The 56,370-nt window shown below is 37.4% G+C and overlaps 1 protein-coding gene across 1 annotated transcript; it reads left to right on the top strand.

Moving 5' to 3' along the window:
* The first annotated feature begins 19,839 nt into the window (after nt 1-19,839).
* Nucleotides 19,840-52,928, top strand: LOC111543009 (kinesin-like protein KIF6). The gene is made up of 6 exons (XM_026451354.1): nt 19,840-19,895; nt 20,533-20,662; nt 37,481-37,687; nt 49,414-49,557; nt 50,827-50,913; nt 52,632-52,928. The coding sequence occupies exons 1-6, from the start codon at nt 19,840-19,842 to the stop codon at nt 52,788-52,790; spliced, it is 783 nt and encodes a 260-aa protein (XP_026307139.1). The 3' UTR covers nt 52,791-52,928.
* Nucleotides 52,929-56,370: the final 3,442 nt, after the last annotated feature.

Here is a 56,370-nt window from a genome sequence, read left to right as displayed (position 1 = left end):
TCAGGTTTGTCAAAGATCAGATGGTTGTAGATGTGTGGCATTATTTCTGAAGGCTCCGTTCTGTTCCATTGGTCTATATCTCTGTTTTGGTACCAGTACCATGCTGTTTTGGTTACTGTAGCCTTGTAGTATAGTTTGAAGTCAGGTAGCGTGACGCCTCCAGCTTTGTCCTTTTGACTTAGGATTGTCTTGGCAATGCGGGCTCTTTTTTGGTTCCATATGAACTTTAAAGCAGTTTTTTCCAATTCGGTGAAGAAACTCATTGGTAGCTTGATGGGGATGGCATTGAATCTATAAATAACCTTGGGCAGTATTTTTGAAATGAGAGTGTAGAGGGAGAAGAACAGGGCATGAGCTCTTTTCATCTGAGTCTAATCGGCATGGTTTGGTGCAGCCTAACAATGGGAAGAGCTAGGAATGAGAAAAGTCCATTGAACTCTTATGAGAGGTAACATAATATATAGAAAAAAAAGTACTTGATGAAAAGTCAGGAAATTTGGGTTCCAGTCCCAGTCCTATAGTCTTAGGAAAATTATTTCATTTTTCTGGATTTCTCTATTTATAGAATGTGGGCATCGGATTAAGTAATATTTAACAATCTTTCAGCCTCCAATGTCAAGAGTTAAAAAGACTGGTGCCCTTCACAGGAGACGACTTAGTTGTTCAGTTTTCTATCCTTCACAAAAGAAGAAAAAGTGATTTCAGTATTTTCAAATGGGCTTCTTTTCGAAAAGAGCAAGCCTCTTGAGAGCAAGCACAATGCCTTAGTTCACCCTGTGTCCTCCACGTTTCTCAGCGTGACTGGCATTCAGCAGTCATTCTCAATGCTGGTCAGATTGTCTCCAGGGATGTTGCTAGCTTTCATCTTCAGTGACTTCCCCTCCTTTAGTAGCTTTGTCCTCTTGTTGGAGAGTTCACTGACTCAAGTTAGAAGTGACTTCAGTTATAAAACAGTTGTTTTCAAGAAACTTCCACACACATACACAAAAGTGGTCTAAAACAGTTCTACTTCTTCTCACATTTTGGACTGTAATTACATGACGACAAATACCATTAAAATAAAAATGTCATTAAGAAAGAAAAGTCCCATATCCAAGTCAATAGTCTATTACTTTGAATATATTCACTGCTATAAAATTTCAGAACAATTCAAGAATTGGATAGCCCTTTGCTATGGAGATAATGCGGTTTGACTGGTATTGAATCTGCTAGTTTTCTGAGGGCCTTAGAAGAGTTTGCCTTTTACTAAGATGCTAAAATAATTATTTTTAATGAATTTTTTTGCTGTACTTGGATTAGATTAAGCATATGTGCTATTAATTACACACTCTTGAACTGGGGCATACTATAACTCTGAAATTCTAGCTGTCTGGTTGACTGATTTCATTGTTGTGAGCTGAAATGTCTCAAACACTTTGAATGCCTTCTAAACATAGTAGGCAAAATGTCTGTTGACCTTGGTCCCCACTCATCCATTTGAAGGACAATGGCAATATACCCATTTTGTCTCTTTTGCATTCTTATACTAGGCTTAACTATATAAAATCAAACTCAGGGTCATGTTGGTGCTGCACAATAATAGCCATCAGTAACAGCTTCCTTACCATTGAGTGACACAGCATCCCCAAATATCACCTGCGAGACACTCTTTTTACATACACTCTGCCTTTTTCTATTTTTTTTTTTTTTTTTACATTCTAAGGTGTACCACTTGTCTGCTCTTGCAGAACTTTTGCCTATAAACTGTCTGTGGATTTTGTATATATTATGTCAGGGCACTAAACTAAAGTCATTTGCTTTTTTGCAAATGTTGCTATAGTCATTTGTTTAGTAAATATGAGAAATACTGACATCTAAATTAACAATCAAAAATGATTATCCAAACTTAATCAAGATGAAATACATTGTTGTTCAACAACTATTATAGAAATTGAACTCATAATTTTGTAAGTTTCACAAAATGAAATCTTTAGGCCTAGATTGTTTCACTGGAAAATCTACCAAATATTTAAAGAAGAATTAACACCAATTTTACATAATGTCTTTCAGGAAATAGAAGAGAGAACAATTCCCAGGTTATTCTATGAGTCTAGTATTGCTCTGATATCAAAATCAGGCAAAAATTGTACAAAAAACAAACAAACAAACAAAAACTACAGACTGATATCTCTCATGAACATAGTTCAAAAATCCTCAACAAAATATTGGCAATTGAATCAAAAAATGTATAAAATGAATACTATATCATGACCAAGTGAGATTAATTCTAGATTGCAAAGGTAGTTCAACATTTGAAAAGCAATCAGTGTAATCCACAGGCTAAAGAATAAAAATTATATGAAGCTCAGAAATAGTATTTAACACCCATTCTTGATAGAAATCTCAACAAGTTGGAAATAAGGAGAATCACCTCAATTTGTTAAAGAGTATCTACAAAATCCTACAGCTAACAAATATGTAATGGTGAAAGACTGAATGTTTTCTTCCTAAGATCAGAAACAATGCAACAATGTCCACTCTCACCACTCTTCTTCAATATAGTATGGAAATACTAGCCACTGCAGTAAAAGAAAAACAAGAAATAAAAGACATACATATTGTCTACTAAAATATCCCAAAGAATTTGCAGTCTATTCTGAAAAAAAAAAGAAGCAGAGGGAACACGTTCTAACTCATTCAGTAAGCCCAGCATTATGCAAACACCAAAAGCAGACAAATGCATTATAAGAAAGGAAAACTCAGGCTAATATCTCTTGTGATCACACATGCAAAAATCTTCAACAAAATATTAGTAAATTATATTCAAAAATGTATAAAAAGAATTCTATACTACAGCCAAGTGAGATTTATTGAAGGTATGTAAGACTAGTTCAACATTCAAAAATCAATTAATGTAGTCCATGGCATGAACAGTCTAAAGAATAAAAGTCATATTATATCAATAGATGCAGAAAAAATATTTAACAAAATCCAACATCCTCCTATGATACTCTCAGGAAACTAGAAATGGAGGAAATGTCCTCAACTTGATAAAGAATATCTATAAAATGCTAGTAGGTAACATTATATATAATGATGAGAAGCTAGATGCTTTCTCCCAAGATCAGGAACAAGGCAAGTATGTCCTTCTCACCACTCTGATTCAACATTGTACTGGAATTCCTAGCCAATGCAATAATACAGGAAAAAGAAATTAAAGTTATTGAGAAGAAAGAAATACAACTGTCTTTGTTGACAGATGATATGATTATCATGTAGAACATCTCAAAGAATTGACAAATTCCTGGAACTCATAAGTGATTATGGCAAGGTTGCAGAATACAAGGTTAATGTACAAAAGTCAATTGTTTTCCTACATACCAACAATAAATAATTGGAATTTGAAATGTAAAACACAATACTGCCTACCTTCGCATCAAAAAAATGAAATACTTATGTATAAATCTGACAAGATATGTACACGATCTATATGAGGAAAACTACAAAGCTGATAAAATAAATCAAAGAATATCTAAATAAAAAGATATTCCATGTTAATGGATAAGAAGATTCAATATTGTTAAGATGTCAGTTCTTTCTCACTTGATTTGTAAATAAAGTATAGATCAATTTAATCTAAAGCAAATTCCTAGTAAATTATTTTGTAGATGTCAATATAATGACTATAAATTTTACAGGAAAGGCAAAATATCCACAATAGCCAACACAATACAGAAGAACAAAGTCAAAAGACTGACATCACCCAACTTCAAGACATACTATAAAGATGGTAATTAAGGCAGTATGATAATGGCAAGAGAACTGACAAATGTTTCAATGGAACAGAATAGACAGCCCAGAAATAGACCCTTAAAAATATAGTCAACTGATTTTTGACAAAGAAGCAAAAGCAATTCAATGGAAAGGGGATAGGCTTTTTTATAATTAGTACTGGAGCAACTGGATATGCACACATGAAAAAAATGAATCTAGACATGGACCTTATACCTTTCACAAAATTAACTTGAAATGAGTCATAGACCAGAATGTACCATGCAAAACTATAAGTCTTCTAGAAGATAACATAGGAGAAAATCCAGATGACCTTGGGTTTGCCAATGAGTTTTTAGATGCAACACCAAGAGCATGACCAGTGAAAGAAAAAAATTATAAGTTGAACTTTATTAATATTAAAACTTCTGTTCTGTGAAAGACACTGTTAAGAAAATGAAAAGACAAGTCACGGGCTGGGAGAAATTAATTACCAAACACATATCTGATAAAGATACAAATACACAAATAATTGTTATATCTGAAATATACAAAGAATTTTAAAAACTCAACAATAAGAAAATAAATGCACCAATTTTAAAAATGGGCAAAATATCTGAACAGCCACTTCACTGAAGAAGATACACATATGGCAAATAGCGTATGAAAAGAAGCTCAACATCACCTGTCATTAGGGAATTGCACATTAAAACAGTGATATACCACTACTTACAAATTAGACTGGCTACAATCTAAAATACTAACACCAAATACTGGCAAGGATGTGGAGCAACGGGAACTCATTCATTGCTGGTGGGAATGCAGAACGATACTACCACTTTGGAAGACAAATTGGCAGTTTCTTAGAAAATTAAACATACTTTTACCATACAATCCAGCTACTGCATGCCTAGGTTTTTACCGAAATGAGTTGAAAACTTATGTCTACACAAAAACATTCCCACAAATACATATAGCAGTCTTATTCATAATTGCTAAAAATTGGAAGGAACCAAGATGTTCCTCAATAGGTTAACAGATAAACTATTGTACATCCATATAGTGGAATATTATTTGTCAATGAAAAGAAATTAGCTATTAAGCCACAAAAAGACATGGAGGAAATGTAAATGCATATTGTTCAGTGCAAAAGTTAGCGTGAAAGTCTACATACTGTATGATTCAAACTATATGGCATTCTGGAAAAGGCAAAACTGTAGAGACAGTGAAATGATCAGTGATTGTCAGAGGTTGAGGGGGAAGGGTAGAAGAATAAATAGGTGAAGCACAGGGGTGGGTGGTTAAATTGTTCTATATGATACTGTGATGATGAGCACATGATGTAACACATTTGTCAAAACCCACAGAATTTACAATAAAAAGAATGAACCCTGATGTAAACTATAGACTTTAGTTAATAAGATGACAACAAAAAGGAATGAACTATTGAGACAATCAACAACTTGAATGAATCTCCAGGGAAATATGTTGAGTAAAAAAAGCCAATCCCAAAAGGTTTACATGCTGTATGATTCCAGTTGGTGAACAGATTAGTGGATACAGGGTTAGGGAGGGGAGGGGAATGGTTGGACAAGGTCAACACAAAGGATCCTTGTGATGATGCAGTGTTCTGTGTCTTCATGTGGCTCTGGATACACAAAGCTACCCATGTGATAAAATTGCATAGAACTAAATGCACACACAGACACACACAAGGGAACATAAGCAAAATTGGGGAAATTACACAGAATTAAATATTAAATGCACACACAAACACATGCAAGTGAATACAAGCACAACTGGGAAAATTGCATAGAACTAAAAACACATACACATAAATGAGTACAAGCAAAACTGGAAAAATCTGAATAAGATTGGTGGATTGGATTGCCAGTGTCCTGGTTGTGATATTTTAATACTATAGTTTTGTAAGATGTTACCATTGGGAAAAACTGGGCAATGGGTGTATGAGATTTCCCTGAATTATTTCTTATAGCTATATGTGAATCTATAATTATCTCAAAAGGTTTAATTTAAAAAGTAATTGGCTATATATTGTATATAGACAAACATTTGCATATACACACATATATGCATTAAACCTATTCTGTATTTAGAAATTTTTTAGTGTTTCAAATCAAAATAGAAGTTCTATTTTTGAAAGCTTCTTATGTCACATGCTATAAAAGGAATATAGTTAGAATCTAAGTTTGTCTCATGAAGTTAAACAGGATAACTGTTGGTCTTAGCTGTAGAGAAAATAGTCACCTTACTTTAGTATAATTTTAGTATTCCTAAATAGGGAAGCATATTCCACTTAAGATTTTACGATTGTCATGGTTATTACTATAAAAAGGAGCCAGTAAACTCCAGCATTCAGTATTGAAATCTTGGCTGTGTTGTATTTTTTGAATAATTTGTCATCAAAGGGGAAAATGTCTCCAAATGTTACATTTAAGTCACCATATTTCTAATACCTACTGGATAGAAAACACTGCTAAGTGATGCAGGAGTTACAAAAAAAGTAATACACAGTCTCTGCTCTCATGGCTTACAGTCTAGTCATGTGAATTCATTCATGTATCAGCAAACATTTGTTGAGACCCAACTTTGTTCCAGACATTGTGGTAGGCACCATGTTTGCTAACGTAGTCCCTGTTTCCCTGGAACTCATAGCAGAGAGGATAAAGCTAGTATAAAATAGCATAAGGTGGAATATGAAAAACATTGTAAGAGCCAAAAAAAAAAAAAAAAAAAAATGACAAGAACTCATTGGAGAAAGAAATCACATCAATGCAAGAGATCAGGCAAAGATTCACAGGGAAGATGGCAGATGAAATCATCCTTGAGGGAAGGGGTAGGACTTGGGGCAGTGGAGTGTCGCTTTTGTGTGGAAACAAAGTAGAGAAGTTGAAGCATAGGGCTTGTTCTGTGACAGTTAGTAGACCTGTTTGACTAGAACCCAGTAAGGGAGTAGGCAGGAGCATTAAGACTGGCAAGGTATAAATGCAAGGATTTGGTAGGCAAGGTGTAGCCCTTGGAGATTTTGATTCCAGGACATAGCATAATTGGAGCTGCCTTTTAGGAAGAAAAATCAGTTAGTAATATGTAGGACTGGAATGAGGTGGACAAGAGTCAGAGCATTGTGGGAAGTTACTAGGACTGCTTAGGTGACAGCGGGAGTAAAAAACAAAGGAACAAAATTGGAAGGCATCATAATCCAGTGGCTTGAAATTTAACTAAGTGTAAGAATCACCTGGGATGATTGTTAAAAATGCTAATTCCTGGCTTCCATCCGCAGAAAATTCAGATATGGTTGAATAAATATCCCAGGTGATTCTAATGCAAGAGGTTTGCCTTAATCCCTTCCCTCATCCACCTAGGGAAAGTTGTTTTCTGAAATACCAGGAGAATCTCTCCAAAGAGGATAGCGAATCAGTATTTATTGAGCACTTATTTTATGACAGTTTTTATGCTAAAGACTGTGCATACATTATCTCATTTAAGGAAATAGGTATTATAATCCATGTTTTATGGTTGACACAACTAAGGTTCACAGAGATTGTGTAATGTTTCCCCAAGGTTTCATGTCTGCTAAGAGCTAGAACCAGGATATTAACCCTGTTCTATTAAACATCAGAGCTAGGGGTTCTGATGTCCTTTCCTAAGAGATCTGTGTCATATCCCAGTACTCCACCTGAACTCTGAGCAGACTGCAGTTTCTAGGTTTCTTTAGGTCTCTGGAGCCACTCGTGTCGGTCTGAGTGAGCCAAAGCTTGTCCATTTTAGCCCCATCTGGTGCATGTCAGACTCTCTGCAAAAGTCTGAAAGTAAATGTTCTTGACCTCAAAGGGCTCTGGTTCTAATAGAACAGACTCATAAACTGATCATTTCAGTTGTGCATAGTAAGTGATAAGATGCCCTAGATTCTGTGGGGGCAGAAGAGGGGAAACTGATTTCAACCTGGGGGTTCAGAGAAGACTGGAGTAGGCTTCACCACATTATGGTCTCCGACCTCAGCTGGGCCCTCAGCCTGCAGAGCAACACATTGATGTGCCTGGTGCTTTTTGTTCCCATCCTTACAATAATTTTACCAGATATTCATCTCTTTGGTCAACTACTCCCTGCCCCAAATCTCTTTGAAACCCATTGTATCTCTGTCTTAGAAAGAATATGGAAACTGTCAAACATAAATTTCCTCAACTTCCTGCCTGTCACCCTTTTTCTCACTTACCTACTTTCCTCTAGTCTCAGGAACTCTGTCCTTTTGGAAGCCAGTTCTCCCCCGTACACTTTGGGCCGTCCTTGCATCAGGCCTAAACCTGTTTTGTTTGGCCTACACATTTTGTGTTTAAAATTTTTTTACTTAGTGCTTTTAGATGAGGCATGCATCCTTTGGTTCTTACTACTACCTTTTGCATTACATGTTTCATTTGTGTTATTTTTTTCTGGCTTCTATGGGGATTTGAGGGGACTCCTAGGCCTATAAGCATAGATCTCAAAGTTAAAGCTAACTCCAGTCTTTTCTTAAACTGAGTTAATTACTGACACAGCTGGAACGGCAGCCTCTTGAGGAGTTGGGGGTGCTTTCCTGTAGGATGATATGAGTAACCAGTGACCAGTGATGTTAAGTCCTACTCTATGTCTTGGCCAGGGACTGTGTACCTTGAGAACTGAAACACTGCCAGTGATCATGAGGAAGGGAATAGAAAGCCCCTCTAGCCTGAAAATGACATAATTCCACACAAAGTCTAGCCCGACAAGGGGGAAAGCTGGCTTCCTCTACTCTCAATAGCCAGTTGAAGGAGATTGTTCTCAATATCAGAAATGTCTTAGACAGTTAGGAGGTTGTCTTAGTCAGCTTGGATTGCCATAACAAAATACCATAGACTGGGTAGCTTAAACAACAGACACTTACTTCTTACAGTTCTGGAGGCTGGGAAGTCCAAGAGCAAGGTGCTGGCAGATTTGGTGTCTGGTGAGGGCTCTCTTCCTAGCTTGCAGATTGTTGCCTTCTCGCCTGGTGGGGAGAGAGAGATAGAGCTCTTGTTATAAGGATACTAATACCATCATGGGATTGGGACCCCACCCTCATGACTCATTTAAACCAAATTACCGCTCAAAAGCCCCATCTCTATACATCATCACATTGGGAATTAGGACTTCAACATATGAATTTGGAGGGGACACAAACATTTAGTCCATATAATAGAAATGTTAGCTTTCACCAACCATTGCCTGATAAGTGATGTGTGGAAGGATAGGAAGAAACAGCTTCAGTGTTTTCACTCGTATATCTGGAATGTAGAAATATATCTGTGATATTCAGAGCTTTTAGTGACATGAGATTAATTAATGACAGGAAAAACACTGTCACCTCAGTCTGTTCCATTTTCCTTGTGCTTTGTGTATAAACAAATGCATACACTTTCTTCAGCCATTAAGAGGTGAAATACACATTCTAAACTGTATATTAGTATGGATTTGTTTTGCTTTGACATATTGTCCTGTTAGTCTCCACAATTGCTTTATGAATTGATTTGTTCTGATAGGACATCATTTTCAGAATCTATTCTCAATTTTCAGTATATAAAGCAAAACCTCAGGATTATTTAAACAGCTTTGAATGATTCTAAGCTTGCTTGATCACTTTATTCTGTTCTTTAGAAAAACGTACAGGGTTTAGAAACATGTCTATTATAGCTCAACTGATAGAGAAAAAAATTATTACAACCTTTTGAGAGTGTTAATACCATGTATTACCAACAATTTACCATATTGCAAGAATCTCAATTAGCTCTTTTGAGTTTAATTTATATTATAAAGAATTTAAGCTGTATTCGTCTCTTCAGTTAACTTACCATTTAGTTGGAAAATGGAATATACACATGAAACACCTGAAGAAGCTTCTGCACCACACTTGATGTACATGGGAAAAGAGCATACACATGATTTAGAGCTGCAGTCGTCTCATAAAAGGAGCTCACTTCAGCCAGTTGTTTCCTGTCACTACCCACCAGGCCCCTTTTAACACCCCCATCTCTGCTCCCACAACTCTCAATGGTTTCCTTATTTTTCTGACGTATGGCAAGTTCTGACTGAGCCAAGAGCTGACAGTGTTGCGGAGGTAGGAGCAGAGCTGAGCTGGCCTGAGAGAGGGGACACATGGGAAGAGCCTTTAGAATGAAGTCTAGGTGAGGGAAGTGAAGAGATTACATCAGATGACTAGAGGAGTTATCTGGGCCAGGTGATGAAGGTCACAAACAGTATATTAATCTCCCTGCTCTGGAACTTCCATAGCAGTTAGCCTATGTGTGGTTCTGCAGTTAATTGTAATTGGCTTTGTGTTTTTATATTGAATAAAATATAGTAGTTGAAGATGTTCTACAAAATGAAAATTAGTTACTATGAAACAGAGATAAGACTGATGGTATTCAGACCAACTGGCCAGCTATTATCTATTAGTGTTTATCTAACTCGATCTAAGAAGCAAGCTCTAGGAATAATCCATTTAGAAAAGTAATGGCTAAATAGATCTCTTTTACAATAGAAAAAGAAGGTAAAATGCTCAGGAAATGTTCAAGAACTTTGTGAACAAGATAGTACATTTTTCTGTGAAAGTAAAAGAAGACTTGAAAATAGATAGTTATTAATCTGTTTCTGAGTGTGCAGTATGAATATCTTAAAGGGGTATCCTCCTATTAATGCATAGGTTCAATGAAATTCCAAACAAAATCACAGAGGCTTTAAAGAACATATATATGATTCCAGAGTTTATCTGAAAGGATAGACAACCAAGAAGAACAAAGAAATTTTCAAAAAGTGAAAAAGTGAGATAAAATTAATGACATTATCTGTTCAAATTAAGTAAAAATTCTAATAATGAAATCATGTTATACTACTTCTAAATTAAATAGATGAAGAAAAGCAAACAGATTAAACCAGAATCATATTCTATACCATGTAATCATTTAATGTAGGTAGAGGGAAGAATTCTTCAGTCAACAGTATTGGACATTTGTGTTAGTAAATTAACAACTGCAGGTAATAGCAGCCTAACTTACAGTGGCTTAACCAAATAGTCTGTTCCTTGCCACACCCCAAGCCTCACCTCTCCCACACCACTGCACCTTAAAGATTCTAAAAATAGGCAGGGAGGGTTGCTGTGGAAGCTCCAGGATGCCTTCAGGGCTTCCTTCCATCAGTCTGCACAGCCATTCTTAGTGGGCAGCTTTAGTCATCGTGCAAAATGGCTGCCTCACCTCCAGCATCTCGTGCACATTTCTGGAAGGAAACAGGCATCTGCTGCCTGAGGCTGCTCATGTCCAGGAAGCTCCATCCAGTGACTTTTACTTCTTTGTCACTGACCAGAATTTTGTGATATGCGCAGCCCTAGTTGCAAGAGAGTCTGGGAAAGTCTAGTGTTTTTAAATAATTCCCTGAACAAAATCAAAGCCTAATAGTTAGGGAGAAGGGGAGGACAGATCCCATATAGGCAACCTGCATCATGAGCCACACAATCATTGATGGAGAGGAAAAAATCCATTTAGAGCCCTCATTTCATTCCATCAACTCATATCCCAAAAGAGTAGAAGAAAAGTGAATTTTTATATACTCTGTTAATTTGGAAGGACTTTAAGCTTAAAAAGGACAGAAATAAAAGATTCATACATTATAACAGTTTAAACTTTTATATGTTAAAACAAAATTTCTAATACGTCAAAGTTAAAAAGCAAGCACATATAAAATTTGCATAATAAATATAAGAAACAAAAGGTTTTATATATAAAGAGCTCATGCATTTAAGTACCCCAAATAAGTAGACAAAAGACAAAACAAACAGATGGAAAGAGGTTCAATTTCTTTCTTTCTTTTTTTTTTTTTTTTTTTTTTGAGCTGGATTTTCACTTTTGTTGCTCAGGCTGGAGTGCAGTGGTGTGATCTTGGCTCTCTGCAACCTCCACCTCCTGGGTTCAAGCGATTCTCCTGCCTCAGCCTCCCAAGTAGCTGGGATTACAGGCGCCCACCACCACACCTGGCTAATTTTTGGAATTTTTAATTGAGATGGGGTTTCACCATGTTGGCCAGGCTGGTTTCGAACTCCTGACTTCAGGTGATCCACCCGCCTTGGCCTCCCAAAGTGCTGGGATTACAGGCATGAGCCACCATGCCTGGCGAAAATAGGTTCAATTTCATTAACCATTAAAAGAATGTAAATTAAACAGAACATTTTAACCTAAAATATTAGCAAAAATTTAAAAACTAATGTTCAGTGTTATTAAAATAATAATGAAACAGGCACTCTCATGCAATAGGAATGTAAATCAGCATAACATTTTTGGAAACTGTTTTACTGCCTACCTTCAAGGAAGCTACTAGTTATTGGATTTTAATGTGCAACATACACTACTAAGCACATTCATTCATTCATCCAATGTATTATTGTGCATCAAACATATACCAGTTGTCCTTTTAGGCCTGGGGCACAGCGATGAAGAAGGAACTTAAATACATGATTTTTTTCTCAACAGTCCACTGTAGAGGTGATATTGTTCTCAGTTTATGGAGGAGACAGATATGCAACGAGAGTTCCTAAGATGCCAAAGACTTACCGCTAGCACATGGGGTGGGGCCAGGATCTCAGCCCAGGTTTGTCCATTCCACAGAGGGTGCTATAGGCCTCCCAGGTATGATGAGAACCTTAAAGCTGTTCATAACTTTTGATCTTGTAATGTCACCCCCAGAAATCTTCCCTAAGGAGAAAATATGAATTATTTCAAAAGCTTCAGGATCAGATATATATTGATACAGTAAAGATGTGTGTGTGTGTATATGTATATGTATCTATCTATCTATCTATACATATACATATCTCTTACCATGTTATTTAAAACAGCCTTAAATTGGAAACAACAAATTCTCATAAAAGAAGGGTTAAAAAATTTCATTAATATATCCTAACCCTAAAGTATTGTGTAACTATTTAAAAAAAGTTGTAGGCTGGGGGTGGTGGCTCACACCTATAATCCCAGCACTTTGGGTGGCCAAGGTGGGCAAATCACCTGAGGTCAGGAGTTCGAGACCAGCATGGTTAACATGGCAAAACCCTGTCTCTACTAAAAATATAAAAATTAACTGGGCACAATGGTGGGCACCTGTAATCTCAGCAACTCAGGAGGCTGAGGCAGGAGAATCGCTTGAACCCCGGAGGTGGTGGTTGCAGTGAGCCAAGATCATGCCACCGCACTTCATCCTGGGCAACAGTGCAAGACTGTGCCTCAAAATAAATAAATTAAATAAATAATAAATAAATAAATAAAATGTTGAGGGGTGATCAAAAGAGAGTACCATGCATACATTTATAATTTTATGATGATCTGCAAAATGTGTGTAAGAAAATTAAGGCAATATATTAACATACCACATTGTCCTTGTGATGAGGCTCTGCTTTCTTGGTTCTTTCTACTTTCATACTTTTTCACAAGAAGTATGTATTATGCTTATAGTTGGAAAAATAATAAACCATATGTTAAAATGAAAATAGAAGTAAATAAATTCAGAACTTGTAAAATGTAATATCATAAACTAAGAGGTGTATAAAGCTATTTACCTGGCAGAGGAAATGCTATGATTTTCCAGAATTACAAATCCATTGCTTCTAGATGTATCTATTTTTATAGGTTTCCCAAATGTGGAAAACTTGAGCACATAATTTGTGTTACTACCACTATAAAATCTGAATAAGAAAGCAAGTATTAGTAGAAACAGGAGAAATTTTTCTTTGAAAAGAAGTTGGTAGCTCTAAAGAAAACAATTTTTAGTGCACTGCTCTATAATTACTATATGGAATTAGGCCAAACAAGGCATTTCATTAAATGATGGGTTATTTGTAAGCCTGGAGCATCAGAAGGAATGTGATACGGCTGAATGTTGCTAGAAATTAGCAAGGAATACTAGTATAACAAGCACAGTTTTTTGATTATCTAAAATACTCACTTTTGGAAGAGCATGCAAATGATGATGTCTGGCAGGTCATAGGTAAGTGTATGATAAACCATGTTTCAATAAATTAGATTTGAGCACCATTGATGGTTGTGAAGTGATATTGTTAGGGCATGGAATAGTTTGGTCAGATTAACATAATACAGAAAGATATTCTTATCAAGTTATTAGCCATCTAAAACTTTATTATATTTGGGAATTATTTTGAAAAAAGAAAATGGAAATAACATAATGTTTCATATTTGTGCTAAATCTTAGTGAAATGATTAAATTATAGTGACTAATAAATAAATGAGGGCAATCGCCCCTGAGAAAGTGTTGGTTCTCCTGGTTCTCCTATACCATAATTGCACCGAGTATGGTCCTATCTTTGCTGATCATAGATCATTCTTGTTCGGGCTTCACCTGTCCAGAGCAGTGGCCAACAGCTTCCAGTTATGCCCTGAGTCCCTTTGGTGATGTTCATTTTCGTGGCATATTGAAGCATACGAGCACAATAAGCAGCAGACACTTCTGGAAAGTATGCAGATAGTTCCTCATTGTTGCTATGCATCCTCGAGCCTTGTTGGATACATTACATTAAATGATTTTATCCATTGGTCATTTCAATTCTGCTCCTCTTCAGACAGGAAAGAAATCATATACAGATTACCAGCACTTCTGAAATGGCAGACTTATGGTAGCAGGATAACCTTAGGAGGTTGGTTAAGATCTTTGGGAATTCAGACTCATAAGAGTCCAAGTCTAATAACATTATTATTTAGCAATAAAGGTCAATTAGAAGTAAAAATGATAATATTTAGAGGAGATATTTGCCAGTTTGAAATAAAAGAAATTAATATGGATAGCAAGAGAAAAAATTATCACAAGAATTACTCAGAATATTTGGCAGTGCTGAGTTTGGACTTCTGATAAAGTGTTTTATTTGTTAGTGTACTATATTCCTCTTTTTAAGAAGTTAGAACTTGGTGTTGTAGGTTGCAGATTATATTAACTAACTTAGTTTCTAAAACATGTTAACAGAAAAAGGAAACTCTGTAAAACATTTTAAAGAGGTTTATTTTGAGCCAATAAAAATAAAATAAAAAGAGGTTTATTTTGAGCAATCTGGTTACAGATTGGTTTTGTGCATTTTGGAAAGTGGTTTTGTGCATTTTGGAAAGACAGGAATTATAAAATCATAAATCAACACATGAAAGGCATACATTGGTTCAGTATGAAAACGTAGAATGTCTCAAAGGAGGTACTTAAAAGTCAGAGTTGGGTTTTAGGGATTCTTTGGTTGGCAATTGGTTGAAAGAGGTAAGCTTTGTCTAAAGACTTGAAGTCAGTATACAAAGGAATGCTGAAGTTGACACTGGGAGCGTCTGTTATCTGTGCTATGATGCTGCATCAGAGTCAGGTTGGAAAACAAGCCACATTATATTGGGTTAATTTTTAAAAACCTTTTAATTAGATTTTATGGTGTGTAGAGTGTGACTTAACACTAGTCTGGCATGGCCTTGGGCCTTGTTTATAGTTTGGTGTCTTATTGCCACAAAAAGTCTGTTCTATGAGTCTTGTGATCTCTGTTTTAACATTAATGCTGGTAAGTTGTGCCGAAACTTCAAAAGGCAGGGTGCATAATGAGGTGTGTCCAACTGCCTTTCCTGTCATGGCTGGGAATTCAGTTTGTCAGATTTTCTGGGGTCCCCTTGGCCAAAAGGGGGTCCATTCACTTGGTTGAGGGGCTTAGGATTTTATTTTTAGTTTACAAATGTCATGTGATCAGCTATATTCTTCATTGTCACTGAAAAGATATGATGTTAGATAAAACTACAAAGAAAAGATACAGTTTTCAAGCTACTAGAAAGAGCTTTCGAAATATCTCACTAATGGTTAGAGAAAACGTCCACTGCTTTTAGCCCATTTTGTCTAGGTCAACGCCAACACAAAAATGTGTTGCAGGTTCATGAAACTTTCCTAAGAAATGTATTTCAAGTATTTACATTTTACAATAGAGGAAACTTTTTAGAAAGTTGTAATCAATCTAAAGAAAATCTACCTTTGAAATTGTTTAAATGCAGAAAGGAGGGGTCACCTTACATAGTTTTCCTAAAACTTCACATCTCTCTTTTTCCCTAAACCTTCACCATAAAGAGCTTCTGAGAAAATCTGTTGAGGTGAAAAAAAAAAAGGATATTGAGAACTGAGAACTGACAAATAATGTTCTCTTTATTTAAGTGACTTGTGTTGGGACTATGTTTACAACATGTGAAACATATCTAGTTATTTAGAAGAGCCTGGTGCACCCCCACCCGTTGTCATGAGGCCCATCTGCCCTTGACATTGCTCTAAGTCACGGTGTCTAGACAGAGTGGCCTCTAGTCTGTATGACCTCAAGTCACCTTTATGTGACTTTTTAAAAGGCACCCCTGCCATCTATTGGAAAATTGTTGCAGTATGCTGGTTTTGTTAGGAGGCTCTTCATTGCCTTATGACAGACACTTGTCATGATAAGTATACAAACCCATGATGTGAATAGCACCCCCTCAGACATGGCGCCATTGTGTAGTACATGACCTATACCATCATATGGGACATTGGCAAGTAGATAAAAAATAGAAATCACCATGGCAACACTTATATATAACATGAACATTAGAAACCATGTTCATTGCAGTAATGCCCAGTAAGTTCCTGTTCAGCAAGTTGGTGGTGCTGAAATGTGGAGGTAGGTTGTCGAGTGGGGAGGATTCTTTCACTGATAGCTTCCATTATTGAGAACAAGAGCCTGCCCATTGCTGTTTATATGTGTTTCAGTCAGTTAAAAAGCGCCTATAGATTCCAACTACTTAGCCAAATGGAAAAGATTCTCTGTTTAGAGAGAAAACACAAAGCTTGCTTCTTCCCCATCATTAAGCAGGCTGAGTACACTTAGCAGAACTTTTCCACTTAGGTATCCAAGTTAAGGCTATCAGTGACTTTTCACTTGAAATCTAAATATTATAGAAACATTTTGTAGGGAAAACTGTTCACAGGCCTGTTGAAAAAAAAATCAAATAAATAGTTTGGGGGTTTCCATCTTGGAATTAGAATGTTTGTTTAAGAAACTCTAATAAAGCCCTCTTTCAAACCCATGAAAATTATAGTCAGACCAAGTGGTAGACTAAGGATTCAGGAAATAGCTATTGATTTGTGAGGGACAGAGGGAAAGAAAGGGCCAGGAAAGGAAGGAACTTGATGAGAAACTTTTTGTAATGGTCCTTATTTCCTTCAACTTTGAAAAACATTTCACTGGCAGTAGAATTTAAAACACTCTCATTCTGCAACTACCTCTCCCAGGCAATAGGTAGTGCCCAGGGCATGGCTTAAACTGGGTTTCTATGAGCAAAGGCATGAACGTAGGTGGGGCTGACGCACTGGCTGCAAGACTTAGTGCAAAAAGGATTTTCAATGGGGGCAGGCAGGGCAATATGGGAAAGTCCAAAGCATCATGCCCAAGGGATTGGGCAGAAATCAGAAAAGAATCTGAAAACTGGCAAGAAGAGACCCTTATTGGTGAGGGAAGGTTGTGTTTCAAAGATTCCAGAAGGATGCCAGAAGTGGACTCTTTTATAGCGTGCCCACAAATGAGCCCTAAGCAGGGGGAAGCCCATGAAAGAAAACTCTAACCTGCCTTTTTATTTACTTTTCAAAACCTCCATGGTCAAGAAATCAGAAAATAGTGAGAAACACATTATATTAATGCATAGGGATGGGTTACAAAAGATAGTCGAAAGTTCTACGAAGAAATGCCAAGGGCATGTGCAAAGTGTATTTTGTGACAAAGCTGGACAAGCACCTGGAAGTAAATGTAGAAGTTTAATAGTTCTGAAGTAACTACATTGGAGATCAAAGGCTCTGAGTGATTTAGAAGGAAAAAGTAGCTTAGCCAAATATCACTGATCACATTTAACCCTTTTTACCTTATGCATGTAATTATTCTATGTAAATATAATCCAAAATCAGTGACCCAAATAAGGTTGTCTAATAAATGAGCATGGTTAGAATTCCGTACTTGCTTGTTCTCTGCATTTCCTGTTTCAGTGAAGTAATGGTGAGATATATAGGTATTAGGTGTCCTTACTATTACTTACATTTTTTGATTCGGTAATGATATAAACCCCTTGGATGTTTAGGGAGACCCGTAATTCCCAGTTGAGCGTTAGTTATTGTGTGGTTAATGTTGTGTGGCTTAGTATACCCACCAGCTGCGTGGTCAGGGAGGTAGAAAGGAAACTTCCCCTGGAAAGGCAGTCCTTTTAAAATTTTCAGTGACCTTACCTATTAGTAGATGTGATTCATCAGCTTCTTCAGCTATTATACAACCAAGAAAATTAGTAATTTTACCGTTTGAGTATGAAGTGGAACTAGATGGAAAGTAAAGATAAAAAATCAGAAACCTCCTCTCCACGTGTCTACTAGAAGGGATATTAAAGATGAAGTCAGTGGCTCTCAACCTTGGCTGTACACGAGAATCACTTGGGACTTTTACAAATTCCAATACCCAGACCATACCCTGGACCAATCAAATCAGAATCTCTTAGGATGGGATCTAAGCAGCAGTGCTGTGTATGGGGGTCTAGAGAGTGTGGGGTGGGTGGGGGGGGGTATGTGTATCCACAGATAGTTCCTTTTGGGAACACCTGGATTAAATGAAATAAGGCAAGTGCCTGACATACATTTAGTGCCTAGCGAGTGTATGCACCACCTTTGAATTGTTTCCTGCTACCCCATCTCTCCCTTTTCCAAACTTGCACAAGGATAGTATTGTATCTGTCTTGGTCTTTCAAAGTATATCACAGGTGACTTTGCCTCAGAGTTAGAGAATTCATTTTTGACTTCATGATGGCAAAGACAGAACTCTCATCTTTTCTTTTTTTCTTTTTCTTTTTTTTTTTTAAGCAAGGCCTCACTCTGTCTCCCAGACTGGAGGGCAGTGGTACAATCATAGCTCACTGCAGCCTTGAATTCCTGGACTCAAGCCATCCTCCTACCTCAGTGTCCAAAGTGCTGGGATTACAAGCTTGGGCCACTGCACCTAGCCCTTTTCTCACTTTTAATATACCATCTTGTTATTTATTTTGTTACTTTATCTTCCAATATTCCTTAACTTCTTTCACCTATAAGCCCCAGAATCTGTCGGTTTAGGAAGAATCATTACTTCTGTATCTCTAGGGATTTAATTTAGCCAAATCTTCTTGAGCACTTCAGAAAAATCAGTGTGGAAATAAAGTTTAAGGAATAAAGGGAGTTTTTAAAAATAGAATACAACTCATCCATTTCAATTCAATTCAAATGCCTTTCTCTTTTCCAAGCATTTTTAATAAGCTCACTTAAGAGTCTTGTTGAAAAATAAATAAATTACACTTGTTTTCATTAAGAGAAAATATCTTTTTCCATTTTTGCTGGTATTGTTGAAGGAAACAAAAAGGAGTCTAAAACTTGGCAAAGGAGGACATTATTAGTGACATATTGGTCACAGATGTGCTGGTAGAGCTACATTTTCTTCCTGCCATTAGGATTTTAAGTGCCCACAAATTACATATGAAAGTCCAGATAACTTTCTTACAAAAGGGAAAGATGAAAAAAATTATGATACTTGCAAAATCTTCATTTTAAAGATATTCTAAATAAGTTTTTATAAAAAAGAAAATGACATATGTCCATCTGCTAGTTTTTCTTTTAAAGGAAAAGTAATGCTGGATGATGCCAACATTTACTTCATGTCATCAATTCCAAATGTTTTCAACAAGTGAAGATACCTGAGATACTCTTTGGCAATACTTGTGAATAATAATATTTCCTTTCCTTAACAATTCTTAAGAAAATCAAGATGGCAAAATTTAAGAGGTAGAAAGGAACTCTCTTTAGTAACTTTATGGCTCAAATCTGTAGGCCTGTAAAGCAGAGTATGAGGAGTTTAGCCAAATTTTGTTCCATTGCAGAGAGTCCTGAAAGGACTTTAGGGAGAGTATTGACAAGCCAACTCTGGAAACAGGGTTAGGATTCACCTGGGAGGAAACGGTCTTGGCATCAGGATGCCCATTAAGGTAGTTGTAATAGATGAATGTAATTCCAGATCTAAGTCTCCGACTAAAAGGATGTAATAGAAGGAATAGGTATGTTGTAAATGAAAAAGGATCAAGAAACGGATTTGACAGGCATTAAAATAATAATGGCAAGCTAAATATTTATTATAAGACTTCTTGAAAACTTTTTATTCACCTTGATGAGAAAACTTGATAAGGGAATAACTCCTAGAAGGATGACAGATGCCTCAATTTTCATCATGTTTAAGTTGGTAAGTGAACCAGTTTGAAATGTCATGTAAATTGAAAGTGATATGAAATTGAACAAAGGAATGAGTTCACTGCCTATGTAAGAAACTGAATCATGATACAGAAACATATATGGCATAGTTTCCTGGTATGTAGGTAGAAAATTATTATCTGTTTGTATTTTTAATTCAATAAGAATATGCATTCTAAGATGATTTAGCGATCTGATTATTACAATGACAGGTGGCTTTAAATCAGGAGCTTGTAATATATTTTTCAGTCTCAAAGCTATTTGATAGTACTGTCAAGGGAATGTCAGTGTTTGATTCTAAACCAGTGCCATCTGGTATCTTGTGTGTTATTTGGTTTTATAAGTTCAAGACGTCATACTATACAGCTTTATAAAAGCCTGTAGGGAAGACTTCAGATTCTTTTCATTCTCAGCAGTATCTTGTTTTCTTGCTTCCCATTTTCCTAGGAAAGTGACAATACTGGAGGACCCTGATCAGAACATTCACCTGAAAAACTTGACTCTCCATCAGGCAACCACAGAGGAAGAAGCTCTGAATTTGCTTTTTTTAGGAGACACCAACCGAATGATTGCAGAGGTAATAAACTGCTCTCTGCAAGCTGTTTTTTCAACATTGTAGGATATAGTATCTGAAGCCAGGGTGGAGAAAAAAAGATATAATAGACATTTAGGGGCAACAACGACCTTAAAAATAATCTCGTCCAAACCTCACATGCAGATAAAGAAGCCCAGATCTAGAGAAGTGAGGAGACTTTCCCAAGGTCACTCAGCTAGCTAATGAGCAGGAACAGAAATCTAGTCCCCTACATTCTCAATCCACTGCTTTTTCTACTTCAGTGTATCTACCTTTTAGTTTTTATTTTTATATTTCTAAGTTTTATACAAATTGGTTTGTACATTAATGACACCTTATTACATGTCCTAACTATAGGAAGTTTTGCATATTTTCTAAAATTTAAAAATGGTCCATTTTCCTAACCTGAAATCATCCATATGTTAGCATGTATTTACATATCCATATATTTTCATTTAGTTAGTGGGTTAATATGTATAAAGTACATAGAACAATGCATTGAACATAGGGAGCACTCTATGCATTTGCAGCTATTGTTGGCGTATCTGGGAACACACCATAGTGTGTATATCTCAGTGCAACATTTGGAACATACTTATATTAAAAATTATTCATTGTTAATCTGACATTCAAATTTAACTGAGTTCCTGTTTTACCTGAGAATTCTATGCAGGAACTAGGATTGACCCAGCTTGGTCAGGAGCCCAAATTGTAACTGGTGTCTGATTGCGGATGGAGGGTTATGAAACTCTCATCCAGCTACACTGTGGTGAAGGGAATGGGATGGTGGTGGTGGTAGTGGTGTGGGAACAGTTCCCCAAATGAACAGCTTACTGTTTTCACAGGCATTTTCTTTTTAAACCACCCTTCCAGAGTTCTATATTTTACCTTGTCTCTGATAGCAAGTATTAGGTAGGGATAGTAAGCTAAAAGGATAAGTAGTCCAAGAAAAAGCTCCATCAGCCCCATGTCTGCCCTCTGGAATACCCTACCTTAGATGCAAGATAGACCAATACAAACCAAATTCAGATAGTGAAAGCATGGCATTGATATCTGTTATTATTTTGGACCCTTAGTTTTTGTTTTTGTCACAGTTGTTTACCAGTTTTGCATCAATATTTTTCAATAGACTAGCTAACTTATAAAGGTTGAGTTTATGTGCTATATATATAGATGTAAGGATGCTTAAATTGTTATTTTTATCTGAAACAACATTCACATAGTTTTAAATTTCAGAATATTTTGTTTTGCTTTACAAATTTGTATTTGTGCTCAGTACTCCAATATTTTGCCCATTTGATCATTTGTGATGCTCTTATTTGTCATAATAATCGAAGATTAAGGAATAAAGGTTGAGTAAGAATTAGGGCATATGATGACAAAGGATTTAGCATGCTCCACTAAATCCTATTCCTCCATATATAGTTTAATAAACAGCAAACCAGGAGATACAGAATAGAAATGGGTCCTGTCCACCAGTGCTTCTGAAAAAGAGAAAAGATAGATTCATAAACTGCTATAAGGAAAACAAGTAGAGGAGCCTGTTGCTGCCTCAGTGCTAACTGACTTTCTTTCAGAGGTGATCCATCCCTAGAGAAATACAGGCCTCATCCTTGCCAATTACTTTCCCTCACCTGTAGTGGGTTATGGAAAGGCCCTTAACCTGTTCCACCATGACTTCCAGTAGCTTAAAAGCTTGGCCATTTGCTCTTTCAAAGTTATACATGAACTTTAGCTAATTACATGGTTTCGGGCTGTGGTTTTGTAAAGTTTTAAGGAACTTCCTTTGTGAAACTTACCTGTCTTACCACCTTACAAAATTCCAAGTCTTTTTTTTTTTAATTTCTTTTAATTTTTTATTTTTTGAGACAGAGTCTCGCTCTGTTGCCTAAGCTGGAGTGCTGTGGTGTGCTGGCTCACTGAAGCCTCTGCCTCCCGGGTTCAAGCCATTCTTGTGCCTCAGCCTCCCAAGTAGCTGGGACTACAGTCATGCGCCACCACACCTGGCTAGTTGTTTTGTATGTTTGGTAGAGACAGGGTTTCGCCATGTTAGCCAGGCTGTTCTGGAACTCCTGGCCTCAAGTGGTCTGCCCACCTCAGCCTCCCAAATGCTGGAATTACAGGTGTGAACCACTGCACCCAGCCAGAATTCCAGGTCTTTTCCTATTACTTACTGATGAGTGTTTAATATTATAAATAGCTGAAACCTGAAGAAGTCCAATCCTAATAATGCTGGTTGTGCATTTCTTTAAATGCACTGATTTCTTTAAAAAACCAAGTCTAATAGGTTTTGGTTGCTTCTGTGCTTGCTTTTATCTTTTCTTTAGTAATAATAATTACCATGTTATAATGAGAGCCTGCTTAGTAAAAGTCTTGCCATTGTTGTAGACATGTTGTATATTTCTAAATTATTTTAAAATTATACCCAATATTTAGCACCTTAGTTTATACCTTGAATGCAATGAAAACAAATACACAAAAATATAAATGAAGAGTAACTGTCAGCCCCTAGAAATCCCTTATTATTCACAGTCTTCTAAAAAAGCATGTTTTGGATTACAACCTAACTGTCAGAATGCAATTTGTCAGCACAGAACGAGCTTACCAGGATAAAAAGAACAAACGAATCATTTTTTAAAAAAACGAAGTTCCCAATTTCCCATTTACACAGAGGAATCCAGAAGTTGCCTTGGTAACCAGAAAACATTTGCAAAACAAAGTCTGAATAAGTGGGACACAAAGTGGAGTGCTCTTTCCTTTCATGTTCTTTACCCATAGCCAGCGTTTTAAGGAAAAGTTATTAAGAGTGGCTTCAGCCTCTTCTTATTTATTCAGAACTCTTAAGTAATTTCAGCAATCCTACCAATGTTTTGAATAAAACCTGATTATGTCCCTAGGATAAAAAAATTTTTTTTAAGTTGAATTGCTGGGCCAACGAGAATAAATATTATAAAAGCTGAACTGAGTGTGACCTAGCATCCGGTCCACCAGTAGCGAGTATAACTTGATACTTTTTTGTCTTATAGCTGAAATATTTCTATCAAGTCACCAAATCTAATTGAAGAAAGCCGTCTGCATTCGATGATCAGGCCATGCATAGTGCCATAGATAGGACCATTTGCCCCTACCTTGAAGGCATAGTCCTACCCATGGTCTAGGGCACTCTGTGTCCAAGTATGGTTCTAGGAAAACCTGCATTAGGATACCCTGTGGTAGTTAAATTATGCAGTTTCTTGGATTACATTGCTGGTTGATGATTCAGAATCTCTTCCATGTGGAGCCCAGGAATATGCATTTTAGCATTTTAAATGTGCTTAGGCTAGATTTGGGAGCAGTCTGGGCTTTACCCTTAAGAAAGCTGGTTGAAACTCACTCCCAGAGAAAAAAAAAAAAAAACAAGCAGGTCTATATTCTGCATCCTTGTCAATGCAACAACATTTGAAAATTCTGCCAGTTTGGTAGACAAAAAAAGAAATCTTGTTTTAATTTGCATTTGATTACCAAATTCTTTTATATCTTTATTGGCCATTTGCATTTCTGTTTTTGTTCATGTCTTCTATTTGTTTCTCTCTTGAAGTGTTAGGGTAGGTCTGATTGATTTGTTGACCCCATGAGGGCTGGAACTTTGTCCTGTTCAGCAGTTTGTTGTACTGTGTATTGGCAGCTGTCAGAAGCGAATACTGTGTCCGAGGGGTCTAGCATATAATTTCTTATATAGGTATTACCTGGTGTAGTTATTGACCTGGATGGATTCTGGAGCAATAATATGCTATATCTGGTATAAAACATTTGCTGTGAAACTCTTGCAGGGGACCTTTGGTGAGAAAGGAACACTCAGTGCCGACGTTGGGAAAGTCCGGGGTCGCCTGGGTGGACAGCTTGCTTGCTTTCCTCCTGGCTTCCTTTCCCATGTGAATTGTCAGGTGACTCCCTCCAGTCAGTGTTGGTTCCACTCTGTGGTTTCTTCACCATCTCGCCCAATCCCCGCCAGGTAGTGCCAAAGAGCATGAACTTTGGAGACCTTCTTTTCTACCCCTGGCTCCACCCTTTGCCAAGCGTGTGTCCTTGGGCAAGTCACTTAACTGGTCTGAACTCTACTTTCTAACCTGTAAAATGCGCATAATTATACCCACCTTCTAGGGATATAGAAACAGTTGAATTAAATAACATTTGGACAGGCCCTGGAGTTCTTAGCTGGCAACTATTTAAATACAAGACTTTTGTCTTGTTCATCTCTATTCTCTCAGCACCTGGCAACTAGTAGGTCATCAATTATTGATTAATTGTTTTGTGGAATTCATGAGAGAGGAAGACCTGGTGATTTCAGGCAATAAGACCTCCAATCGCAGGCCCAGAATTGAAAGTGATTTTATGGTACATTGTGCCTGTTGGTGAGTACTGAGAACATCACAGATGACTTCAACATTTTGTGTGTGTGTGTGTGATACTTCAAATCTTTTGAAAGAGGTTACTTTCCAAATAATTAGCCTATCAACAAAGTTTCTGGGATTAATAAATAATTTCCCCAAGAGTGATTAGAAGTCTTTATGCCTAAGTCTTTGCTTGAAATAAAAGACATACAGACACTCCCCAACTTACAATTTTTCAGCCTTACCATGGTGTGAAATTGATATGCATGCAGTAGAAACTGTACTTCAAGTTCTCACACAATGATTCTGTTTTTCACTTTCAGTACATTCTTCAATAAATTATATGAAATATTCAACACTTTATTAGAAAACAGGGTTTGTGCTAGGTGATTTTGCCCCACTATAGGCTAATAGAAGTGTTCTGCGCACGTTGAAGGTAGGCCAGGCTAAGGTATGATGTTCAGTAGGTTAGGTATATTAAATGCATTTTCAACTTATGGTATTTTCCATTTATGATGGGTTTGTTGGGACATAACCCCGCATCATAAATCATGGAGCATCTGTGCTAGATTTATCTGAGTTGTGCTGATGTGCTTTGTAAGCGCTCAGGCTTTGCACATTAGCAAACTTTTGGAGTAAGTTGTATGACCTTGTGGAAGTGCAAACAGTTGGCAGACGGGGTGTGAGTGGGGGTTAATAGGTTTATGCGAGTTATAGGAACAGCTGTTCTTGGACGTGTTGTCTAATAACATAAGGATAGGGCAGGAAGGAAGGAGTAGCTTTATTGTGTGATTGTGTTTGTTAATACAACTTCAAGCCCAAATCTCCTTGTGTGATGTGTGTGGAAAACAAGAGGATTTTGGTTGCAATTAGTTCCAAAGTTATTAAAGGGATACTGATTAACACATCCTCACACATTTTTGTTTGAAAGATATGTTAGTTATATATAATTAGCAAGTTTGTTATAAAATTTGTGAACCTGGTTAGAGCAAAATATTCAACAGGCAAACTACATTTTGGCCTTGATCTTATTACAATAAGAATAGCATGTTTAGCAGGGTGCAGTGGCTCACCTTTAATCCCAGCTACTCAGGAGGCTGAGGCAGGAGAATTGCTTGAGCCCAGGAGTTTGAGGCCAGCCTGGGCACCATAGTGCGACCCCACCTCAAATTAATACATAAATAAGAATAGCATTTTCTTCTTATTAGGCCCTGATAAGTAGCTAGAAGCCTTAGTAAAAGATGTATTGACAATTCTAACCTCTTTTCTTATCTATTATATATATCTACTAGGTATAGAAGAAAAGAAACTTTAATTTTGAGCACTTACTATATGACAAGTATTTCTTTCTTGTTCTCATAATTTATATGTGAGATACATGAGAAACAGACAGTGTTCTTTAAATAACGCTTTGGTGTTATAACACAGTTTGCATTCTGCTCTAACCTGATTTAGTGGTATTACATGAACCATGAGATTTGATCTAAAACATCGATTAAAATAAAAGAGTGGTATGGAACAGCTATTATTAGAACTTTAAGATTTATATACTCCATATACATTATTAAAATAATAGTCTTTTGGCTATAAAATTTAGTCCCAGAGTTTCTTCTGATCTTTAAAGTTTTTGTCTCGAATTAAACATAGCATATGAAAACCACTTTTACTCTATGCAGTATTATTGACATTCACCAACAACAGCAGCAAAAAATGAAAGAGCAGAAAAAAGCCATCTTCAGTGAAACAAAGAAATAGCCATAACCTCAAACTATGGGAAAACCTGCCAAATACTATGAATGTGAATTATGGCGAGAGAGGGTGCTGAGAGCCAACTCATATGTCCTCCAACCTTAGGCAGGATAGAGTTTCCCTTTAAAGAAAGGGTCACAATTCTCAAATGCAAATCCAATGATATTTTGGTTAGAGTGATGAGATCTGAAACACAGGCAAGTATGGAGGAAGAATCTGGGAATATTATATAGATATTCATTCTTACTCTAGAAGGTGGATCCAAAGAATAAACATTAAATACAAGCCATTTTTAGGATCAGCGATGTAGGCTCATGCTAAAGAAGATGGCCTTTGGTGAGTGGGATTCAGGGAGTTTGTTATTTAAGGAGCTTAACTATGAGCCATCCCAGACCTATTAGTGTGAAATACTGAGGAAAGTTTATGCTCTCGAGGCTAAAGACATAACAGATGTAATGTAAAAGTATTCAGATGTAAACCCAATATGAATATTTCCTCACCTATCCTCCCGGCTACTCTTTAGGAAAAAGATGGTCACGTTCAAAGATAAAATTCTCAGGAAGAAAACATCCCACAACCTATTTGTACATATGGAGTAGGTGTCAGAGCTGAGGAACAGATATCTGAAGTCTGATGAAATCAGAGAGCACGGGGCTTGCTCTTCATAATCTTAAGTATGTTATTTAAAGACAATCTTGGTTTTTTAAAAAAGAGCTTAATATTATAGAAGTGCCCAAAGAAAAAGATTACAAGACAAAGAAAAGCAAACCTGAAAAACTTCAGAAAATAAATGAAAGAGAAAAAGAAAGCCATTAAAGAGATGAAAGTGCCATTAGAAGCGAATAGGAAGGAGGAAGAAGAAGAAGAAAAGGTAAAGGAGAAGGAGGAGGAGGAGGAAGAGGAGGAGGAGGAGGAGGAGTAGGAGGGAAAAATAAGAGGAAGAAATGTGACTGAAAAATAACTAAGGATATAAAAATTAATGAGAGAAGGTGATATCTAGAAAGAGAGACAAAGGAGCATCCAGTTATGCATAGTTAGAAATCCTGAAGAAGAGGAGAGAACAAAGGCAACAGAAAAACTAGAGAAAAGTTTTCTGAAACTTGGAATTACTTGAATCTGCAGATGAAAAGGACATAACTGAAAACATTGGAAGAGCTCAAAGAAAAAATTGGAAGAGCTCAATTCCAAGATATCCTCTCTTGAAGTTACTAAATTCCAAAGCTAAAGAAAGAGCCTTAAGGGCATACAGTCAGAAAATGCAAGTTAACTGTCAGTGAAAATAAAATAAGTTATTATGCCTAATACTGGACATCTGTGCTTCTAGAGTTCTTTCTTTGGCATCTCTACTCTGAGTGACATTGTCCTAAACTTTGTGTTGAAGATTGCATTGAGTGCTATCCCAATGAAGTTTCATGGGATATATTTTTTTCATTAGAACAAAATCATACAAATGTATATCTAAATTCTCCTTGGTGTGTTATCATTACCTGTGTCTTAGTTGTTTATACACAGGATAGTAAACAGTAGTTTCAGATTGTCTATAATCCCAAGGTATGTAGTATGTATAAAAAAGACAGTTTGAATAAACTGCTAAAATTCTTAAGATTGTTAGCTCTTTTAGCCCCATAATATTATTATTCCACTTATGTGAATAGTCAGACTTGGAAATTTTTAAACGAAAGCTGAATTTTAATAGGAAGAGAAAAAGAGAAGAAAATTCAAACTCAATTTAAAAGATGAAAAATGGACAGAGTGGACAATTATGATGAGTTACTGTTTTGATGGCTAAATTTAGCTTATAATTCTTTTTGCAATCAAGTGAAAAATACAGCAGGGGGTTTGGCAGACATTTTGGGTTATATAATTTTCATTGTTCAGAGAGCAAACCTTAATGCTGGTGGAGGATATGATGCTATCTAGCTCAAGGATGATACATAAGAATGATAACTGAATGTAGTTCCAATTAAAGATACAGGCAAAATCCTTCCCAATTTCCCATATGTATCATCATTTAGCCGACTTAGATTTTGATATAAATGTGTTTGACTTTGATTTGCCAAATCTTGGAAAAATGACCCTTAGGGAAGTAATCTGAATCCTGACATCCACAGAGGAAGCTTCAACAGAACCACTAATTCTGACATTGTTTTCCTAAAAATTTTTGAGTCGGCTAATAGATCTTTGAGGATGTGAAAGTCAAAAATCCATCAAATTGATTCCAGACTTGTTAGGAGGGATGCACAATAAAACATACTAGACCTATTCTTATCATAAAGGCAAATCATAATTATTAGAACATTCTTATTATATGTTCCAGATTGTTCCAAAGTTTGTTTTTAAATTTTAAACAAAATTGGTGTGTCTAGTCTATTTCTCTGAAACAAAACTATTTTGAAAACACGCTGGATAAGAAAAAGACCTAGAATCCTGCAACTGGGGAAAATCATTTTGACTACTTTTCTAAAAGCCAGGTATCTTATAAACAGAAAAGTCAGAAAGAAAAATGAGAAGTTTAGGATCATTAATTCCAGTAGAAGATATCCACTCGGGAATATTTTGTTGCTAGGCAGTGTGTTCTGAAACACCTCCAGAAAAGATCGAGGTATAGGTGTTTATAGGGTCATGTGCTTAAACCACTAGGTTTGGTCAGGTCTCACTTTTCCAGGCGGAGTTAGAGTACATCAAGGGCATAGTGAGCTTCCTAATTCAATTAATTTAATATGGGAAGAACTATATAAAGAATCAGTTAACCAACAGGTAATGGATTAGGTAATACTTCATTAGGGTGAGGTTTAACCTGAAACGCTGAGATACTAACTCAGAAAACATTTTAAAAACCACGTGGAAGTTAGCATTTTCAGTCTGCAATTCAGATAGAGCAAATGAGCAGAGGAACAGATCAATTAGAGTATCAGTGTAGAAAGTGTTATCAAACAAGGAGAACTGAAGTGGAAAGCTGAATTCTAGATCCTGTGGTTGCTATTGTTGTTGTTAGTTGGTTTGTTTTAAGGAGTCTCAGGCATACACTTTACAATGTCCTATTCAATCGAAATGAGATTTCTTTCATTTGATCTATTCTAGATTAGTGGAAATTCCTGTTGAGATGTTTTACTCCAAGATAACAAAGTGATTGAAAAAAATATTTTGGTACACAGGAATGGAATAAAAGGTGTAAGTTATGGCAAGAAATAAGTAAACATTCAAGATACCCTAGAAAACTTTTAATGTGATATACAGAGGTTATTTGAATCATTGAAGGCTGCATTAACTGTCTACAATCATTTTTGAAGTGATTGAAAACGTAAGTTTAACTAAAAGCAGAAATAAATTAATTTCACAAACATCCATAAGAGTATTATGTAAACCCCAAGAAATTATATTTCACTTATTGATTCTTGCCCCCAAATCAGAATTATCATTACTAAAAATGGCTGAACACACACACACACGCACCCCACAATAAAAAAACATCGCCATTTATTTTCAAATTTCTCTTTCAGCCGACAAGTATCTCCTGCTCTATAGAAAAGGATTATTATTCAATGAGATTTGAGGGTTTTTTTAATCACATGAAATAGCTTCTGAGAGTGGTAGCTGAGCCAGTGTCAGGGAGAGGCATAAAGGACAGTAGAAGGGGCCTTAGCACCTGTCTCCAGTCCTCAGTGCAGGCATTTGATGTTATGTGAAGTGTCCTAACAAAGCAGCATCAACCCCTGCCTCCACAGTCATTGCTGCTCCAAGCCCCTTCTGTATAAACATTTTGAAGCCACTATTGTCTGACAGGGTCATTTTTGAGTCACTTTTTACAATCTGCGCCATTCTGTTGATACTGCCACAAAATGAGCTGGACACCGAACATTCATTTGTAGCCCAGTGGATCACACCACTACTTCACTATGCACTAGAACAAACAGTTCATCATGATAACACAATTTAAACAATGTTCCAAATGGATTTTTTTATGAACATTTAAAACTCCATTTGGACAACCAATTTTTTTGGACTCTTGCAGGGTATGGATATCAATGACTATCTATATGCACAAATATTAAATGTCTTTTCTGAACACAATGGCTAATGCCAATTGGGTATAGTCCCAGGGAATTCACGAAGATAAATGAATTTTGAGTAGGCTTATTTGGGGAGTAGGAAAAGGGTATACTTGAGTGACAAGCTAGAGGACATTCTAGATAGGAGAAAAGGCAATTGAAGATGTAGAGAGTAATGATTAAGAGCTCTGGAATCAGGCACAACAAATAACTGAAGCCCAAGATTGATAGGGAGATTTGAGTCAATCTAGCTGTTTCAAATAGTTCTAATTTTTAGACTCAAATGAACTATATTCCATGGACTTAAAAAGCTTGCCGATGTAGTCACAGAATTATTTGAAGATGTTTAGAAATTATGGAGCATGCTATAGAGATTCCAGAACACAAGAAATGAGCAAGAGCCAACAAATTAACAAACATTTTTTAACACTACTATGTTATGCTAGGCAATGATGCATAAGACACAGTCCCTGTCCACAAGGAGCTTGAAGTCTAGGAGGGAGGAAGAGGAAAATGGAGAGGCTTTGTTGGAAGTAATTTTTCAAATGAATGGAACTTCAGTGAGAAGTAAAGTTTTGCTACACTGGAGATGAGAAAGAGGAAAAATAACTTTCTTTAGCCATAGACTGAAGATATGATTACTCTGTAAGGAGTCCAGTGAACCTAGGTTTTTAAATTTCACCCCATAAAAGAAAGTCTATTCTCCATTTTCCAAAAAAGAAAATGTATATGCAAGATAACAAGCTAATATTTTTGATACAAGCCCTAAAAAAGAAACTGATAAAGAATAATGGTCAGTAAGCAATTAAGAAAAAGTCAGCATTGATATTACCTTAAACTAATTTCATTCACTTTTCTGATAGCATTTAAAATTTTATAGATCAAATCAATTCAATTTATTTTTTTATCTCTCAAAAGATCTTTGGGAATATAAAGAGAAATTGAAGGCATATAAAAGTACTTGAATTGAAGTCAATTGTTAAATACCCATAACTGTTACCTAACCGGGTGGAGAGCAGAGGTGGTCTTCTTGGAATGTTGTTGGTCTGCCCTGCTGCTCTGTGTCTTACACATTGTTTGGATGAGAATATACAAGATATTTTTATTTGTAGACAGCACAAAATTGAACACAAGATCAAGCTCCAATAGATTGTAATGTTGACATAAAAACCAATCAAATGCAGTCCATGAAGTAAACTTGTGTGTGTGTGTGTGTGTGTGTGTCCCAAAGAAATTCCATAGCATGGGTAAGGGCTGGAGCAAATCTGGTATAGTAACACTTCATGTGATGTGCTATTTACTGGCAATATTAGGTTTAGATTGCCCAGGTTCCAGGAAGTAATACATCCAATGTCCTTGGCTGTGGTTAGGCTACTTTTAAAATAATATATTCAGTTCAAGTGACAGAGTACTATATTTAAAAAGGATTTTGATAAACAGTTGCAAAAGGCCCAGTTGAAAGGAATAGAGATATTTAGTCTTAGAGAACATACTAGTTTAATTCAGGGATGTAGATAGGATTGGCATTAATCAAATATGCCTTTTACAATAGTACTTTGTCTGAGAGGTGGAGGACAATTGGAAGGGACAAGAGTAAATATTGAGACTAGAAGGGTGAGTAAATATTGAGACTAGAAGGGTGAGACTGCAGTAACTGAGAGGTAAAGGATATTTGGCTACTGAGGGAGATACAGATAAGTGGAGAGAAATCCAACGAGAGTAGGATGAGTTGGATATCCATCCATGGCACACAGAGGGAGGGAAAGAGATACGGTTGTTTTGGGAACATTATGTGCAAGATGCTGGCAAGGCATTTTAATGACAGTGATCAGTCAAACTGCTGGACATTCTAATCTGGTATACAGAACAATTAAGAGATAAGGATACATGAGGCATCTGAATAAAGTGAATATCAACAGTGACATTAATATGACCCTTTACAGTTCGCAGATCACTTCAGCACTCAGTAACTCAGTTGGTATTTAATATAACTCCCTGCAACGAAGCAGGTCTTAATATGGCATTCTAGAAACATGAAAATCAAAATTACTTCATGTAATTTTGCTTAAGCTTTTAACACTCGTAAGTGACAGAACCAGGACTTGAAACCAGGCTATCTGACACCAAATTCTGAGATTTTTGGTGTGTGATTTTTATTACACTACATAGCCTATGCAATGAGGATTTGAGCTGTAGAAGATGAGTTTCCAAGGGGAGGAGATATGGTCACCATAGCTTAGGACACACCTATTTTTAGGGACTGCAAAGAAGAGAGCAGAGTAAAGGAAAAAGCCATAGAGAAGGAGAAAGTGACTGGAGAGTATTTGGCCCTAGAAAGCAGGTGGTGGCCAGAGGGTGGCGAGCTCCTAAAGTGAGGGAATGGCTAGCATTTTCAGATATTACCTAGAGGATCAGCATGTTCATTGCTAAGAACAAATCACTTTCTTTACTGCACATTTTGCCTTTCTCATTTCATGCTCATTCTCATTTCACACATTGTGGCTTTAGATCCTGACTAGATTATAAGTTCCTTGAGGGCAGCATCCAGGTCTTATTTTCCTTCTTGTCTCTGTACTGCCTAACACAGTTAGGCATATAGGAAATACATAGGCTAATTGGAAACATGGAAGCTCTCTGCATGCAGGTGATTAATCATCACTAAAATTTTTCCAAAGGCACAGTCACTAGTGCCAAAAGCACATTTGTTTAAAATGTGTGCTTAACTTTGAATGAATCTGCCTAAATGGTGCCATCTGTTCTTAGGCAGTTTCAGAAACATTTTAATACAATTTTACCTTTAAAAGGACAAATGTAGGGCCATGCCTATGAGACATAAAGACATCCTTAAATAAACACAGAGCAGACACCAGCACATCCAATCACACTTAAAAAGCTCCACATAAAGAATGTTTTCTGAGGTTTAAGACATTTTTATCTAAGAGGACACCAACTGCTACTTCATGCAGAAAATATTTATGAGACGTTACAAAACTGTAGGCACGGACTCCTACAGCATATTACTGCATTTTAATTACAGACTCCAGAATATACAATTTTAGTTTATGTGAATCTCATATTCCTTTGAAATGGGTACACTCTACCAATATTCATTTATGGCTCACATTTTATGGTGGTTTCAGAATATCAGTTTCGAAGCTGAAGACAGCTGTTGAGAAGTCTCGATGTTATTTGTTTATATTGATTGTCAGTTTGACTTTTGTTACAGTATTGTAGGATTTATTGTTGCTCGACTATCACAGTGAAATGAAACCCATGTTTAAGTTCTGCAAATAACTTACAGTCACTTCCAAAACACCTCAACTTAGGTTCTAAATTTGAGTTTGCGGTTTTACATGCACAGTTATTTGCTGATCCGCTTTAGCAGGCAAAATCACACACTGGCCAGGTTTGGGCATAGTTATTGTGGCAACAAGTAATGGGTCAAATTTTCGGCCTGTTTAACTCACTAGCTACATCATCATCACCAAAACTATGCCAGCATTTTGACATCTGTTTATTTTGCTAGTTGGTATAAATCAACTCTGGTGTATATCAAGAATTTATATTTACAGAAAGAATTTCTGGTTGAATTACCCTTCAAATATGTTACCCTGTCTGCATACATGTGCATCCATATTGAACTTTTTTGGTTAAATCTCATTTTGCAAAGGTGGAGATCTGAACATATTTACTCATATGAATACTCATTTGGAATATTTTTAGTTTTTTTGTTGTTTGACAGGATGATACTACTAACTTGTCACTTGTATCTTGAATCAGATTACTTTCTTTCTTGTTCCAAAAAATGTAAAACACAAAAAAGTACAGAGAATAATGTGACCAACATCCATGTTTTCCAATCCAGGATTTGCTTCTAATAATTTTTAACTAAATGAAAAAGAATATTGCAGATAAAGCTGAAGTCCCTTTCTTGGCCTTTCATTTCCATCCCTCACAAACACAACTGCTATCATTAATTTGCTGTATCCTTCTGGTCCATGTTTTTGTACTTACTGACCTAAGTTAGAGCTTCATGAATGATAGATAATATTGCTTTTTTAATTATGTAAATTCTATCATAGTGTTCATATCATTATTTAACTTGCTATTTTTTTCTCAGCATTCTATTTTAGAAATCCATTTATGTCAATCTATCCAAAGTTGCTTTATTTTAACATCCCTGTAATTTGCATTATCTCAGTTTACTAATCTTTTCTGCCACAGATGTCTACTTAGTGTGTCTTACACCAATTTCTTGCTATCCCTAATAATGTTGCAGTGAAAGTCCACATATGTCCTTATCACATATCATGCATATATATACACACACACACACACACACACACACACACACATATATATATATGTATACCTGCCCAAGATTTCTCTCTAGGAAATATATCTAGTAGTTTATTGATGGCTGTGGGTTATACATATTTGGAACTTTGCCATATATTATCAGATTGCTCTCAAAATTTATTCTTAATTTATATTTCTACCAGCAGTACATAAAATTTCCCATTTCCTTATATCGCCAACGACATGTATTTTGTTAGACTTTATTTTTTAAACCTTATGGTTCTAAGTTATGTGATTCTGATTATGTATAAATTTGAGCATTTTTTCAAATATTCATTAACCATTTCCAGATTTCTTCTTTATGAGTTACCTAGTCATATTCTTTGCTTACTTTTTCTCACTGATTTGCAAGAGTTCTTTATTTATGTATTTATTTATTTATGTATGTGTTTATTTTTGAGATGGAGTCTTGCTCATGGGTGACGACCCATGCTGGAATGCAGTGGCGTTATCTTGGCTCACTGCAACCTCTGCCTCCTGGGTTCAAGGTATTCTCCTGCCTTAGCCTCCCAAGTAGCTGGGATTACAGGCATGCACCACCAATCCTGGTTATTTATTTATTTATATTTTTAGTACACACGGGGTTTCACCATGGTCAGCTGGTCTCAAGCTCCTGATCTCAAGTGATCTATCCACCTCGGGCCTCCCAAAGTGTTGGAATTACAGGCATGAGCCACCGCACCTGGCCGAGTTCTTTATTTATCATTAATGTTTTGTCAGCCATATGTATTGCAAATATCTTCTAGTGTTTTAATTTTTTGGTGGATTTTATCACACAGAAGTTTTTACATTTTGGATTATCTTGGTCAAATAGTTTAAATCTATTTTTGTGTTTTATAGTCTTAAAGTATCCATTACCACCTTGGGTTGATTACAGTATGCTTCCATGTTTTATTGTATTGGTGCTAAAGTTATGTTATTTCACACTTAAAGCTTTAATCTATTCTGGAATTTCTTTGTGTGCATAGTGTAAGGAAGCAATCTAAGTTTATTTTTTTCAAGATGGATAGCTAGTTATTCCAGTACCATTTATTAAATCAGTGCATCCTTTCTTCACTGTGGTATGATGTCACCTCTGTCCCATACAGAGCTCCTCAGTGAGCACAGCATGTCTCACTGTCCTAGCTATCTGCTCCTACACCAGCACCACACTGTTCTAAAAACTGTAGCTTTGTGGTATACCTTGATAGATGGCAGGAAGGTCTCCTTTCTTGTTCTTCTTTCACAGAATTACTTTTCATTTTTTTCTTTTTATTTTTTGATGGAGCAACTTCAGTAAGGAAGTGTAAACAGCATTACTTTTCATTTTATTTGAAGATTTCTCTTCTGTATGCCATTTAGGATCAATTTGTCTTTTTTCTATAAATAAAACCTGTAGCATTTTTATTTCAATTGCATTGAATATATAGGTTAATATATAGACATTTACATATAGATTAATTTTGAGTTTTCCCATCTATGAAATGGTGCATTAATATCCTACATACCGTTTATTCCAGGTTTCTTTGTCCTTTAATATTATCTTACCACTTTTCCTGTAAATTACACATCCTTTAGAAAATTCATCCCTTATTCTTTCATTGTCTTTCTTGCCATTGTGAATAATATTATATTTTCTGATTAATTGTCGCTCTGAGTTATTAGAACCTCATTGATTTTATATATTCATCTCACATCCAGCAACCATACTAAACTTTTTAGTTCTTAGCCATTTGTTTGGAGATGCTCTTGCATTTTCTATGTTGACCACCATATATTTTTGTACATACTGACATTTTTAATTTCTTCTTTTCCTACTATTATACCATTTCTTTTTCTTGTTTATTATATTGTCTAGGGCCTCCACTTTAGTGTTGAGCAGTAGCAGTGATGGTAGGTTTCTTTGTCTGTGGCTTTTGTTTACAATTGTGATCATGAATTTTTCTGATACACACATTCTCACCTCTTTTCCCATGAGATTAACATTAAGCATTTTCAAGCATTAAGCCAAGGTTAATGCCTGGATTATAGACAGTAATGAAATAAAGTTATATTGGCAAGAGGACTCGATCTATACCTCATTAGAACTCTTTTCTCACTTTCTGAGTCAACCCATCCATGTTTGTCATCAGTAATCCAAGAGGTAATACATTCAAAAAACTTACTTGAAAGGTCTCAGTCACAAGTGGTTTTGCTCCAGTTGACAGTTGGCTTCATGAAAAATGTCTTGTCACTAGAAATATTATTTTAAATCTTTCGATAGTCTTCAAAAATTTTCATTGTTCAAATAATTTTTGTTTTGCAATTTTTTATAGACTCCTATGAACCAAGCTTCAACTCGTTCCCACTGCATTTTTACTATTCATTTGTCAAGTAAGGAACCAGGATCTGCAACAGTACGACATGCCAAACTCCATCTGGTTGACCTGGCTGGTTCAGAGCGAGTCGCGAAGACTGGAGTAGGGGGCCATCTTCTAACAGAGGCCAAGTATATCAACTTGTCACTGCATTACTTAGAACAGGTAAAATGGGCAGAGTGGGATGTATTAATAACTATAGCTACCATGTGTTGACCACATACTATGTATCAGGCATTCTATTAGAATTTTTTTAATTATGATAAAATATATGTAACATAAAATTTGCCATTTTTTAAGTATATAACTCAGTGGCATTAAGTACATGCATAAAGTTGTATAACCATTGACACTATCCATTTCTGAAAGTTTTTTATAATCCCAGACAGAATCTTCCCATTGCCCTATATTCTAGTCCCTGGTCATCTCCACTCTACTTTCTGTCTCTATGAATTTGCCTATTCCAGATGTCTCGTGTAAGTGGAATTATGCAACATCTGTCCTTTTGTGTCTGGCTTATTTCACTTAGCATAATGTTTTCAAGATTCATCCATGTTGTAGCATGTATCAGAATTTCTTCCTTTTTTATTTTTATTATTTTTTTTATTTTTATTTTTTATTTTTTTATTATACTTTAAGTTCTAGGGTACATGTGCATAACGTGCAGGTTTGTTACATATGTATATATGTGCCATGTTGGTGTGCTGCACCCATCAACTCATCAGCACCCATTAATTCATCATTTATATCAGGTATAACTCCCCAGTGCAATCCCTCCCCCCTCCCCCCTCCCCATGATAGGCCCCATTGTGTGATGTTCCCCTTCCCGAGTCCAAGTGAGCTCATTGTTCAGTTCCCACCTATGAGTGAGAACATGCGGTGTTTGGTTTTCTCTTCTTGTGATAGTTTGCTAAGAATGATGGTTTCCAGCTGTATCCATGTCCCTACAAAGGACGCAAACTCATCCTTTTTTATGGCTGCATAGTATTCCATGGTGTATATGTGCCACATTTTCTTAATCCAGTCTGTCACTGATGGACATTTGGGTTGATTCCAAGTCTTTGCTATTGTGAATAGTGCCGCAATAAACATACGTGTGCATGTGTCTTTGTAGTAGCATAATTTATAATCCTTTGGGTATATACCCAGTAATGGGATGGCTGGGTCATATGGTACTTCTAGTTCTAGATCCTTGAGGAATCGCCATACTATTTTCCATAATGGTTGAACTAGTTTACAATCCCACCAACAGTGTAAAAGTGTTCCTATTTCTCCACATCCTCTCCAACACCTATTGTTTCCTGATTTTTTAATGATTGCCATTCTAACTGGTGTGAGATGGTATCTCATTGTGGTTTTGATTTGCATTTCTCTGATGGCCAGTGATGATGAGCATTTTTTCATGTGTCTGTTGGCTGTATGAATGTCTTCTTTTGAGAAATGTCTGTTCATATCCTTTCCCCACTTTTTGATGGGGTTGTTTGTTTTTTTCTTGTGTATTTGTTTGAGTTCTTTGTAGATTCTGGAAATTAGCCCTTTGTCAGATGAGTAGATTGCAAAAATTTTCTCCCATTCTGTAGGTTGCCTGTTCACTCTGATGGTAGTTTCTTTTGCTGTGCAGAAGCTCTTTAGTTTAATTAGATCCCATTTGTCAATTTTGGCTTTTGCTGCCGTTGCTTTTGGTGTTTTAGACATGAAGTCCTTGCGCATGCCTATGTCCTGAATGGTACTACCTAGATTTTCTTCTAGGGTTTTTATGGTATTAGGTCTAACATTTAAGTCTCTAATCCATCTTGAATTAATCTTCGTATAAGGAGTAAGGAAAGGATCCAGTTTCAGCTTTCTACTTATGGCTAGCCAATTTTCCCAGCACCATTTATTAAATAGGGAATCCTTTCCCCATTTCTTGTTTTTGTCAGGTTTGTCAAAGATCAGATGGTTGTAGATGTGTGGCATTATTTCTGAGTGCTCCGTTCTGTTCCATTGGTCTATATCTCTGTTTTGGTACCAGTACCATGCTGTTTTGGTTACTGTAGCCTTGTAGTATAGTTTTAAGTCAGGTAGCGTGACGCCTCCGGCTTTGTCCTTTTGACTTAGGATTGCCTTGGCAATGCGGGCTCTTTTTTGGTTCCATATGAACTTTAAAGCAGTTTTTTCCAATTCTGTGAAGAAAGTCATTGGTAGCTTGATGGGGATGGCATTGAATCTATAAATAACCTTGGGCAGTATGGCCATTTTCACGATATTGATTCTTCCTATCCATGAGCATGGTATGTTCTTCCATTTGTTTATGTCCTCTTTGATTTCACTGAGCAGTGGTTTGTAGTTCTCCTTGAAGAGGTCCTTTACATCCCTTGTAAGTTGGATTCCTAGGTATTTTATTCTCTTTGAAGCAATTGTGAATGGAAGTTCATTCCTGATTTGGCTCTCTGCTTGTCTGTTACTGGTGTATAAGAATGCTTGTGATTTTTGCACATTAATTTTGTATCCTGAGACTTTGCTGAAGTTGCTTATCAGCTTAAGAAGATTTTGGGCTGAGACGATGGGGTTTTCTAAATATACAATCATGTCATCTGCAAACAGGGACAATTTGACTTCTTCTTTACCTAACTGAATACCCTTGATTTCTTTCTCTTGCCTGATTGCCCTAGCCAGAACTTCCAACACTATGTTGAATAGGAGTGGTGAGAGAGGGCATCCCTGTCTTGTGCCAGTTTTCAAAGGGAATTTTTCCAGTTTTTGCCCATTCAGTATGATATTAGCTGTGGGTTTGTCATAAATAGCTCTTATTATTTTGAGGTACGTTCCATCAATACCGAATTTGTTGAGCGTTTTTAGCATGAAGGGCTGTTGAATTTTGTCAAAAGCCTTTTCTGCATCTATTGGAGCTGTTCCTATTCGGCCATCTTGCTCCGCCCCCTCTTCCTTTTTTAAATTGAACAATATCCAATTGTATGTCTATGTCACATGCTGTTTATACATTCATCTCTTGATGGATACTTGCATTGTTTCTGCCTTTTGGCTATTGTGAATAATGCTGCCAGGAACATTGGTATATCTACTAGCATTTCGTATATACCATTTTGTTGAAACCTCGCAACAGCCCTAACACCTTTTTCTTGTTTATTATATTATCTAGGGCCTCCACTTTAGTGTTGTAGGTGTTAGTTACTATCCCCATCATACAGATTTAAAAATTCAAGTCTTCCAAAGGCCTTCCCACAAGGTTACCCAGCTAGGGGAGGGTGAGGATTTGAACCTAGATTTACTTGGCTTCACAGCCTATACCTTTTTCCACTTTTTGTCTTAATGCTTTATTGTAAAATTTAGTAGTTGGTATAAATGGAGGTTACAAATGGCTTCCTTTTGCCTGTTTTCAGGCTAGTAGATTAATGATGGGAACATGACTTTGAGATAACCGACATGTTTTCTGCTTGGGGAGACTTCATTTAGTTGGTAATTTTGACCCCGTGATGATTCTCTTAGCCTTGTAGCTTTCCCTTCCTACTTCTACCCCAGGCTGATTACAATCTACCCCAGTATGTGCTTTATTTTTAATTTCTGAATTTAACACCAGGGAAGAGAACACTCATCTGAATTTAGCTAAATAAATCTTTCAGGAAAAAAAATTCATCTCTAAAATGAGGGGATTGAATTGGATGATTTCTCAAGTTCCATTTAGCTTTTTGAGTATAAGGGCTGTGAGTTGAATGTTAAAGATGGCAACTACTTCCAAATTCTAAAAAATAAAATAAAATAAGAAATAAGAAACATGATCAAAAATTGGAATGGAGAAGTACAGAGTCTTGGTGAGGCAGAAGGACTTGGTAACGAATGTTGCAGCTAAAAGATTAGAGGGGAAAAAATAAAACCTTTTTTTAACTGCTTAATGAATCCTTCTGAGACTGATGTTGCCTTGATGTTAAATGCTATGTAATCATCACATTGGCTAAAAAAGCAGATGGAGAGAAACCTAAAGGACCCTATCTGAACAAGGTGCACATGGCCAGACTCCAACCAGATGAATCCCAGTCAGGCAGCACCCAGAGATTAAGGCCTGCCTGGTATTCAGATCATTCTAGTGTTTTTAACAAGAGTCAGCATTCCTAAGCTCTTTCTTGCTCAAATATTACACACTACTTATACTTAACAGAGCTTTTTACTTAATAGAATACTTACTGAACATTGATATGAAAACATAATGGACTGTATTCAAAGAAATGTGTCTGCTTGTTTCGGATGGTAGCACTGTCTGTTTTAATTTCCATTATATCCATCTGTTCTTACAAAATTATGTTCATCAGTTGAATCAGACTTCCCACCAATTGTAATCACTCAAGAGAAATGTTCTGCCCTTAATTCTTTTTTTTTTATTCCATAAGCCTTTGCAAGCTGCTATGTGTCACTAAAATTATTCCTCTCCTCACATTTCTTCTCTTCAAAATTCTATGACAGCCTCATGTGAGTAGTTTTGGGGGCTATGTGGCATTGGATTTTCTATATCATTAATTTGTTTATCAAACAAATACTTATAATGACCTACCATGTGCTGAGGGCTGTACTAGGCACTGGAGCCGAGTGTGTACAAAATAGTAACAGTCCTTTCCCCAAAGACCTCATGGTATAATGTAGGCAGACATGAATTAAAGACGTAGTCTTTAGGTATGTGGCTGTAAGCCAGGTGAGAGCAGTGAAGAGAAAGTAAAAGGAGTGAGAGGAGCTTGTAGTAGGGTATCTGACTGAGACTGAGGAGGTGAGAGTTGATGATGGTTTTCCTAGGGCCTGATACCACGCGGAGGAATGAGTAGAGGCAAGCAAATCAAGGATGGGGCAAAGCGTGTCAATTAGTGGGAATTGCGAGCCTGTCAGCTCTTAGCTCCAGCCCAGGGGGATGAATTTACTCAGGGTCTCAATGACATTCACGTGTCATTGCCCCTTGGTCTCTGTAACTGATGTTTCATTTTCACCCACTGCATCACTCCAGCTGTTAACCATTTACACTGATACACAAGTGTCTTCACAGGAAAAGAGGAGATTCAACATAAGATAATGGAGAGAAAAGAGATTAGTGGGAGAGGAAAGAAGAACATAAATATGGAAAAAACTAGTCTGTGAATGTGGAGATGTGAAATCTAGCAGTAGCTGCTAGAGAGCAAGTAGGTCGACAGAAGAGAAATTTTTGAATTTCACACAGAAAGAAGAGAACCAAGGAATACATAGGAATAAGAATAATAAATAGAGTGGGAAGATATTTAATGAATAACAAAATTCAAGGACTTTTGTTAATCAACTTCTCTTTATGTAGTACTTTATTATGGGACTAATGAGACTGGAAGTGTGACACAATTTACTTTAATTAGTTTCATTCATTCATTCATTCAACAATTGTGATTGAATGTTTACTGGGTGCTGTGAGTTACGTTAGATAATGGGGATAAATGAATGACTGAGAAGTAGGAGGGGCTATCATGTTAGCAGAACAGCAAAGCATACAAATAAATACTTAGCAATACAGTAATTTAAAACCTGTAATAGAAATCCATATGAGTGTTGGTAATCAATTATAACCCTATCCCCTCTTTCTCAGTTTTAATATATAAGATAGAGATGGAATGGGAAACCATTTGGTAACTTGCTTTACCTTAATTAGCCTACATTGGTTCCACAAATTCCATGCAGCATTATAATTACTCTTTTGGCCATAACTGTGACACTTCACACCTGCTCAAAGAGTGCAACCTCTCTGAGTTGAATGTACTTTATTGTGTTCACAAGTAAATCACTTTCTTTTTGCCAGAGTATGGTTGGTTTTGGAGTTCTCCATGTATATGCAGTACTTTTTCCAAAAAGTTTCCTCAAAGACATTTTAAGCCACAATAACAGGGTACATCTTGGCCTTAGAGACTGAGTTCATGGGAGGAAAAGGGAGACATACATACTTGTCCTAAATCTCACCGAGTGCTCCTGGTGTGACCCACAGCCTCTATCAGCCCAAACATCAACTGAGAAACCACTGCAAATGAAGTGCTTGCTCTGTACTGCTACAGAAATCAGAATCAGAGTTGCCTTCGCCATTATTCAACATAACTGGGACTTTTCCAGAGTTTTAGTTTCCATTTGGCTTCCACTGAATGTGTTGTGTTCAGGAGAAAAAGTAATGGTGTCAGTGCCAATTGCAACACTCCAAATTTTGTCAATTTTCATACGATAATTTTCCAAACACTTCTGAACTCTTTTTTTTAAAGTCTTTAACTCATTAAATAGTAAATAGAATTATTGATTGCAGGCACAGTTTCTAGGTACTTGGAGATATTATTAAGCATAATGTGAGGTTCCACTCCTTGTCAGTTAGAGAATAACTTCAGGAATATTAACCATTGTATTTGTGCATGCAATCTAAGATGGAAGGAAACAATAAAAAAGTCAGGTTTTATGACCACTCCATTTTCCTGTGCCTTTCAGATCCTTTGGCTCCTGCCCGATTTAAGAACTCACAGCAGCCCCACAAAGAATAATCTACCTCTGCCTCTTTCCCGAATGCCTGCCATTTCTGGGTCATTTCAAAGTTTTACATCTGCTCCAAGTGGGCTGGGCTTATAGTATTCCTAAAGCTCCTTGTGAGCTGATAAGATACCTTCTCAGGGTCCTCTTCTAAAGAAATGGCCCAGGACTGTGTTTATATGATGAAAATTAGTCTTCGAACGTTTCATAAAGAACATTTCATAAAGAACGTTTCCTTCTATATCACTGAGTGCTTTTATGCTTACTGAGAACTAGTCCAGAAATTATCTCTATTAATCTTTAAAATATTTCTGTGAGATAGACATTCCAATACCACATTTATAAGTGAGGGAACTGAGGCTCACTTTATTTAAGAGGCTCACTTTATTTAAGAGATTTCCCTAAGATGACTGCCTTCATTTTCTCCATTTTTAAGACCATATTTTCTAATACATAATCCCAATTTGATCTCTTAATTCTTTAGAGAGCCCTTTCTAGAGAGGACATTGGAATTGCCTCTGCAATGTCCATAACAATGAGAAACGCAGCCAGGAGCCCATCCCAGCTCCCCACGTAGATTCTGACTCACCTAAGTGAATTGGAGCCTGTCTTTCTCCTGCCTACAGTGATTAGTTCAAGGATGGGCCCAGGACCCAAGCTCATATCTACTGAAGCTCAGGAATTTTGTTTAACGATTAGGGAAGAAGAATTCTTTCTCACCTAAGTTATGAATAAGGAAGTATGTAACATCAGGGCTTTTGGCACCCATTGTGGGGCCACAGAAAGAGACTGACTTCTACCACATGGAAGATATAGCAGAGATATGGGCAAAAACTAAGTCCTTGATAGTAGCATTAATCTTTTGGTTTTCTTCTAACCTAAAGCCTTTCCTGTTTCAATCACATGAACCAATAAATTTTCCTTATAATTAAAACCAGTTTGGTTTACATTTTCTGTTGCTTGCAACCAAAAGCAAGTTTACTAACACATGATGTAATTTAATATCAACAGGGATCGGGCACGGTGGCTGAACCCTATAATCCCAGCACTTTGGGAGGCCAAGGTGGGTGGATCACTTGAGGTCAGGGGTTTGAGACTAGCCTGGCCAACATGGTGAAACCCCATCTCTACTAAAAATATAAAATTAGCTGGGTGTGGTGTTGCATGCCTGTAATCCCAGCTACTTGGGAGGCTGAGGCTGGAGAATCGCTTGAATCCAGGAGGCAGAGGTTGCAGTGAGCCAAGGTTGTGCCTTTACACTCCAGCCTGGGTAACAAGAGCAAAACCTCCATCTAAAAAAAAAAATATATATATATATATATATATATAAAAAAATAAATATATATATATATAATATGTGTGTGTGTGTGTGTGTGTGTGTATACACATATTCAACAAGAAGTTTAATGAGCATATTCTCCTTTAGGTTCTCTAAGTTGTCAATAAAGCCATTGAATGAAAAGACATCAGTATTGTTTCCTAGAGCAGGAAAAAACCAGTGGCATTTGTTTTATAAAAGGACTTCAAAGTACGTAGAGAAATTATTTATAAACAATAATGCCACACTCTCTGCATATCTGTCAGCCCAGCCCCTGTTTGGGTATTTGGGCCCACCTTGCCTGTTTCAGATACTTAATCTGTCTTCTTTGTTCTTAGAGCGTGGAGTTCTGCTTGGCATCTATTGCTACTCTGACTTGGGTCTGCCATATTCCCCACCTCCTTTCCAATGACACTGAAACTTAGTTCTCTCAAATCTCATTCCATACTGATGACCTTCACACTGCTTTCCTGGGACATACTAAGTAATCTTCTCATGCATTCATTGATTTATTTAAAAAAATTTGTTGAGCACATTTTATATTCATCAAATTTCTTAGTTGTAAACTGGAAAATCCGCTCTAGCTATTGTAAGAAGCATAGCTTATTAAACATAACAAATCTCAAGAAAAGTCAGAAAACTGGGTTTGGCTGCTACACAGAGTGACCAGGAGACACACCTAACTGCTCTGCAAAGTACTACTGTATAGCCACATGGCACTGGATTCCAGAAACTTCCCTGCAGCTGCCTCAGAAGAACCAGATGCCTCTGCCACCATGCCCCCCATGAATCTGATGTTCTTCCTTATGGCTACCACCTCTCACTGCTCACCTCCAAACCCTACATAGGGCTGTCTGCTTGGTGGAGCTATGTCTTAAGCAAAACATGACTTTCAAGACAGACTAGGAAAAGTAATTTCATACGAAGTCAAACCAGAATAAGGGCTGCCACGAGAGCTGAGGGAGACAGCTTTGTTTCTGCCATGTTACCAAGTGCTGAGCACTGTTTTTAGCAGTGTGGGTCGAGCTATGAAGAAGAGAGACAACATCTCTGGCCTTGCAGAGCAGAAAGCCTAGAGGGGAAGCAGGTAACAAATAAGTACCTAGATATAATTTTAAATAGTGATAAGTAGTATAAGAAAAATAAAATAGATTAACAGGCTGAAGATAGTTATATTATTTTTGATAGGGTGTCCAGGGAAGGCCTTTGTGAGAAAACAAAATTTGAGCAAAGATGTGAATAATGAGAAGCAGAAAGCTGTATGGAAATCTGGGACAAGAGCACTCTAGGCAGAAGGAACAGCAATTTCAGAGGCTCTGATGTGGGGATAAGCTCGACATGCTGAATCAACAGTCAGAAGGCCAGTGCAGGCCCAGGGAACATAACAGGACATGGTGTCAGATAAGTCTACAGGGAAGGATCACACAGGAGCTGGGATATTATACTAAGTGTATTAGGGAGCAACTTGGCATAACTTAGATTGTGTGAAGATTTCTCTGGCTGCTGTATGGAGAACAGATCATGGAAGGGCAAAAGTAGAAGCAGGGAGACTAATCCAAGGCCTGTGTGGTTGCCCAAGCAAGGGACCCCAGAGGCTTGAACTGGAGTGGTGGTGGTAACAAGAGGTGGCAAGAAGTGGTCCAGTTCTTGCAAGTTTTGTAAGTAAACCTAATAGAAGTTGCTGATGGATTGGATACTGGGGATGAGGGCAAATCAAGGATGATTGCCTAAGGTTTTGGCCTGAGCAACTGGGTTGATGATGGGGCCTTAGTAATAAGGGGTAAGATCTGGGAAAGAATCAGGCTTGGGGGCAGACAGGAAAGACAATCAAAACTAGAAATCCAGGTGGAGATGTAGAGTTTCCAAGATGATAGTAGCACAGGGAAGAGGTTGAGATTGATGGTATAAATTGGGAAGACATCAGGATATAGATGCATTTAAAAGCCAGGCAATGGCTGGGCACAATGGCTCACGCCTGTAATCCTAGCACTTTGGGAGGCTGAGGCGGGTGGGTCCCTTGAGGCCAGGAGTTTGACACCAGCCTGGCCAGCATAACAAAACCCCGTCTCTACTAAAAATACAAAAAATTAGCTGGGTGTGGTGATGCACACCTGTAATCCCAGCTACTCCGGAGGCTGAGGCACGAGGATCACTTGAACCCCAGAGGCAAAAGCTACAGTGAGCCGAGATGGTGCCACCACACTTCAGCACTCCAGCCTGCGCAACAGAGCAAGACTCTGTCTCAAATAAATAAATAAATAAATAAATAAATATAATATAATTAAAGCCAGGCAATTGGATGAGATTACATAGGGAGAGAGTGTAGATAAGACAGAAAAAAGGATCAAGAACTGAGCCCCGGGGCTCTCCAAAGTTTGTAATTTGGGAATAAGAAAAAGAAATATTCATTAACTAGTTTTTGAGGAAAGATGAAAACCAGGAAAGTGTGAAGTCCCACTTACCAAGTGAATAAAGTGTTTCCCAAGGGAGGCACTGAGTACCAGTGTTGCATACTTACTCAGCTCAGAAGTCTTGTAAGATGGCAATCAGTGCTCTTGGTACAATGAAGGTTGCTGATGAGCTTGGCAAGAGCCATCTTAGTTTAGGACTGTAGTGGGTATGCAGAATGGGAATTGTCCAGATGAAAGGGAAATTAATTCAGAAGAGAGAGGAGGTAATTGTAGGAGAAAAGTAGGAGGGAGCAGATGAGGCCAAGGATGGAGGGCTGGACTTAGACAGGAGCAGGACAATAAGAAGGCGAAGGGCAGAATGTACAGGGGCTTTAACGATGGAGACATGAACCTGGTCAGGGTTCTGAATCTATATCTGTCATATCTAGTAGAAGTGTGGCCATGAGCTCAAAGTGAAATTGAGGAGAGGAGAGGGTGAAGAAAGGTTTGAAGAAAAAGGAGAAAAGTGTGAAGGTCTCATTTCTAAGAGTTGAAAAGTGATTTTTGAGAGAGAGAGATCATAGGATTACTGAATTTACCAACACCTGTGGTCATGAATTTAGAGTGAGACTAGTGGTATAGTTACATATTTTGCTCAAAACAGCCTTCAGAAAGCAATGCTCCCTTTTTGTTTTGTAAACCAAAAAAGTAAAGGAAGTTCCGGTGATGGAAATTACACACCCGGGAGGAGGGAGGACTAGAACAATGACAGGTGTTGGCGGAGGTATTTTCAGGAGCCAGGGCCTTGTGATGCCCTTGAAGACACATCCTGTGGGTGGCTGATTCCTGCTGCTTTGTAATGAACGTTCTAGCACTGGTTTTGTCTGCCCAGGATAACCCTAAGCCCCAGGTGCCTCCTTTCGGGACAACCCCAGCAGTCTTTGCTCCATTTGCCATCCATCCATCTAGTACCTTCCCATTAAGAACCTAAGGAACTCATGAAGTGTAAGGTGAGCAAGCCTGAGCTGAACCAAGGTAAACTACCTCTGTTGCTTACAATGGGAGCAAACCTATATTCAGCACTTGTTATGGGCTAGGTGCTATTCAAAGTAATTTGCACATTATAACTCTTTTAATCATCTCAATTACCTATGAGGTAGGTACTATTTTTATTCCTGTTTTACAGATGAGGAGACTGAGGCATGTTGAGTGACATGCCCTAGGAAAGCTAGGACTTGCACCTAGACAATCTTGCATGAGAATCTGGGACCTCAACCACCATCCTATACTGTTTCCCTTAGTTATTGTTTACTGGCATATGGCCCAATTTTGGTAGTATTAAAGTAATTAAAGTAATCAGGCATGTTTTACTCTTGTGTTTTTATACAAATTTTCCAATCGCTAAAAACAGAATAACAGTGTATCCAGTTCTATACAGGTTATTTCATTTGTCTAAAAATCATGGGGCTCACAATACTACAGTTATGCTACATTTACTTTATTCAGTCTTCACCATATTGTAGTGAATATTGTTGTTAAGATATTCTGTACTCAAGCTTTGGGCTTCACCCTGCATTTAGTTATTTTTTCCTTTTGCATTTTTATTGCTGTTGAAGCTCCGTTGTTTGTCAGGTGTGTATTTTCTGCTAAATTAATCCAATTACCTTTCTACTTTACCACAGGTTATCATCGCCCTTTCAGAAAAGCATCGTTCACACATTCCTTATAGAAACTCCATGATGACCAGTGTCCTACGAGACAGTTTGGGAGGGAACTGCATGACAACTATGATTGCAACACTCTCCTTGGAGAAGAGGAATCTCGATGTATGTTGGCTCTTCTTTCTGGAGATCTTAATCTAGGTTTTTACTGCTAGCTGGTGAGACAGAGTTGAGGATCTTGGGTGGGTTTCTACCTTTTCAGCTGGGTTGAGTTATGCCTTCAGAGGGCAGTACCCTACAGAGTTCACAGCTGTGGGCTATTTGTCATTGTTATAATAACCCCATTTGAGAATTGACTTCACATAGCGCAGGATAGTTTGAAGAAGCCTCATACACAGATTTTGGAAGGCCTACTGATGGGTTGGCTGTGTCACCCAAGGAAATGGGAAAGCTGACCCATCTGCTTCTCTTGCTTGATTTTGCCCTGATGACTAAGAGCCGGATACCTTGGAGATATCTCTGAGCTGTGTCCCTAGAAATGTTGCTGAGTGAAGCAACCAGGATGCTTTGGCAGGAGCCAGCTACTGAATGGCTCTTCTGGGTTGCTTTAGAGACAGCTAATGTTTAATGTTTGGGATCCAGACACTCCCCAGAAGAGGAAACAAAGCCAAGACTTTGATTGTAAGATGCCTTGACCAGCCTCTCTTTTTGACCTGTTATGAATCTTTATTTTGTGATCTTTCATGTGTATGGATTATGGCTCTTGCTATGATTATGATTCATATATGTGGTTCTGGTCTAAGTGATCAACAACTGAAAACACATACTCTACCAGCTGCCACTTAGGACCTTGTGATCTCTCACTTTTTGGCATTGGTAATTTTATTAAGCCAAAATAAAATTTGGTTAAAAAATAATGTTCTAGAGCAGGAGTCCCTGCCCCCCAAGCCATGGACCAGTACGAGGTCTGTGGCCTATTAGGAACTGAGCCATGCACCAGGAGGTGAGTGGTGGTGGAGCCAGCATTACTGCCTGGGCTCCACCTCCTGTCAGATCAGTGGTGCCATTAGATTCTCATAGGAGCGTGAACCCGATTGTGAACTGCACACGCAAGGGATCTAGGTTTCGCACTCCTTATGAGAATCTAATGCCTGATGATCTGAGTTGGAACAGTTTCATCCTGAAACCACACCACCTGCACCCTCTGTCTGTGGAAAAATTGTCTACCACAAAACCAATCCCTTGTGCCAGAAAAGTTGGGGACTGCTGTTCTAGAGCAAAGCTTCCTAATTTAGGGGCATAGTTCCTCACTGTGAGTTTTATACACATCACTTTTTAGGTATGTATCTTTTTTCTGTGAATAAAAATTAAGCTTTCTCTAGAGAGAGATCTCTGTATACCATAATATTTTAAGAAGTTACTTTGCTTTCTTAGGAGTCTATATCTACCTGCAGATTTGCACAGCGAGTGGCACTCATAAAGAATGAAGCTGTTCTTAATGAAGAAATTGATCCCAGATTGGTAAGCAACTTTTAACTATATTAAAAAATACATTGAAGTATGTCAAAGATTAGCTAAAACTTGCAGGTGCACTTACTCTGTACTGGGAATGTTCTAGGTAGTGGAAACATATTAACTCATTTAATCCTCTAAATAACCTATAAGTAGATGCTATCTGTATCTCCACCTTAAAGATGACAAAACCGAGGTAAAAAGATGTTTGATAACTTGCTCAGAGTCATAGTGCTAATAAGTAGCAGAGTCGGCCTTCACACCCAGGCAGTTTAACTCTAGAGCCACTGCTCTTCCTACTTGCAGCTTCCCATTGCTTCCCGTCAAAGACGTGCAGAAAATCTTAAGGACTCATACAACAGAATCACACATGATTGCATTTATATGAATAACTTAGCCTTTGAAAATACATCAGTTTAACTATCAAGAGACAACAATAGTCCATCTTTGTGTGTGTGTGTGTGTGTGTGTGTGTGTGTGTGTGTGTAGAGACAGAGTCTCACTCTGTAGCCCAGGCTGGAGTGCTGCAGTGCAGTGACATGATCTCGGCTCACTACAACCTCCGACTCTTAAGTTGGAGCAATTCTCCTGCCTCAGCCCCCCGAGTAGCTGGGATTACAGGCACACGCCGCCACACCCGGCTAATTTCTTTTGTATTTTAGTAGAGACGGAGTTTCACCACGTTGCCCAGGCTGGTCTCGAACTCCTGAGCTCAGGCAGTCCACCTGCTTTGGCCTCCCAAAGTGCTAGGATTACAGGCATGAGCCACCGTGCCCGGCCAATAATAGTTCATCTTATATAAAAGCTCATAAAGAAAGAAAAGTCCTAATAGCCATTCAGTAGAACCATATTTTACATACTCGTTCTGTTACTTGTTCTAGTGTTTTTTAAAATTCATTATTGGCTTGATCCGTCAAACTTCTAGTTTTATAACAGTAAATCCTGCTTTATCAAAGAACTGTTTTTAAGCAAAAAAAATTTACATGGTAATAATTTAGCTTATCATAAATGCAGATATTTTCTATTCTCTATTTTGTTAGTTTTCTGTAAAAGAAATGCAACACTGAATCAATTTATGCCAACATTGAAAATGTTAAAATAAAATATCTCAATTATATCAAATTCCATAATTAAGATTATATTATTTTTCAAATCACTCAGCTTTTCTTATTTCTCTAGAAAATAAGCTGGTATGGGCTTAGTAATCTGCATTGAAAAAAAAAATGTGAAATCTTTTTCTTCTTTTTTAAGACGGAGTCTCACTTTGTCGCCCAGGCTGGAGTGCAGTGGTGCGCTCTCGGCTCACTGCAAGCTCTGCCTCCCAGGTTCACACCATTCTCCTGTCTCAGCCTCCCCAGTAGCTGGGACTACAGGTGCCTGCCACCACGCCCGGTTAATTTTTTGTATTTTTAGTGAGACAGGGTTTCACCGTGTTAGCCAGGATGGTCTCGATCTCCTGACCTCGTGTTCCGCCCGCCTCGGCCTCCCAAAGTGCTGGGATTACAGGCGTGAGCCACCGCGCCTGGCCAAAAAAATGTGAAATCTTACCAGCAGTGTTTCATTTATAAATTTCTAAAATCCAAAAAAAAATTATCAAATTAATTGTTACCCATATTAATTACTACTTCCTCTTAATTGTCCTTTCTCCTCTTTTTCCCCATGGAAGGACAGAGGGGAGGGAGGACAAAGGAATAAGGAGGCTATCTGCTTTGTGCTGCTTGCCTCAGAAAGCACCAAGCTCCTCTGATGGAGTTCTCTTCTGGAGAAACCAATGGGTGAGGCAGCATCGATTTCAGCATAGGCCCTGGTCAGGTATCACACAGTGTTCCTGCTGGAGAAAGAAGACAGAATGCAAAGGCATGATTCAGGCGGAACTGAACTCCTAGGTGGATTTTGTTGCTGTCCCTACCCTTCCAGTAGTCCTATAGCATTACAATGCCGAATGAGAAAGAGAGTTAACAAAGTGACTAGCCCAAGACAAAAACTAGTTCAGAATTTACGGAAAATAAACATATTAGACATTGGAGGGTTTTATTGGTGCTTTTTTGTTTGTTTTTTTGTTTGTTTGCATTTGGCTAGAGGCTTTTCTTTGAAGGAATGTGAAGAATTTGAAAAAAAGGTAAACATTATTATGTGTTTGATATAGGTCTGTGAGAGATTTGAAGAAAAGAGAAATGAGGAATCAAAAGCTAATAGCTGATAATTGATTGAACAAATGTTGAGGTCTTCCTGGTGCAGACTAATCTGGTAATTGACAAGTGCTGTTTCCTGGTCTCTTTTATAATTGCTTCTAAAAACTGACATTACTGTCAGTAATTTTATGTACAGAGCTTGTCTGAGGCACAAGTGACAATTGAGAATTTGTCCTACAAACCACTCAAGACCAAACTTGGGTGGCATTTCCTATATCTTACTTTCAAAATTTAATGGCAAATATGAAGCCAGCTGATAAGGATTTGCCCTGCTTTCTTTAAAAGTATTGGTACCTCAGGCCAGGCACAGTGGCTCACGCCTGTAATCCCAGCACTTTGGGAGGCTGAAGCAGGTGGATCACCTGAGGTCAGGAGTTTGAAACCAGCTGGATCAACGTGGAGAAACCCCGTCTCTACTAAAAATACAAAAAATTAGCCTGGTGTGGTGGTGCATGCCTGTAATCCCAGCTGCTCGGGAGGCTGAGGCAGGAGAATTGCTTGAACCCAGGAGGTAGAGGTAACAGTGAGCCAAGATTGCACCATTGTGCTCCAGCCTGGGCGATAAGAGCGAAATTCCATCTCAAAAAGAACCAAACTAAACCGAACAAAGTAAAAAAAGTATTGGTACCTCAGAGAGACAAGGTGGTAAAAGAACTATGAACAAGGCCAGAGCCTGTGGTGACTGGGCATGAGCTCAAATCTCCTAAGGATGTCTCTAATGCCAGGGTTCCTTCAGTAATTGGATGGGAGGCATAACTGTAGTAATCTCAAAACCAAAAACACCTGGCTTAGTTTTGAGATTTTTTTTTTTTTTTTTATTCAATAAGACAGTAGAATAATTTGTTATTAGATTTGACTTAAATGCCTTAGTAAAAATAGAAAATATGACATCATTATTAGTTTAATAGAGAAGGGTGCCAATGTAGTTACTGTCTCAGGATTTTCATTCTGTGTAGATTGATGATCCTAAGAATATTTTTTAAAAAGAAGCAAACAAAACCCACATGAGCCTATACATTTCAGTAAAATTCTAGGAGCACTGACATGTTCAAAATACTCAATATCATGTTCTTTGGGACTTCTGGTCCTGTTGATATGGTCCAAATAATCTGAAACTCACCTATATATCCAAGCATCTTTGAAATACATACGTAAGGTTGAAAGGAAGTAAGGGAATTTTCCAGAGCCCAGAAACTAAGCTGAGGCTGCAGTTGTCCTGGAGTGGAGATATAAAGGAGGTTGTAGCAAAGGAATAGAGATCAAAGCTCTGGGATGTTGCAAGATGGGTGCTGAACCTAAGACATCCTCTCTTTTCCCCAACACAAAACCAGTGAAAGAGAGAATTAGAAAAACAAAACAAAACAAAAACAATCTATCCACTAGCATATGGAGATGTCAGGTAAGCTTGTCCACTTTAGACTCGTCTATAGGTAGAACAAAAAGTAATTTCTCTGAAAACTACTCTGAAAAATGTGAAACCCTAGCTCTGCCTCACATAGGTTTGAAGTTCAAATTTACATAACCCCTTTAGTCTGACAATCTCCAAGCAAAAGAAGTTAGAAAATGAGTAAAGCAGGCCGGGCGCGGTGGCTTACTCCTGTAATCCCAGCACTTTGGAAGGCCAAGTGGGTGGATCATCTGAGGTCAGGTGCATGGCCAACATGGTGACACCTTGTCTCTTTTAGTAGAGACTAAAAATACAGAAATTAGCTGGGTGTGGTGGTGGGCGCTAGTAATTCCAGCTACTCAGGAGGCTGAGGCAGGAAAATCGCTTGAACCTGGGATGCGGAGGTTACAGTGAGCTGAGATAGTGCCATTGCACTCCAACCTGGGTGACAAGACAAGAGCAAAACTCTGTGTTAAAAAAAAAAAGTAAAGCTACTAAGAGGAAGAAAGGAAGGAATGACAGACCAGATCCTATGGTGTTTTTCTTTCAAGTTTTGAGTAATACCAAATATTCCAGAAAGGATAAAAGCTAGATCAAGCCTGCTAATTTTTGTTTTAGGAATTTTGCATTATGATAGGAAGATTATTAATATGACATAGTATCACGAACTAGTGGGGTTTATTTTGGGAATTCAAGGTAATCTATCACTAGAAAATATATCAATGTATAGTGTAAGAAAAAAATGAGAAAAGTTAAAAGCAAATTTAAGATAATAGTAATGGGGAATTCATTTGAGGAAGACTATGTAGGGGTGAGGTCTGTAATGTTCTATTTCTTAAGTACAGGGTACATGGATGTTCACTTAAGCTAAGTAGTGGGTACAAGGTATTCTTTTATACTGCTTTATATGCCTGAGATTGTTTATACTAAAATACTAATCACATGAATTAATATGATTCATCACATTCAGAGTTTAAAGACAGAAATTATATTATTTCATCCCTAGTTGCAGAAAAAGTGTTTAAGCACATTAAACATTCAACCATACTTTGAAAACATCATTTTAAAGGTGAAATGTTAGAAGAAATAAGACAGGAATGTCTTAAGAATTGAACTTGGAAGTCCTAGCTAGGAAAATGAGACAATAACAAGAAATAAAATGTGTAAGAATTAGAAAAGAAGAAAAACATCTGTCATTACTTGCAGACAATTTTATTGCTTACATAGAACATCCAAGACTATTTAATGATAATAGAACCCCCGAAGTTTCAGAAAATTATTTGGTACGTAATCCATACATAAAAATGAGTTGCCTTCCTACATGCCAGAAGCCAACAGTTAGAATATATAATTTTATAAAAATTATATTTACAGTATCAACAAAAACTTTTAAATTCCTGATAGAAAATATAATTAAAGACATGTAAGGTATTTGTAAAGAAAATTATAAATCCTTATTGAAAGGAATCAGTGGAAAGCTATACCATGTTTATGGATGGGATAATTTAATATCATTAATTTGATGTCCGACCAAATTAACCTTTTAATTAAATGTAATAATTCCAGTTAAAATTTGAGGACGGCCGGGCGTGGTGGCTCACGCCTGTAATCCCAGCACTTTGGGAGGCCGAGACGGGAGGATCACAAGGTCAGGAGATCGAGGCCATCCTGGCTAACACGGTGAAACCCCGTCTCTACTAAAAATACAAAAAATTAGCCGGGTGCGGTGGCGGGCGCCTGTAGTCCCAACTACACAGGAGGCTGAGGCAGGAGAATAGCGTGAACCCGGGAGGCGGAGTTTGCAGTGGGCCAAGATCACGCCACTGCTCTCCAGCCTGGGCCACAGAGCCAGACTCCGTCTCAAAAAAAAAAAAAAAAAAAAAAAAA

Source organism: Piliocolobus tephrosceles, unplaced genomic scaffold (genome assembly GCF_002776525.5).
Source record: "Piliocolobus tephrosceles isolate RC106 unplaced genomic scaffold, ASM277652v3 unscaffolded_28928, whole genome shotgun sequence".
NCBI classification, from domain to species: domain Eukaryota; kingdom Metazoa; phylum Chordata; class Mammalia; order Primates; family Cercopithecidae; genus Piliocolobus; species Piliocolobus tephrosceles.
Note: the sequence above shows the minus strand (reverse complement) of the source record. Positions and strands in the feature narration are given on the sequence as shown.

What these genes read in the sequence shown, in the direction of transcription:
- LOC111543009 (XM_026451354.1), top strand. Translation starts at nt 19,840, where the DNA reads ATGAATGTAATTCCAGATCTAAGTCTCCGACTAAAAGGATGTAATAGA. An exon ending in CCAACCGAATGATTGCAGAG is followed by an intron (nt 20,663 to 37,480) that starts GTAATAAACTGC and finishes AATTTTTTATAG; the next exon opens with ACTCCTATGAACCAAGCTTC. An exon ending in AAGAAATTGATCCCAGATTG is followed by an intron (nt 50,914 to 52,631) that starts GTAAGCAACTTT and finishes TGCTTGCCTCAG; the next exon opens with AAAGCACCAAGCTCCTCTGA.